The sequence below is a fragment of the Ranitomeya variabilis genome, chromosome 5, assembly GCF_051348905.1.
Source record: "Ranitomeya variabilis isolate aRanVar5 chromosome 5, aRanVar5.hap1, whole genome shotgun sequence".
Lineage (NCBI taxonomy): Eukaryota > Metazoa > Chordata > Amphibia > Anura > Dendrobatidae > Ranitomeya > Ranitomeya variabilis.
In genome coordinates, this window is record NC_135236.1 from 257,310,470 (window position 1) to 257,382,558 (window position 72,089).

A 72,089-nucleotide genomic window follows, 5' to 3' on the forward strand; every position below is an offset into this window, starting at 1 on the left:
GTAACAGGATTCCTCTTTTGTTCCCCCCATGGAAAACAGTATTTTAAAAAGTAAATAATAGTGCAGCAATCCAGCACCCTGGCCCTCCATCCAGCACACTGATCCTCCATCCAGCACCTTGACCATCCATGCAGCACCTTGACCATCCATCCAGCACCCTGACCATCCACCCAGCACCCTGACAATCCAGAACCCTAACAATCCAGCTGAGCCCCCTATCTCCCTGGTCCCATATCAAGCCGCATGCTGTCCATATCAAGCTTCTTACCTGTCTGAGGTCCCGGCGCCGATCGACTTCCTCTTCCTGCAGATCCAGCTAGGTCGTGTGCACCTGACTTCAGTATGCCCGTCACAGGCGGTGCACTGACATTAGCCGCCAGCCTCTCATAGGTCGGCGGCCATGTTAACTATTGTGGTGCAGAAAGTCATTTCAACTGAATGTGTGTCCTTGGATGCACATTCATTTGAAACCAGGGGCCCCCTCTACACCCTATTCTGGGTCCTGACGATGATCTAGGCCCACTGGAGAATTCACCGTTGTCTCAGTGGCCAGTCCGACCCTGCATCCAGCCCTTTTTTTAAGGTTGTATTGTACCTGCAATTACTACTTCTTGTGGTAGGGCAGTCTGACTGCTCTAACTGTTAAGAACCTTTTCCTATTCATCTGTCAGAATCTCCATTCCTCCACCCGTAATGAATGTCCCCTGATCCTTAGTACGGTCAAGCCTATAAATTTTATATATTTTCAATAGTACTTCTGTGAGATCAGACTAGATAGGGTAGTTGTTGCTCTCCACGTGCATCAATACCACCTTTTGTTCTCTCACAACCCTGTCTCCAGTTCATAATCTTTCCTTCCTTAGACAACTTTTGGTAGGTACTAACTGCTGCATAATGTGAACACCCAGGGTCGGACTGGGGTGTCTGGGGTTGAAAGGGAAAATTGACCCTAGAGGCTAACCCTACATCTATATGAAAATATCTGTAAGCCGTTATCCCTGTTATAATGGAGCATAATTCGACAGTAAAATGGAGGCGGCTCCTGCACATCTACTGAGTACACACACACACACACAATAACTGTGATGTATAATTATGGTAGTTTGCATTAAAGGAGATCTTTGGTTAAAACGAGTTATCACCTATCCTTGGCCTATACAGGATAAGTGATGGTTTAGGTCCAACCATTAGAAACTTCACTGATCAGAAGACTGGAAAAATGTTATCCCTGATCTAAGAAGTATCATTGTGAGAAGCTCCCTGTCCTCCCAAACAGCTGCAGGAACCCTTCCTTGCAACCAGAAAAAATGTAAAACCTGTCCATTTATAATGACCACGGACAAGATAAAGATCCCCAATTCACATCAAGACTACAAGATACCAGGTACTTTCAGCTGCATCACTTCTAATGTGGTGTACTTAATTATTTGAACTAAATGTCCAACTGGGGGTCTGTATGTAGGAGAGACAGGGCAGAAACTGAGAACAAGGATGAACTCTCATCGCCATACAATAAGAGAAAAAAAGAATGGATCTACCTGTGGCAATACATTTTTGTCTCCCTGATCATAGCATTATGGACATGAAATTACTTGTATTAAAAAATAACTTCAAATCTCAGAGAGACAGAAGAGTCTGGGAATATAAGCTGATGATGACCTTTGACACTCTCAGTGCAGGAATGAATGTGTCGCATGAATTGATGTCTTCTTACATAAATTAAGGAATTTGCTCCTCAGACCATGTGGAGGCATCATAACATAGACATATAGGACAATAAAATATTCACACTCCTTATCTATGAACTGTTCCAATATTTATGGACATAAGTGTTTATCACTCACATAATGGTAGTTCTGCATCAAGTCACCTATCTTATCTATGGCATTTTTCTGTGCTGTGTTGTGCGTAAATATGTGATTCTTCAGAATTTCTATTAGTCTATGCCTGATGAAGAGACCGGAGTAGTCTTGAAAGCTTGCAATTTGTTACCATCTTTTCAGTTAGCCATTAAAAGGTATCAACCACTGAGGACTCTCAATTCTAAATATTTTTCTATCCCTGACAGGACACTTATCCCCATTTTAAAATGCAGCGGCAGGTGAGATGTCTGACTGCGGCTCCATTCATTCTTTTTGGGGCTTCCAGAAAAAAACAAGCGCAGCACTCACAGCCACTGAGGGAATGAATGGATCAGTGGTCAAGTTGCACATGACACTTCAGTCTAATGTGATAAAAGTTCCACATTCTGCCAATTGAGTCCAAGCAGTCAGACCCCCCCAATCAATACGCTATCAGTAATCCTGTGGAGAGGATCCTTTTTTTCACAGGAGAACCCTTGTAAATGCATCTTGTTCCAAGTAGTTAATCTCTAATGGAAATAAAGAATCTTCTCCCAATTAAAATCAGACCTCCATACACAAAACGATCCATTATACAAAAAACAATACTACCACATACAGGGAAGAAATACCACCACACTATGACCAGACCACATAGTGACCGAATAATACCACATACAGGGAAGAAATACCACCACATAGTGACCGAATAATACCACATACAAGGAACAAATACCATCACACCATGAACACACCACATAGTGACTGAAAAATACCACATACAAGAATGAATACCACCACACCATGACCAAACCACATAGTGATCAAATAATACCACAAAAAAGGAACAAATACCGCCACACCATGATCAGACCACATAGTAATCGAATAGTACCATATACAAGGATCAAATACCAGCACACCATAACTAGTCCACATATTGACCGAGTAATACCATATACAAGGGACAACCACCACACCATGACCAAACCACATATTACCATCACTAGTGACATTATACGCATGAACTCTGCATATAGTGTACAGGTAACATAGTGATCCCCAATGACATATGCAGAGCTCTGTATATAGTGTATAGGTAATACAGTGTTCACAGTGACATTATTATTATTATACATTTTTATAGCGCCATTTATTCCATGGTTCTTTACATGTGAAAAGGGGGCAAATATAGACAAGTATAATAACATGAGCAAAAACAAGGCACTAACAGGTACAGAAGGAGTGAGGACCCTGTCCGCGAGGGCTCACAGTCTACAGGGGATGGGTGAGAATACACTAGGAGAGAGTAGAGCTGGTTGTGCGGCAGTTCAGTGGATTGATGATCGCTGCAGCTGTAGGCTTGTCGGAAGAGGTGGGTCTTCAGGTTCTTTTTGAAGGTTTCCATGGTAGGTGAGAGTCTGATTTGTTGGGGTAGAGAGTTCCAGAGTATGGGGGAAGCACGGGAGAAGTCTTGTATGAGTTTGTGGGAAGAAGGGATAAGAGGGGAGTAGAGAAGGAGATCTTGAGAGGATCGAAGGTTGCGTGTAGGTAAGTGTCATGGATCCCAATGGCTGGGGATCGCACTGGACAAGCAAAATAACATAAATAACGGACGAGCTCTAGGGTGATGGAACCTGGGCTGACCGCTGCCCTACTCCTGACAAACACAACTAGAAATAGCCAGGGAGCGTGCCTACGTTGATTCTAGACGCCACGCGCCAGCCTAAGAGCTAACTAGCACTGCAGAGGAAATAAAGACCTAGCTTGCCTCCAGAGGAATGAACCCCAAAAGGTATAGTTGCCCCCCACATGTATTGACGGTGAAATGAGAGGAAGGCACGCACATAGAGATGAAAAATAGATTTAGCAAAATGAGGCCCGCTATAACTAGAAAGCAGAATGATACAAAAGGGGTCTGAGCGGTCAGCAAAAAACCCTAATCAAAAACCATCCTGAGATTACAAGAACCCATGTGCCAACTCATGGCACATGGGGAGAACCTCAGCCCACTAGAGCTACCAGCTAGCATAGAGTCATAATTAGCAAGCTGGACAAAAAACCAAACAACTGAAAAACAAAACTTAGCTTATCCTGAGAGATCTGGGAGCAGGTAGTCAGGAACCAAACTGAGCACATCTGAGTACATTGATAGCCGGCAAGGGAATGACAGGAAAGCCAGGTTAAATAGGAAACACCCAGCCTCTGATGGACAGGTGGAAACCAGAGACCGCAACCCACCAAAGTCACCCAGTACCAGCCGTAACCACCAGAGGGAGCCCAAAAACAGAATCCACAACAGGTAAGTACCGGGAGACCGTGTCACAGATGTATGCAGGAGACAGGTTGTGGTTGGCTTTTTATGTCATAGTAAGGGATTTGAACTGGAGTCTCTGGATGATAGGAAGCCAGTGAAGTGCTTGGCATAGGGGAGAGGCTGGGGAATAGCGGGGAGACAGGTAGATTAGTCAGGCAGCAGCGTGTAGGATGGATTGGAGTGGAACCAGAGTGCTAGAGGGGAGGCCAGAGAGTAGGAGGTTGCAGTATTTGAGGCGGGAGATAATGAGGATGTGCACTAGTGTTTTTGTGGTGTCCTTGTCAAGGAATGCGCGGATTCGGGAATATTTATACAAACGAGCTCTATATATACTGTAGTGTCAGTGTACAGGTAATACAGTGATCACCAGTGACATTATACACAGGAGCTCTGTATATAGTGTATAGGTAATACAGTGATCACCAGAGACATTATATACAGGAGCTCTGTATATAGTGTATAGGTAATACAGTGATCACCAGAGACATTATGCACAGGATCTCTGTATATAGTGTCAGTGTACAGGTAATACAATGATCACCAATTACATTGTACATAGGAGCTCTGCATATAGAAAACAGTTTCCTAAAAGGTAAATTATATTACAGTAGTAATAATTTACTTAATTGGACCCTAAAGAAATTATGTTCCTCACTTGTCACCATAAACTAATAAAGTATTTCCCTCATTCTGGCCCCCAAACAGTAATTAAGTCCCTCATACTAGCCTCCTTTATTTAATAATTTAATCTACCCTGGCTGTCACGGGGATACAAGGAGGGCGAGAGCTAATAACTCGGGCCCCTGCAATTTCCCTCAGACTAGGGAAACCCTGTCTGACCCTCTACCTGAAGTTTACACTGAAGGTGTGCATGTTCAGGCCTCCACCCTCACCCTGATTCCTGATTCAGCCCTAGACTGAACACCACCGCCCACCACCCAGTGAATGCAATATACTAATACCCACAGTTATAACAAACAAGGATAAAGGAAAATATACACCACCAGCAACGATTCGCCAACAACGAGCTCTCCACTCCGGACCGAGATAACTACGGATAAGACAGAAGCTATAATCGGCGACGCCCAAAGATCAGGAGAACCATTTAAAGGAAATGGGCATGGCCCAGCTTCCAATCCGAGGATCAGATAAATTAACCACGGAGCAGCCAGACGAAAACTACCCGACGCCAATGAGCAAACAGTGGTCAAACGCGGAATTACCGCTGTCTGTCAGACGACCTGGTCTGGACAGTGTCCGACATGACAGTACCTCGCCTTCTACGAGGGACCCCAGGGCCCTCACGGCTTATAGGACCCGGCTTGTTCAGATGGCGACGATGAAAACACCTGACCAGCCGATCCGCATGAATGTCCGAGGCTGGTACCCAGGACCTCTCCTCAGGCCCATAACCACGCCAGTGTGCCAAATATTGTAAAGTGCGGTGCACAACACGAGAGTCAACCACCCTGGAGACTTCAAATTCTAGGTTGCCATCCACCAAGACTGGAGGTGGCATAGGCGCCGCGTCCACAGAACCCACCACCTTCTTAAGACGAGACCTGTGGAACACATTGTGTATTTTATACACCGTAGGGAGCTCCAGTCGGTCCGCTACTGGGTTAATGACGGCGGTGACCCTAAATGGACCAATAAACCGTGGACCCAATTTAAGGGATGGTATCTTGAGTCTTATGTTTTTTGTGGATAACCACACCCAGTCATCCACACTCAGGTCCGGACCTGGCACATGCCTACTGTCAGCCACACGTTTGTACCTAGCACCCACACTCAACAGGCGCTGTTTCACTCTCCTCCAGACTGATGACAATTGTGAACCTAACTGGTCTTCCTCCGGAACGCCGGAAGAGCCTCTCTGACTCAACGTACAAAACTGAGGATGTAGCCCGTAAACACAAAAAAACGGAGACTCCCCAGACGACTCCTGGCGGTGATTATTGATGGCAAACTCAGCCAAAGGAAGAAAGGTAGACCACTCCACCTGGTTATCAGAGACAAAGCAGCGCAAGTACTGCTCCAAATTTTGGTTCATACGCTCGGTCTGACCATTTGACTGGGGATGAAACGCAGACGAATGAGACAACTTGATCCCCAGCCGTGAGCAAAATGCTTTCCAAAATTTTGCTACAAACTGAGTACCCCTATCTGACACGATGTCAGATGGAACTCCATGAAGCCTGACCACCTCCTGCACAAACACCTGAGCAAGAGTCTTAGCGTTAGGTAAAGAAGGCAAAGACACAAAGTGCGACATTTTTGAAAACCGATCCACAATCACCAAAATGACCATGTTCCCAGCTGAGGGAGGCAAATCAGTTATGAAATCCATGGAGATTTCCGTCCATGGCTTAATAGGTACCTCCAGAGGAAGTAGTGTGCCAACAGGACGGGAGTGGGGCGTCTTCGCCCTAGCGCACGTGGTGCAAGCTGACACATATGAGACCACGTCCTGTCGGATTTTGGGCCACGAAAACCGACGTGACACCAACTCCAAAGTACCACTAACCCCTGGGTGGCCAGCCAGGACAGTATCATGATGCTCCGCCAACACCTTTAGGCGGAGATGAAGCGGTACAAAAGATTTGTTGATGGGAAGCTCAGATGGTACCTCCTCCTGAGCCTCGGCAATCTCAGCCTCAACCTTGGTAGTGAGAGACGAAACCACAACACCCTTTTGGAGGATGGGTACTGGATCTTCCCGCGGTTCTCCCCCTGGAAAACACCTGGACAGAGCATCCGCCTTAGTGTTTTTAGACCCTGGTCTGTAAGTGACAACAAAGTTGAACCGCGTGAAAAACAATGCCCAGCGAGCCTGCCTGGGAGACAGACGCTTGGCAGACTCCAAATACAGCAGATTCTTATGGTCGGTAATAACAGTGACCTGATGTACCGACCCCTCCAAGAAGTGTCGCCATTCCTCAAAGGCCAACTTAATAGCCAACAACTCCCTGTTGCCGATATCGTAGTTACGTTCAGCGGACGACAGTTTTTTGGAGAAATAGGCGCACGGACGCAAACCACTCAAGGATGAGCCTTGAGACAGCACCGCCCCCACACCAACCTCAGACGCATCGACTTCCACGACAAAGGGTTTAGATACGTCTGGCTGCGCAAGAATGGGGGCTGAAACAAAACTGTTCTTGAGAAACTCAAATGCGCGAACAGCAGCCTCAGGCCAAACGGAGAAATTGGTACCCTTTTTAGTCATGTCAGTAAGCGGTTTAGCAATGATAGAAAAATCCTTGATAAATTTCCTATAGTAGTTAGAAAACCCAAGGAACCGCTGAAGTGCTTTCAGGTTATCAGGACGTTCCCAATGCAGCACCGCTTGCACCTTAGCGGCGTCCATTTTAAAACCAGAAGCTGACACAATATAACCCAAGAACGGCAACTCTTGAGCAAAAAATACACATTTCTCAAGTTTAGCATACAGCTTATTCTCTCTGAGAAGCTGTAACACCTGCCTGACATGATCTAAATGAGCATCACGGTCGCAAGAATATATGAGGATGTCATCTAGGTACACGATAACGAATTTCCCCAAAACATGCGAGAACACATCATTGATCAAATGTTGGAACACTGCAGGTGCGTTAGTTAACCCAAAAGGCATCACCAAATTTTCAAAATGACCCTCAGGGGTATTAAAAGCTGTCTTCCACTTATCACCTTGACGGACTCTTATGAGGTTGTACGCCCCCCTGAGGTCAAGCTTGGTAAACCACTTAGCACCTGCCACCTGGTTGAACAAGTCAGGTATCAGTGGCATAGGGTACGGATCACGAATCGTAATCTGGTTCAACTCCCTGAAATCCAAACACGGGCGTAATCTGCCATCTTTCTTCTTCACGAAGAAGAACCCTGCTGCCACCGGCGAGGATGACGGCCTGATGTGCCCTTTGCTCAAACTTTCAGAAATGTAATCCTTGAGCGCTTGTCTCTCCGGACCGGAGATGTTGAACATCCTTGCTTTAGGCAACTTGGCCCCTGGTTTAAACCTGATTGAACAGTCATAGGAGCGGTGTGGCGGCAACTCTGAACAACCCTTCTCAGAGAACACATCCGCATAATCCTGAAGTGACTCAGGAACGCTTGAAGTCACAGCGGACACACATGTGGCCAGGCAATTATCCTGACAGAAATCACTCCACTGGATTATGTCCTGAGTTTTCCAGTCAATCACCGGGTTGTGTGTAGACAACCATGGAAAACCCAGAACCAATTGTGCCGGAAGACTCTTGAGCACCTTACATGTGACCTGCTCAAAATAAAGAACCCCAATGTGGAGTTTAACCTCAGCCACGAACTCAGTAATCTCCCCCTGTGGAAGAGGAGCAGAATTGATGGTGACCACACGGATAGGATGCTGCAGTTTTTCAATCTTAAAACCAGCAGTGCGCGCAAACTCCTCATCAATGAGATTTGTGGCGGAACCACTATCCACAAAAATAGTGATTGGTATCTCTCTGCCAGCGACAACAACTTTGGCAGGGAGCATGCACTGAGAAATCATCATGGAGGATATACGTAAGCTCAGATTGGACTCCTCCACACCCTCTGAGCTCAGACGTTTTCAGCCGTTGCATTTTTCTTTAACAGCAGAGGACAGATATTAATAAAATGACCAGTTTTACCGCAGAAAAAACAGGCTCCCTGCTTCCTGAGTACAGGGGTGCGATTCTTAACATGTGACACCCCTGCGATTTGCATAGATTCCGTGGGCTCACCTGCAGCAACCTCACGTGAACCTATACCTTCACCCACAGGCGGCGTCTCATGATTCCCCTGACGCAAACGGCGATCAATGCGGACAACAAGACTCATAGCGGAATCTAGTGAAGCAGGAGTCTCGTACATCAGGAGGGCTTTTTTAACCCTATTAGAAACTCCATGAATAAAGTGACTCCGCAATGCTGGCTCATTCCACTGAGTGTCAACCGCCCAGCGGCGAAATTCAGAACAGTAATCCTCTGCAACACGCTCCCCCTGGCAAATAGTGTGTAACTTAGATTCTGCTAGAGCCATTCTGTCTGGATCATCGTAAATGTGTCCTAGACCAGAAAAGAAAATCTCCACTGAGTTAAATGCAACAGAATCAGACGGCAACGAAAATGCCCAAGCTTGGGGATCCCCGCTCAATAATGACAACACCAGGCCCACACGTTGAGCCTCATTACCAGAGGAGATCGGGCGCAAACGGAAATACAGTTTGCAAGCTTCACGAAAAGAAACAAATTTACTGCGTTCCCCAGCAAATTTTTCAGGCAAAGGAAACTTGGGCTCATTAACTCCTCCTGTTGCTCCAGCCTGTATATTAGATACTGCTAGTCCCTGTTGCTGCACTGCTCCCTTCAACTCAGTGACCTGTAGGGACAGCGCCTCCAACTGGCGGGTTATGGAAATCATGGGATCCATGACAAAACACAGAGAAGAGAAAAAAAAAAAAGGAACCCCTTTTTTTTTGTTGTTAGGCCGATTATAATGTCACGGGGATAAAAGGAGGGCAAGAGCTAATAACCCGGGCCCCTGCAATTTCCCTCAGACTAGGGAAACCCTGTCTGACCCTCTACCTGAAGTTTACACTGAAGGTGTGCATGTTCAGGCCTCCACCCTCACCCTGACTCCTGATTCAGCCCTAGACTGAACACCACCGCCCACCACCCAGTGAATGCAATATACCAATACCCACAGTTATAACAAACAAGGATAAAGGAAAATATACACCAAGCCGCATTCAATCAGGAATACACTATAAAGGTGCAGGGCAAAATAAATACAAATATAGGAAGGAGTAAATAAGATAAAGGAAAATACACCACCAGCAACGATTCGCCAACAACCAGCTCTCCACTCCGGACCGAGATAACTACAGATAATAGATATGAAGATCACTGCACACGTACAAGTTGAAGGTATGCTTAGTGTGGAAATTTTATTTATAGTGGTTATTTTATCAGAAAAAGCGACTGGTAAGCGTTGACGTTTCGGCTAGTATATAGCCTTGGTCACAACGTCGCTGAAAAAAATACAAATATTTACAATTAGCTATATACAACGATTGGTGTATATACATATAACAAGAAATGTACACTTTTATACAATATATACAAATGTGGTACTCATGTGCAGAGAAATGTCTCTGCGTGACCCTGTGGAGAGACGTCATAGGGTAACATACGTCGATCAGGAAAACAATAAGACATATGTGTGACGAGAGATAAGTCCAAGGAAATGCATATAGTGATGTCTGTGCTAAAACATATGAATAAGGCAACAAGGTGGCCTACCTACAATATGGAGAGTCTATCTTGATTTTGGGATGGTAGTGTTGAATACGAAAATGTAATCCCCTGTCAGAAGAAAATATACAGAAAGGGGCATATATATGCGGATCTCCCAAAAGAGCAAGGGAAAGGGGTTCACCATGGTGCATGATACAATGTAGAGGGGTAATTGAGACCTACCCTGACAATTCGGTTGATTGTCATATGTCATGGGATATTCTTTGCCAGTGATTGGTAGATCTGTGACAGGGGCCTGTAAAAACGTATCTTGGTAAGATTATAATGAGACAATAGGCCATACAGTATGTCCCATGGTGTACGGTGGGAGCCTACCCTGGTGGTATATGTGGAGACTTGTATGTCCAACGATATGGCGTCTAAACCTCAGTGGGCGTAGTACTACAAGGCCCAGCGTTTGTCCGGCAGTCACTGAGAGGATAGGTAATGTTATGATCATGACCGTTAAGACATAATAATCTGTAAGCACTGTGGGTATACTTAGCTTTGTGCTTGTGACCTACATCCATAGGTGGCGCAGCGGTGTAAAGCTGACACTCCTGTGTCTAAGCTGGGACTGGCGCTGGGTGACTGTGCGCGCTCTCCTAAACATACAGCGCTGCGGGGTCATGTGACCGGAAATGATGGAGACGCCGGCGCTTGCGCTGTTAAGGCTGCAGGCCGGCACGGTTTATGTGTTGTCATGGGGATCGAGTGGGGGAACCGGCGCCTGCGCGGTTGTGTTCTGCTGCGGACTGAGTTAAAGGAAAAAAGGGGGGGGGGCGGAGGGAGGCGGAAACAGAGGTAGAAAATGATGGCAATAACATGGACCCATAGTAGTTGTGTATAGGGTGAATACATCCATGTATATTAAGTAGATACTAGTCATGTAGATTGCAGGATGAGCTTAAGAGTATACATTTGCATATAACAATATTGTATCGGTATACCAGAATAATTCGCAAACACATACGTTGAAATCATATACTTTGCTGATAATACTAGCAACTAAGTAGGAGTCCAAACCATAGGGGAAACAGGGGAAAAAAAAGGGGGGGGGGGGGAAAGGGGGATTAAGAGAGAAGAAGAAAACGGAAACTTAGATAGACTCTATATAATGGTAGGGGGTCTTACCAACTCCACCGGGGGGAATTGCCGAGTGGATGAGTGCGATTATTCAGTGGGTCTAGGGAAAGAAATGCATTATGTTAGCCAATCTATTTCTCGATTGAGGCCTCTTGGGCTGAGTGTGTCCAACGTGTAGATCCAGTAGGTCTCACGCTGTTTAAGTAGTTGGGTGTGATTCCCACCCCGTCTTGGTCTGGGAACTTTTTCAAGAACCTGGAACCGTAATTGGGATATATTATGCCTGGCTTCCTGGAAGTGTGCAGGTAGAGGTAGCCAGGTCTTGCCACATCTGATGGTAGATTTGTGGCTTGAGATGCGATCTCTAATGGCCTGGATGGTTTCGCCTACATACAGTAAGCCGCACGGACACTTGATGATATACACTACATAGTTGGATTCGCAGGTATGATAGTCCCTGATCGGGTAGGTTTTTCCTGTGCGTGGATGAATTACCTCACTACCTTTTATGATATTAGAGCAGCACATACAACTTAAGCATGGAAATGTGCCCCTTCTTTTTTGTCCACTCAGTGTGCGAGTTAGTGTTGGTTTACGTGATCCAATGTCGGCCCTAACCAAATTGTTCCTAATGTTCGGTGGTCTACGTAGGCACATTAGGGGAGGATTTCTAAAGATCTCTACTTTGGGATAAGCTTTGGTAAGCAAGGGCCATTGTTTATGGATCAAGTTGTGAATTCTTTGCATGGAGGGGTGATGGCCGTGGACAAAAGGTAATCTCGATGGTTTTTGAAGTGGAATAACTGCAGAATCAATGTCTGACAGTATTTTGGTCATTTCCGTGTTCAGAAGTGTACATGGATATTGTCTCTCTTCGAATTTTTTGGACATTTCACTCAGTCTGGTTTGTCTGACAGTGGGGCTGGATACGATTCTGGAGACTCTTTTGAATTGAGATCGGGGAAGGCTGTTTCTTGTGGATTTAGGGTGGCAACTATCGTACAAAAGGAGGTTGTTACGGTCGGTGGGTTTGCTGTAGATGTCGGTGGTAAGGACCCCTTGGGTATCTTTGCATATTTTGGTGTCCAGGAAAGTTATAGTTTCCATATGATGTGAAATTGAAAAATTGAGTTCCGGTCTGATCCTGTTAATGGTATTGTGGAATGTGGTTAGAGAGGTGTGATCACCCTGCCATATGCAGAAAATATCATCTATGTAACGGTACCATAGAAGAGCATGTTGTTGAAATAATGAGTTAGGGTAAATGAAGTCCTGTTCAAAGCGGTCCATGTATAGATTGGCGTACGCAGGGGCTACGTTTGAGCCCATTGCGGTCCCGCACGTTTGGACATAAAAGTCATCTTCAAAAAGGAAATAATTTTCCCTGAGTACCAGATTGAGTAGTTCCAGACAAAGATCATGGGTACGTGTGTCAATTTTGGCTTCCGTTAGTGTGAGAGAGACGGCCTCAACCCCCTTGTCATGTGAGATTGAGGTATATAAACTGCTAACATCTAAGGTGTATAGGATGCTGTTAGCTGGAACCGTATTGATGTTATGGATTTTTGTCAGAAAGTCGCTAGTGTCCAAAATGAAGGACTTAGTTTTGTGAGTGTATGGCGTGAGCAACTTTTCTAGGTAGATGGATATGGGATTGAGAATTGAATCAGTGGATGCTACAATTGGGCGGCCCGGTGGATTTTGCAGGTTTTTGTGGATTTTTGGGAGAATGTATAATACTGGGGTTACTGGATGTTCATTTGTCAGGTATGTTTTGGTTTTGGCATCAATCGTTTTTAATTGTGAATGTTTAGTAAGAATGGCATCAATCTTTTTACGGATGTTATAGACAGGATCAAATTGGATTTTTTTGTATGTGGTGGTATCCGATAGCTGTCTTTTGACCTCAGCTGTGTATTGATCTTTGTTCATCACTACGACCGCCCCTCCCTTATCTGCGGGTTTGATGATAATATTGCTGTTGTTTTTGAGTGAAAATAGTGCCTGTTTTTCTGGTGGTGTTAAATTGTGTCGGACTGGGAGAAGACCTATGCGTTGGTCGTGGATGGTCTCCTTAATGTCTTTGTCCAAGAGATCAATGAAGGTCTCTACGGCATGGTTTGTCTTAGGAGGCATAAAATTACTGGGATTTCTCAATCCCAGTTGGTCTAATGTGATTAGTGGCCCTCCGTCTCGATTAGGTAATGTACCCAGTGTGTTGCCAGTGGAGTATGGATTAACCTCAAAGTGTACTTTTAGTCTTATGTTGCGGTAGAAACTTTGTAGATCTTTTTCTAGCTGGAAGGAGTCCCATCTGGGGGTTGGGCAGAAAGACAGACCTTTGTTCAATACCTTAAGTTCTAAAGGGGAGAGAGAGTAATCAGAAATGTTCACAATTAGGTTTGGACCCCTACCTGTGATCGAAGCGTCATCTGGCGTTCTCGATCTTTTCCGTCTCGACCTCCTACATGGCGTCCGCTTGGGCCTAAAAAAGCCGTTCTTGTGGTTGATGCTCCGCCAGTGTCGCTTCCAGAACCCGGGGAGGATCCCCCAACCGGTGAGGAGTCCCCGGATGCTGTGTATCTTTCTGGGCGGCGTGACCTCGGGTATCGTCTTCTGTGGGCTGTTTCCTCCCATCGATAGACTCTATTGTTCAGGTAGTCTTCGGTGTCTCTTTGAAATTTGGTCCGTTTTCTTTCCTCGAGTGTCTTTTGATGTGTAGACAAAATGGAATCAACCTTACTTTTCAGGGTGTTAAATTCGGTGCTGGTAAGAGTAGAGGTGAGTTGTGTCTCAATGGTGACGATCTTTTCTTCTGTTTCTTTAATGGCTTCCTGTAAATATTCAATTGTTAGTAAGATAATATCAAATGAGCATTTGTTAAGTATTTTTTGAAAGGTCGTGCAATATTGTGCGTTGTCTGAAAATAAGGTTGGTCGTAGGTTACAACGTAGGCCCCGTGGTATCCTCCCTTGTCTGTGATATTCCCCAAGAGTGGCGCAATGTAGATCATAGGCTATAAGTCTCTTTTTCTCCTTTTCCCAATCTCTCGTTTTAATGTCTTTATTGGGTATACGTAAAAAGTCAGTTTTTGTTCTTATCTTAGATAGAATTGTAGATCCCGTGGCATCATCATACATGTAGGTCTCGGATGACATGAGTTCCGTCGGTGCGGATAACCAAATAATTCGTAGATCTATGAAGATATGATGGCTCGCACACGACCAATTTGGAAGTGACGGTGCTAGTGAAAGGAGCCCAAGGTTCCGAATATACTAGATATGAAGATCACTGCACACGTACAAGTTGAAGGTATGCTTAGTGTGGAAATTTTATTTATAGTGGTTATTTTATCAGAAAAAGCGACTGGTAAGCGTTGACGTTTCGGCTAGTATATAGCCTTGGTCACAACGTCGCTGAAAAAAATACAAATATTTACAATTAGCTATATACAACGATTGGTGTATATACATATAACAAGAAATGTACACTTTTATACAATATATACAAATGTGGTACTCATGTGCAGAGAAATGTCTCTGCGTGACCCTGTGGAGAGACGTCATAGGGTAACATACGTCGATCAGGAAAACAATAAGACATATGTGTGACGAGAGATAAGTCCAAGGAAATGCATATAGTGATGTCTGTGCTAAAACATATGAATAAGGCAACAAGGTGGCCTACCTACAATATGGAGAGTCTATCTTGATTTTGGGATGGTAGTGTTGAATACGAAAATGTAATCCCCTGTCAGAAGAAAATATACAGAAAGGGGCATATATATGCGGATCTCCCAAAAGAGCAAGGGAAAGGGGTTCACCATGGTGCATGATACAATGTAGAGGGGTAATTGAGACCTACCCTGACAATTCGGTTGATTGTCATATGTCATGGGATATTCTTTGCCAGTGATTGGTAGATCTGTGACAGGGGCCTGTAAAAAGGTATCTTGGTAAGATTATAATGAGACAATAGGCCATACAGTATGTCCCATGGTGTACGGTGGGAGCCTACCCTGGTGGTATATGTGGAGACTTGTATGTCCAACGATATGGCGTCTAAACCTCAGTGGGCGTAGTACTACAAGGCCCAGCGTTTGTCCGGCAGTCACTGAGAGGATAGGTAATGTTATGATCATGACCGTTAAGACATAATAATCTGTAAGCACTGTGGGTATACTTAGCTTTGTGCTTGTGACCTACATCCATAGGTGGCGCAGCGGTGTAAAGCTGACACTCCTGTGTCTAAGCTGGGACTGGCGCTGGGTGACTGTGCGCGCTCTCCTAAACATACAGCGCTGCGGGGTCATGTGACCGGAAATGATGGAGACGCCGGCGCTTGCGCTGTTAAGGCTGCAGGCCGGCACGGTTTATGTGTTGTCATGGGGATCGAGTGGGGGAACCGGCGCCTGCGCGGTTGTGTTCTGCTGTGGACTGAGTTAAAGGAAAAAAGGGGGGGGGGCGGAGGGAGGCGGAAACAGAGGTAGAAAATGATGGCAATAACATGGACCCATAGTAGTTGTGTATAGGGTGAATACATCCATGTATATTAAGTAGATACTAGTCATGTAGATTGCAAGAAACAGAAGAAAAGATCGTCACCATTGAGACACAACTCACCTCTACTCTTACCAGCACCGAATTTAACACCCTGAAAAGTAAGGTTGATTCCATTTTGTCTACACATCAAAAGACACTCGAGGAAAGAAAACGGACCAAATTTCAAAGAGACACCGAAGACTACCTGAACAATAGAGTCTATCGATGGGAGGAAACAGCCCACAGAAGACGATACCCGAGGTCACGCCGCCCAGAAAGATACACAGCATCCGGGGACTCCTCACCGGTTGGGGGATCCTCCCCGGGTTCTGGAAGCGACACTGGCGGAGCATCAACCACAAGAACGGCTTTTTTAGGCCCAAGCGGACGCCATGTAGGAGGTCGAGACGGAAAAGATCGAGAACGCCAGATGACGCTTCGATCACAGGTAGGGGTCCAAACCTAATTGTGAACATTTCTGATTACTCTCTCTCCCCTTTAGAACTTAAGGTATTGAACAAAGGTCTGTCTTTCTGCCCAACCCCCAGATGGGACTCCTTCCAGCTAGAAAAAGATCTACAAAGTTTCTACCGCAACATAAGACTAAAAGTACACTTTGAGGTTAATCCATACTCCACTGGCAACACACTGGGTACATTACCTAATCGAGACGGAGGGCCACTAATCACATTAGACCAACTGGGATTGAGAAATCCCAGTAATTTTATGCCTCCTAAGACAAACCATGCCGTAGAGACCTTCATTGATCTCTTGGACAAAGACATTAAGGAGACCATCCACGACCAACGCATAGGTCTTCTCCCAGTCCGACACAATTTAACACCACCAGAAAAACAGGCACTATTTTCACTCAAAAACAACAGCAATATTATCATCAAACCCGCAGATAAGGGAGGGGCGGTCGTAGTGATGAACAAAGATCAATACACAGCTGAGGTCAAAAGACAGCTATCGGATACCACCACATACAAAAAAATCCAATTTGATCCTGTCTATAACATCCGTAAAAAGATTGATGCCATTCTTACTAAACATTCACAATTAAAAACGATTGATGCCAAAACCAAAACATACCTGACAAATGAACATCCAGTAACCCCAGTATTATACATTCTCCCAAAAATCCACAAAAACCTGCAAAATCCACCGGGCCGCCCAATTGTAGCATCCACTGATTCAATTCTCAATCCCATATCCATCTACCTAGAAAAGTTGCTCACGCCATACACTCACAAAACTAAGTCCTTCATTTTGGACACTAGCGACTTTCTGACAAAAATCCATAACATCAATACGGTTCCAGCTAACAGCATCCTATACACCTTAGATGTTAGCAGTTTATATACCTCAATCTCACATGACAAGGGGGTTGAGGCCGTCTCTCTCACACTAACGGAAGCCAAAATTGACACACGTACCCATGATCTTTGTCTGGAACTACTCAATCTGGTACTCAGGGAAAATTATTTCCTTTTTGAAGATGACTTTTATGTCCAAACGTGCGGGACCGCAATGGGCTCAAACGTAGCCCCTGCGTACGCCAATCTATACATGGACCGCTTTGAACAGGACTTCATTTACCCTAACTCATTATTTCAACAACATGCTCTTCTATGGTACCGTTACATAGATGATATTTTCTGCATATGGCAGGGTGATCACACCTCTCTAACCACATTCCACAATACCATTAACAGGATCAGACCGGAACTCAATTTTTCAATTTCACATCATATGGAAACTATAACTTTCCTGGACACCAAAATATGCAAAGATACCCAAGGGGTCCTTACCACCGACATCTACAGCAAACCCACCGACCGTAACAACCTCCTTTTGTACGATAGTTGCCACCCTAAATCCACAAGAAACAGCCTTCCCCGATCTCAATTCAAAAGAGTCTCCAGAATCGTATCCAGCCCCACTGTCAGACAAACCAGACTGAGTGAAATGTCCAAAAAATTCGAAGAGAGACAATATCCATGTACACTTCTGAACACGGAAATGACCAAAATACTGTCAGACATTGATTCTGCAGTTATTCCACTTCAAAAACCATCGAGATTACCTTTTGTCCACGGCCATCACCCCTCCATGCAAAGAATTCACAACTTGATCCATAAACAATGGCCCTTGCTTACCAAAGCTTATCCCAAAGTAGAGATCTTTAGAAATCCTCCCCTAATGTGCCTACGTAGACCACCGAACATTAGGGACAATTTGGTTAGGGCCGACATTGGATCACGTAAACCAACACTAACTCGCACACTGAGTGGACAAAAAAGAAGGGGCACATTTCCATGCTTAAGTTGTATGTGCTGCTCTAATATCATAAAAGGTAGTGAGGTAATTCATCCACGCACAGGAAAAACCTACCCGATCAGGGACTATCATACCTGCGAATCCAACTATGTAGTGTATATCATCAAGTGTCCGTGCGGCTTACTGTATGTAGGCGAAACCATCCAGGCCATTAGAGATCGCATCTCAAGCCACAAATCTACCATCAGATGTGGCAAGACCTGGCTACCTCTACCTGCACACTTCCAGGAAGCCAGGCATAATATATCCCAATTACGGTTCCAGGTTCTTGAAAAAGTTCCCAGACCAAGACGGGGTGGGAATCACACCCAACTACTTAAACAGCGTGAGACCTACTGGATCTACACGTTGGACACACTCAGCCCAAGAGGCCTCAATCGAGAAATAGATTGGCTAACATAATGCATTTCTTTCCCTAGACCCACTGAATAATCGCACTCATCCACTCGGCAATTCCCCCCGGTGGAGTTGGTAAGACCCCCTACCATTATATAGAGTCTATCTAAGTTTCCGTTTTCTTCTTCTCTCTTAATCCCCCTTTCCCCCCCCCCCCCTTTTTTTTCCCCTGTTTCCCCTATGGTTTGGACTCCTACTTAGTTGCTAGTATTATCAGCAAAGTATATGATTTCAACGTATGTGTTTGCGAATTATTCTGGTATACCGATACAATATTGTTATATGCAAATGTATACTCTTAAGCTCATCCTGCAATCTACATGACTAGTATCTACTTAATATACATGGATGTATTCACCCTATACACAACTACTATGGGTCCATGTTATTGCCATCATTTTCTACCTCTGTTTCCGCCTCCCTCCGCCCCCCCCCCTTTTTTCCTTTAACTCAGTCCGCAGCAGAACACAACCGCGCAGGCGCCGGTTCCCCCACTCGATCCCCATGACAACACATAAACCGTGCCGGCCTGCAGCCTTAACAGCGCAAGCGCCGGCGTCTCCATCATTTCCGGTCACATGACCCCGCAGCGCTGTATGTTTAGGAGAGCGCGCACAGTCACCCAGCGCCAGTCCCAGCTTAGACACAGGAGTGTCAGCTTTACACCGCTGCGCCACCTATGGATGTAGGTCACAAGCACAAAGCTAAGTATACCCACAGTGCTTACAGATTATTATGTCTTAACGGTCATGATCATAACATTACCTATCCTCTCAGTGACTGCCGGACAAACGCTGGGCCTTGTAGTACTACGCCCACTGAGGTTTAGACGCCATATCGTTGGACATACAAGTCTCCACATATACCACCAGGGTAGGCTCCCACCGTACACCATGGGACATACTGTATGGCCTATTGTCTCATTATAATCTTACCAAGATACCTTTTTACAGGCCCCTGTCACAGATCTACCAATCACTGGCAAAGAATATCCCATGACATATGACAATCAACCGAATTGTCAGGGTAGGTCTCAATTACCCCTCTACATTGTATCATGCACCATGGTGAACCCCTTTCCCTTGCTCTTTTGGGAGATCCGCATATATATGCCCCTTTCTGTATATTTTCTTCTGACAGGGGATTACATTTTCGTATTCAACACTACCATCCCAAAATCAAGATAGACTCTCCATATTGTAGGTAGGCCACCTTGTTGCCTTATTCATATGTTTTAGCACAGACATCACTATATGCATTTCCTTGGACTTATCTCTCGTCACACATATGTCTTATTGTTTTCCTGATCGACGTATGTTACCCTATGACGTCTCTCCACAGGGTCACGCAGAGACATTTCTCTGCACATGAGTACCACATTTGTATATATTGTATAAAAGTGTACATTTCTTGTTATATGTATATACACCAATCGTTGTATATAGCTAATTGTAAATATTTGTATTTTTTTCAGCGACGTTGTGACCAAGGCTATATACTAGCCGAAACGTCAACGCTTACCAGTCGCTTTTTCTGATAAAATAACCACTATAAATAAAATTTCCACACTAAGCATACCTTCAACTTGTACGTGTGCAGTGATCTTCATATCTAGTATATTCGGAACCTTGGGCTCCTTTCACTAGCACCGTCACTTCCAAATTGGTCGTGTGCGAGCCATCATATCTTCATATAACTACAGATAAGACAGAAGCTATAATCGGCGACGCCCAAAGATCAGGAGAACCATTTAAAGGAAGGTTTTTGAAGGTTTCCATGGTAGGTGAGAGTCTGATTTTTTGGGGTAGAGAGTTCCAGAGTATGGGGGAAGCACGGGAGAAGTCTTGTATGAGTTTGTGGGAAGAAGGGATAAGAGGGGAGTAGAGAAGGAGATCTTGAGAGGATCGAAGGTTGCGTGTAGGTAAGTACCGGGAGACCGTGTCACAGATGTATGGAGGAGACAGGTTGTGGTTGGCTTTTTATGTCATAGTAAGGGTTTTGAACTGGAGTCTCTGGATGATAGGAAGCCAGTGAAGTGCTTGGCATAGGGGAGAGGCTGGGGAATAGCGGGGAGACAGGTAGATTAGTCAGGCAGCAGCGTGTAGGATGGATTGGAGTGGAACCAGAGTGCTAGAGGGGAGGCCAGAGAGTAGGAGGTTGCAGTATTTGAGGCGGGAGATGATGAGGATGTGCACTAGTGTTTTTGTGGTGTCCTTGTCAAGGAATGCGCGGATTCGGGAATATTTATACAAACGAGCTCTATATATACTGTAGTGTCAGTGTACAGGTAATACAGTGATCACCAGTGACATTATACACAGGAGCTCTGTATATAGTGTATAGGTAATACAGTGATCACCAGAGACATTATATACAGGAACTCTGTATATAGTGTACAGGTAATACAGGGATCACCAGTGACATTATGCACAGGATCTCTGTATATAGTGTCAGTGTACAGGTAATACAATGATCACCAATTACATTGTACATAGGAGCTCTGCATATAGAAAACAGTTTCCTAAAAGGTAAATTATATTACAGTAGTAATAATTTACTTAATTGGACCCTAAAGAAACTATGTTCCTCACTTGTCACCATAAACTAATAAAGTATTTCCCTCATTCTGGCCCCCAAACAGTAATTAAGTCCCTCATACTGGCCTCCTTTATTTAATAATTTAATCTACCCTGGCTGTCACGGGGATACAAGGAGGGCGAGAGCTAATAACTCGGGCCCCTGCAATTTCCCTCAGACTAGGGAAACCCTGTCTGACCCTCTACCTGAAGTTTACACTGAAGGTGTGCATGTTCAGGCCTCCATCCTCACCCTGACTCCTGATTCAGCCCTAGACTGAACACCACCGCCCACCACCCAGTGAATGCAATAGACCAATACCCACAGTTATAACAAACAAGGATAAAGGAAAATATACACCACGCTGCATTCAATCAGGAATACACTATAAAGGTGCAGGGCAAAATAAATACAAATATAGGAAGGAGTAAATAAGACAAAGGAAAATACACCACCAGCAACGATTCGCCAACAACCAGCTCTCCACTCCGGACCGAGATAACTACAGATAAGACAGAAGCTACGCCCAAAGATCAGGAGAACCATTTAAAGGAAATGGGCATGGCCCAGCTTCCAATCCAAGGATCAGATAAATTAACCCCGGAGCAGCCAGACGAAAACTAGCCGACGCCAATGAGCAAACAGTGGTCAAACGCGGAATTACCGCTGTCTGTCAGACGACCTGGTCTGGACAGTGTCCGACATGACACTGGCCCTTTTTATTTAATAATATGCCCCAGCCTGGCCACCTATGTCCTTTGTTCAGTCAGGCCCCCACACGTGCATCCTGGCCCCATATGTCCCTTGTCCTGGCCCCATATGTGTATCCTGGCCCTCATATATCCATCTTGGCCCTCATATGCCCCTTGTCCTGGCCCTCCCATATATCCATCCGGCCCCCCATATATCCATCCAAGTCCCTTGTCCTGGCCCTCCCCATATATCCACCCTGGCTCCCCCATATATCCATCCTAACCCCCCATACATCCATTGTGGCCTTCCCATATATCCATCTTGACCCCTCTATATATCCATTTTGGTCCCTTATCCTGGACCCCGACCATGCCGCATCCACAGAAGGGAAAAAAATAATTCCACTTACCTGTCTTTGATCCCAACGTTGTGCGGCGTCCTCCTCTACAGATCCGGTGCACTCATTCTCCGGAACACTGGCCCTGTGAACATCCCACAGTATTGCTTACCCAGTCACATTGCCATAACAATTTGGTCTTTGTCAAAGGGGCTTAAATCCTTCAAACTTCCAGCAGAGGGCGCATCACCGCGACTCAAGGTAACTACAGATCACCCTGCTTTCCATTCAGTACCCGGGGTTTTACAGGCACGAGCAAGTGCATTAGCACAGCTCCTGGCTGTAAAATGATTTAACCCCTTCAGATGGATTTACATCGTGGGACATAACGACGGAAGGTATGGAATATTGTTGTTTGTTTTTTTAACTTTGTTTCAGGACAATGGTCTTCAGGTGGATTAAGAGTCTAATAAAATATTACAACAACATGTGTCTTTATTTCATTAAAATACTTTGTAATCATGTGTGTGTGTTTTATTAACCATTTAGTACTATTGGATTAATAATGGATAGGTGTCATAATTGACGCCTCTCCATTATTAACCTGGCTTAATGTCACCTTACAATAGCAAGGTGACATTAACCCTTCATTACCCCATATCCCACCGCTACACAGGAGTGGGAAGAGAGTGGCCAAGTGCCAGAATAGGCTCATCTTCCAGATGTGCCTTTTCTGGGGTGGCTGGGGGCAGATGTTTGTAGTCGGGAGGGAAGCAATAACCATGGTCCCTCTCTAGGTTATTAATATCTGCCCTCAGTCACTGGCTTTACCACTCTGGCGGAGAAAATTGCGCGGGAGCCCACGCCAATTTTTTCCGCTATTTAACCCTTTATTTTACAAGCTACAGCGCCCAAATTTTGCACATACACACTACTAACATTAGTAGTGTGGAATATGCAAAAAAAAAAGGGATATGAGATGGTTTACTGTATGTAAACCATGTCTCATATCCTGTCGGGTTTGGGAAGGAGAAATGAAAAGCCGGCAATTGAATTACCAGCTTCTCTGATATCTCGCGCTGAATTAAATATAAATACAGTATATATATATATATATATATACATATATATATATATATATGTGTGTGTGAGTCTCAATTACATATATATTAATACATACTGCATATATGTTTTAACGAACATTTGAGCACATAAATCCATTAGATGTCGGTTTTGCAAGCCTGCGAGAAAATCTCGCAGTACGGATGCCATACGGATTACATACGGAGGATGCCATGCGCAAAATACGCTGACACACCCTGCCTACGGATGACATACGGATCACTATTTTGGGGACTTTTCTGCGTATTACGGCCGTAAAAAACGGACCGTATTTACATACGCTGAGTGTGACGCCAGCCTAAGACATACTCAATGGGTCCTTGTGTTTTTGAGAAAAAAAATCAAACAGCACATTAACAATTCACAACGATGTGTGAATGAAGCCCAAAGTATGAAGACAAACAGATGCAAGAATGGAAGTGCGCCTAGGCAAAAAACGATGACAGGTGATACATCTTCATTTTGGAAATTCCCCTTTAGATCTTACAAATTTTTTTAAACCTATAGTCATTAATATCAGGTTGGTCTCCCCCTTATAGAAGCTTCTACTCTTATATGCCTGGCTCTCAGGATTCGTTAGGTGATCAATGGGGTTGAGGTCAGATTTATCAGCGAGCCAATCAACTTCTTCCACATCACACTCACCCAACAAAACATTTATGGACTTTGCTTGATAGAGAGTCATGCGGGAACATAAAAGGCCCTTCCTTAAACTGTTCCCACAAAATTGGAAGCATAAAATTGTATTGTGGGAATGGCTTTGTGCTTGGCGATGTAAGGCTTGCAGCTGCATTTCCAAGGAAACAAATGCTGTGAAGCTCCTGCCGCACAGTTTTCGTGCTGATATCAATGCCAGAGCAGGTTTGGAGCTCAGCAGTTATTGAGCTGGCAGAGCATTGGTGACTTTTATACAGTGTCCTGCAAAAGTATTCGGCTTCCTGGAACTTTTCAACCTTTTCCCACATATCATACTTCAAAAATAAAGATACCAAATGTAAATTTTTGGTGAAGAATCAACAACAAGTGGAACACAATTGTGAAGTTGAATGAAATTTATTGGTTATTTTACGTTTTTGTGGAAATTCCAAAACTGAAAAGTGGGGCGTGCAATATTATTCTGCCCCTTTAACTTAATACTTTGTTGCGCCACCTTTTGCTGCGATTACAGCTGCAAGTCGCTTGGGATATGTCTCTATCAGTTTTGTACATCGAAAGACTGAAATTCTTGCCCATTCTTCCTCGGCAAACAGCTCGAGCTCAGTGAGGTTTGATGGAGATCGTTTATGAACAGCAGTTTTACACAGATTCTCGATTGGATTGAGGTCTGGACTTTGACTTGGCCATTCTAACCTCTGGATACGTTTATTTGTGAACCATTCCATTGTAGATTTTGCTTTATGTTTGGGATCATTGTCTTGTTGGAAGACAAATCTCCATCCCAGTCTCAGGTATTTTGCAGACTCAAACAGGTTTTCTTCAAGAATGGTCCTGTATTTAGCTCCATCCATCTTCCCATCAATTTTAACCATCTTTCCTGTCCCTGCTGAAGAAAAGCAGGCCCAAACCATGATGCTGCCACCACCATGTTTGACAGTGGGGATGGTGTGTTCAGGGTTATGAGCTGTGTTGCCTTTACGCCAAACATATCGTTTGGCATTGTTGCCAAAAAGTTCGATTTTGGTTTCATCTGACCAGAGCACCTTCTTTCACATGTTTGGTGTGTCTCCCAGGTCACTTGTTGCAAACTTTACATGACACTTTTTATGGATATCTTTGAGAAATGGCTTTCTTCTTGCCACTCTCCCTTTAAGGCCAGATTTGTGCAGTGTCCGACTAATTGTTGTCCTATGGACAGACTGTCTCACCTCAGCTGTAGATTTCTGCAGTTCATCCAGAGTGATCATGGGTCTCTTGGCTGCATTTCTGATCAGTCTTCTCCTTGTTTTTGATGAAAGTTTAGAGGGACGGCCGGGTCTTGGTAGATTTGCAGTGGTATGATACTCCTTCCATTTCAATATGATCACTTGCACAGTGCTCCTTGGGATGTTTAAAGTTTTGGAAATCATTTTGTATCCAAATCTGGCTTTAAACTTCTCCACAACAGTATCACGGACCTGCCTGTTGTGTTCCTTGGTCTTCATGATGCTCTCTGTGCTTCAAACAGAACCCTGAGACTATCACAGAACAGGTACATTTATACGGAGACTTGATTACACACAGGTGGATTATATTTATCATCATTAGGCATTTAGGACAACATTGGATCATTCAGAGATCCACAATGAACTTCTGGAGTGAGTTTGCTGCACTGAATGTAAAGGGGTCGAATAATATTGCACGTCCCACTTTTCAGTTTTTGAATTTCCACAAAAATGTAAAATAACCAATAAATTTCATTCAGCTTCACAATTGTGTTCCACTTGTTGATTCTTTAACAAAAATTTACATTTGGTATCTTTATGTTTGAAGCATGATATGTGGGAAACGGTTGAAAAGTTCCTGGGAGCCGAATACTTTCGCAAGGCACTGTATTCTTTGAGCCTGGTTCAATATTGCATTTCTACCTTTTTTGGCCAATTTTTATTGTTTTGCAGCATTTTTGTTTATGATGAGGCCATATCATCTGATGGCAGCTGGTGCCAAAAATCTCAACTTTTGACTCATCAGACCACAGTATAGATTTCCACTAATGTAATGTAATGTAATGTTCAGTCCTTGTGTTGATTTGTCAAAAAGTCTCTATTTCTTCTTAGTTAGATCTGAGCAAATATTTCAAACTTCGGTTACAATTACAATCGGCGGCAAATATTGTTTTGGCAATATTTGCCAAACACAGCCTAACATCAGTGGAGTCAATGGGAGAAGAGATGAACGAATATGTTAGTAATTGTCAAACATAAATTCGGCATGATTAAGGTACCAGTATGGCACAAATATGGCAAATTCAGATTTGGCGACCAATTCCAAACATATTCACTCAACTCTATTCTTAATTCTCAGCAAAGGGGTTTTTTTTTTGCAGGAATTCGACCATAAAAGCCCTACTTCTCATACTCTGAACAGTTGATGCTGAGATGTGTCTGCTACTTGATGTCTGTGCATCATATATAAGACCCATTAAATTGAAGTGCTGGTAATTTACATTTTTTGAGACTTGTAACTCTGATGAACTTATCCTTTGCAGCAGAGGTAATTTTTGGTCTTCTTTTCTTGGGATGGTCTTCAGAATAGCCAGATTCGTCATAGTAAATTGTTGGTTCGTGACTGTATTTGAGAATGCCTTCAAAGTTCTAGCAATTTTCTAGATTGACCTTCATGTCTTTGATGCAAAGATGAAATGTTCTTTTTCTTTACTTAGTTTTGAGTGGTTATTGACATATCCTGACTTAGCACTGAATAATAGGGCTTGTCAGTGTTTGAAACTGTGTACCAACACTGCCTGTGAAAAACATACTTGATGGTCGCAAACACTTTCTGAAGGCCAGTGATTCCACAGAAGAACTTTTGACAAGACATATATATTCATTAGAAGCCATTCCTGGTGCTATCTAATGAAACTGCTTAAGGCCAGTTTCACACGTCAGTGATTCCGGTACGTGAGGCGTCAGTTTTCTCACGTACCAGAGACACTGACACACGTAGACACATTCAAATCAATGTGTCTCTGCACATGTCAGCATGTTTTTGCGGACCGTGTGTCCGTTTGAAAAACACGGAGACATGTCAGTGTTCGTGGGAGCGCACGGATCACACGGACCCATTAAAGTCAATGGGTCCGTGTAAAACACGTACCGCACACGGATGTTGTCCATGTGCAGTCCGTGTGCCGTGCAGGAGACAGCGCTACAGTAAGCGCTGTCCCCCCAGCATGGTGCTGAAGCCGCCATTCATCCGTTCTCTCCAGCAGCGTTCGCTGGGGAGAAGGGATGAAAAATCTTTTTTTTGTTGTTTTTTTGGGTTTAAAATAAACTTTCGGGCATCCTCCCCCCTCCCACCCCCTGTGCGCCCGGCCGCCGGCATTAAAATACTCACCCGCCTCCCTCGACGCTTCCTCTCTGCTGCGGGTCTTCTCCTGTATGAGCGGTCACGTGGTGCCGCCCATTACAGTGATGAATATGCGGCTCCACCCCTATGGGAGGTGGAGCCGCATATTCATCAACTGTAATGAGCGGAGAGAACGGATGAATGGCGGCTTCAGCACCATGCTGGGGGGACAGCGCTTACTGTAGCGCTGTCTCTACTGCACGGTCCGTGTGGTACCCAGTCGGCACACGGGCGGCTGCCGCACATGTGCCACACTGATGGGCCACGTGCGCTCACGGACACACGGACACGGATAACTCCGGTACCGATTTTTCCGGTACCAGAATTATCTGGACGTGTGGGACAGGCCTAACAAAAAGGGCAAGGGCATGTAAAACTGACATCATAGTAAAAAAAGGGGGTAGTTTGAGGAATCTAAGGTTTAACACATATTCTGTTTTGTTTTAACTGTATTTCTTTACTCCTTCCTTACATATGCATGTAAGGAAGTGGAAGTATTGCTCACATTCCCCCTTGAATATATGTAAAATGATGTAATGCATTATACTGCTGTTTGAAATGTTTAATGATTCATATTGTTAGTGATAGAGTTGTGTTCTGCTCAGCACTAGGTAGTTGACAGGAATATTTGGAAATGGAACTAGCCCAGAGCGAAGGAGCTAAGTGAGGGCAAAACAGAGAATTTTTGGATAAATTGTCAGACAGGGACGAGCCTGAAGCAGTCACAGACCTTAGGTTCGACTGAGAAGTAGAGCGGCATGCAGTGGGTCTCCTGTGGCAAGAGAGAGACAACCGAGAGAATAGTAAAATCCTACAGAGAAGGGAGTCACAGTCCCCAGTCGGTTCAGAGTGAAAGAGAGGAAAGCAAGACGTATCAGTGCCTGGGGTAAAAAGCCTAGCGGGACGATAAGTAGTTGTCTGTCAATCAGGTAACAGGACAGAGAAGGAAAGATAAGAAAGAAGATGAGAGGAACTGTGCCGTGTGGTGACCTAGAGTCTTCAGTGAAGCAGAAAGCTAAGTATCTCCCATATTGGCATAGAAAACTCCCCTAAGGGGAGAAAGACACGGAACCACAGGTGGAATTATAGGACCTTTGCTTTATGGACATTAGTACCGTTATTGGGGAAGAGGAGGCTGCAGGGATAGTGTGCTGGGCTGTGTTGAGGCAGAAGAACTAAGTCAAGTGGAAAATGAGAGAGAATTCAGGAAAGGGATGAAAAAGTGTGTGAAAATGTTCTATATAATAGCAGAAACGTCTATGAAGATGAATGCGTACTATCTGCTGTACATAGTTCCTCAAAAGTAATTGTTCAGTAAAAATATGTTTATTTATTAACTATAGCCTCTCAAATTGAACTCTGCAACACCTGTTCCTGGCCCGCTTAAAACAATGGCACCATGCAGACTGCAAGGGTGTACTGCCATCACAGCTAAAGTCCACACACCCAGCCAGGACCCTTATTTTCATGTAGCATGCTGGGGCATGAAGCATAAGTGCATCGTCCACGGTTACCGCTATTATATGCACTCATTTGTGGTTTTGCTGCCTTTGAATCTACAATGTCATGTACACATTCCAATAATAACACGCAATGCTTTTGTATGCACGGGTATGTCCAAAGTTATTACCGGTACTGTACATGTGAGCAACATGTGGCAATCAAAAGGTTAACAGAACAAGGAGTGGTTTACAGGCTGGCAATAGGACCCCTCACATACAGCCTGCCCCTCCTCTCTACTGTTCAGAGCTTTGCCCTAGGGGCTGGAAACAGCTGGAATGAGGTAATGTGAGGAATGTAACCATGATAACTCTTTCAATGCCAGCTTGATACAGTCATGGCTACAGGCTAAAAAGCCTAGAGTCATTCTACAATTACATGTTTAACAGTGCTATATTTTTGCAGTTAATCATATAAATCCTGTTATGCAATGATGGTTATAAAAAAGGGCAATTCTTTAAATCCACGTTTGGGCCAACATAAACCAACAATAGTATTTCATGTTTATCCCAGCCAGCAAAATCACTCTTTAATTATCCTTGTTAAATTGTGCCTGGAAAGCACTTCGTTAAGAGAATAGTGCGTGCAGCTCTTACAACCACCGCAACTGTTAAACTAGGAGATGTCCATTACGCCGTTTCGGATTCCTTCCAGCTGTACAGGGGAATGATGGATGAAATAGAAAATGCACAAAATTCACATTACAGTGAACAGAGAGAAACATACATGTTATAGGTATATTAAGACACGTGTGGACATAAGAGCGGGTCGCCATCTTCAGGCATATCATGAAACTGCTGTAACATAATGAATCAATGTAATGTGACTAGTGTTGAGCGATACCTTCCGATATTCGAAAGTATCGGTATCGGATTGGATCGGCTGATACCGGCAAAATATCGGATCTCGCCGATACTGATACCCGATACCAATACAAGTCAATGGGACACAAGTATCGGAAGCTATCCTGGATGGTTCCCAGGGTCTGAAGGAGAGGAAACTCTCCTTCAGGCCCTGGGATCCATATTCATGTAAAAAATGAAGAATAAAAATAAAAAATATGGATATACTCACCCGTCCGGCGGACCCCGGACCTTAGCGATGTAACCGGCAGCCTCCGTTCCTAAGAATGCAGAGTGAAGGATCTTCGATGACGTCGCGGCTTGTGATTGGTCGCATGACCGCTCATGTGACCGCTCACGCGACCAATCACAAGCCGCGACGTCATCGCAGGTCCTACACTCACTGCATTCTTAGGAACGGAGGCTGACGGTTACATCGCTAAGGTGCAGGGTCCGTCGGACGGGTGAGTATATCCATATTTTTTATTTTTATTCTTTATTTTTTACATGAATATGGATCCCAGGGCCTGAAGGAGAGTTTCCTCTCCTCCAGACCCTGGGAACCATACACTGGGAACTTCCGATTCCAACTTCCGATATCACAAAAATATCGGAACTCGGTATCGGAATTCCGATACAACAAATATCGGCCGATACCCGATACTTGCGGTATCGGAATGCTCAACACTAAATGTGACACAATTAGAAAGTTGTCATATGAGAGATCACAACTGATGTGACTGTCGGATATATCACAGTATCATCATTGTAGTATGATTCATAACTGCATACTAGCCTCATTTCCCAAAATATCCAATATCCAAGTGCAGACCTCTTATATTCGCTGTTAAGAGTAAGAGAGTCACTCACTGCTCTCGCTGATTCATAGATTGGTAAAGGATGGGACGTAGCATACTGTACGTGTGACTACTTCAGCTAATAAGCTATCAAGTAATTTCTATGGAAAGTAAGGATAAAGTAAAAGATTGAAGGTAAGGTTTAGGTAGAGGCGTATCTGTGGGGAAAGACGAGGCATTTAATAATAATAATAATAATAATAATCTTTATTTATATAGCGACAACATATTCCGTAGAGCTTTACAGTTTAACAGCTTCAAACACAACAGTCATAAGTAACAATGTTAACAATACAATAATTAAATCAACACATTTGCTCTGGGAAAAGAAAAAAGTGGGGTGCTGTTGGGCCGCTTAACGCCGTGATCCCAGGTGGTGACATTTCACCCCACCAGGAGTGAGATTCATCTGTTTTCCAAGCTTTTTGTCAAGCCAACCAAGTGTCTTTTAGGTGCAAGTAAAATTGAAGCTCTTACACTGCTGGCACTTCTGGGTCAGGGCAACGTCAGCATCAAGATCAGATGCTGATCACGCTGTTACTGTCAATCCTGAAATTAGATCAAAACAATTCTATTAGAATGAATTCTACTGATCAAAGTATAAATATATCAGCGAGGTAGAAATCTTAAAAAATAACCTTTAATGTAAAATGTTAAAAAGCCTCCTGGCTAAATGACAATATACCAGAAACAAACAACAAACATATACAGGAAAATTAAGTATTTGATACACTGCAGATTTTGCAACTTTTCCCACCTACAAAGAATGGAGAGATCTGTAATTTTTTAAGGTAGGTACACTTCAACTATGAGAGAAAGCACCTAAAAATAACAGCCAGAAAATCACAACGAAAGATTTTGAAATAATTAAATTGCATTTTTGTGTAAATCATGTTTATTGAAGCGAATAAACAATACAAAACATAGTAAAATATATTATAGTGATCTATCTTCAAAAAACTAGTCATAACTCCAAAAGCTAGATTACAATATTAACCCCTTCATGACCTTGGGATTTTCCGTTTTTCCGTGTTAGTTTTTCACTCCCCTCCTTCCCAGAGCCATAACTTTTCTATTTTACCGTCAATTTGGCCATGTGAGGGCTTATTTTTTGCAGGACGAGTTGTACTTTTGAACGACTTCATTGGTTTTAGCATGTCGTGTACTAAAAAAAGGGAAAAAAATTCCAAGTGCAGTGAAATTGCAAAAAAAGTGCAGTCCCACACTTGTTTTTTGTTTGGCTTTTTTGCTAGGTTCACTAAATGCTAAAACTGACCTGCCGTTATGATTCTCCAGGTCAGTACGAGTTCATAGACACCTAACATGACTAGGTTATTTTTTATCTAAGTGGTGAAAAAAAATTCCAAACTGCTAATAAAAAAATAAATAAATTGCGCCAATTTCCGATACTCGTAGCGTCTCCATTTTTCATGATCTGGGGTCGATTGAGGGCTTATTTTTTGCAGGCCGAGCTGGCGTTTTTAATGATACCATTTCGGTGCAGATATGTTCTTTTGATCGCCCGTTATTGCATTTTAATGCAATGTCGCGGCGACCAAAAAAACTTAATTCTGGCTGTTCAAATTTTTTTCTCGCTACGCTGTTTAGCGATCAGGTTAATCCTTTTTTTTGTTGATAGATCGGGCGATTCTGAACGCGGCGATACCAAATATGTGTAGGTTTGATTTTTTTTAATTGATTTATTTTGATTGGGGCGAAAGGGGGGTGATTTAAACTTTTATATTTTTTTTATTTTTTTCACATTTTTTTTTACTTTTTTTTAACTTTTGCCATGCTTCAATAGCCTCCATGGGAGGCTAGAAGCAGGCACAGCACGATCGGCTCTGCTACATAGCAGCGATCTGATGTTCGCTGCTATGTCGCAGAATTGCAGGTGTGCTGTGAGCGCCGACCACAGGGTGGCGCTCACAGCTGCCGGGGATCAGTAACCATAGAGGTCTCAAGGACGGGGGTCGGCGATGCGATCATTTCCAGCCGCCCGGCCGGAAGCGGTAGTTAAATGCCGCTGTCTGTGTTTGACAGCAGCATTTAACTAGTTAATAGGCGCGGGCAGATCACAATTCTGCCCACGCCTATTACGGGCACATGTCAGCTGTTCAAAACAGCTGACATGTCCCGGCTTTGATGCGGGCTCACCGCCGGAGCCCGCATCAAAGAGGGGCTTCTGACCTCGGACGTACTATCCCGTCCGAAGTCAGAAAGGGGTTAATAATAAACAAGGTATGTAAAGTAAAGAAATTATAGAGAGAGTAAAAAGGAGAAAAGAGAGAAGGGAAAGAGAGAAGGAGAGAGATAAATATAGAAAGACTAGATGGTGGCCCGATTCTAACGGATCGGGTAGTCTAGAATATGTATGCGTAGTGTATAGCACATCCCACGCAGTACATTGTGCAGCCCACGTAGTACATTGCGCAGCCAACGCAGTACATTGCGCAGCCAACGCAGTACATTGCACAGCCCACGCAGTACATTGCGCAGCCCACGCAGTACATTGTGCAGCCCACGTAGTATATTGCGAAGCCCACGTAGTATATTGCGCAGCCCACGTTGTATATTGCGCAGCCCACGTTGTATATTGCGCAGCCCACGCAGTACATTGCGCAGCCCACGCAGTACATTGCGCAGCCCACGCAGTACATTGCGCAGCCCATGTAGTATATTGGGCAGCCCACGTAGTATATTGGGCAGCCCACATTGTATATTGCGCAGCCCACGTAGTATATTGCGCAGCCCACGTTGTATATTGCGCAGCCCACGTACTATATTGCGCAGCCCACGTAGTATATTGCGCAGCCCACGCAGTACATTGCGCAGCCCACGCAGTACATTGCGCAGCCCACGTAGTACATTGCGCAGCCCACGTAGTATATTGTGAAGCCCACGTAGTATATTGCGCAGCCCACGTTGTATATTGCGCAGCCTACGTAGTATATTGCGCAGCCCACGCAGTACATTGCGCAGCCCACGCAGTACATTGCGCAGCCCACGTAGTACATTGCGCAGCCCACGTAGTATATTGGGCAGCCCACGTAGTATATTGGGCAGCCCACGTAGTATATTGGGCAGCCCACATTGTATATTGCGCAGCCCACGTTGTATATTGCGCAGCCCACGTACTATATTGCGCAGCCCACGTAGTATATTGCGCAGCCCACGTTGTATATTGCGTAGCCAACGTATATAGCAATGTGGGCATGATATCCCTGTTAAAAAAAAAGAATTAAAATAAAAAATAGTTATATACTCACCTTCTGTTGGCACCTGGATCCAGGAAGCGGTTACCGACGCTTGGGATCCACCGAAGCTCCTCCGAGCCGCTCGCGCGCCCGCCATCTCCCGTTCCCAGGATGCATTGGGAAATTACCCAGATGACTTAGCGGTCTCACGAGACCGCTAAGTCTTCTGGGTAATTTCGCAATGCATCGCCGGGAACGGAAGATGGCGGCCGGTGCGAGCGGCTCGGCGGACTACGGACGGTGAGTATAGCAGGTTTTTTGTTTTTTTATTATTTTTAACATTACATTTTTTTACTATTGATGCCGCATAGGCAGCATCAATAGTAAAAAATTGGGGACACACAGGGTTAATAGCAGCGGTTACGGAGTGCGTTACCCGTGGCATAACGCGGTCCGTTACCGCCGGCATTAACCCTGTGTGAGCGTTGACCGGAGGGGAGTATGCGGGCGCCGGGCACGGAGTGCGGGCAGTAAGGAGCGGCCATTTTCTTCCGGACTGTGCGTGTCGCTGATTGGTCGTGGCAATGGTCGTGGGCGTTTTGCCACAACCAATCAGCGACTTGGATTCCATGACAGACAGAGGCCGCGACCAATGAATATCCGTGACAGAAAGAAAGACAGACAGACAGACAGAAGGACAGACAGATGGAAGTGACCCTTAGACAATTATATAGTAGATACATTATATGGAATTGGATATGAGGGGACTGGGTTCTCCCCCCTGAGTGGGTCCGCATCCCCCGCTGATAATGGGGAGGGTAAAAGATTATTAGGATCAATTCTAAGTCATGGAGGTATGTTGAGTCAAGAGAATAGTGTTCAAAATGTATAGGCATCTAAAGCCGTTTCAAGTATGTCAGGGTCTAGATAGCCAGAGGTCTAGTTCTGGTGTTTCCCTAAATGCAATGCAGGGAGCCCAAGTATTGTAAAATTTCTCAGAGTCCCCGGTATTCTGATTTATCAATTGTTCCATTCTATAAATATCATAGCAACAAATTCAGAACATGAGGGAGATCAGATTCCTAGTAGCCATGAGGAAATGTCTGACTAGACTCTTCTTAAACTTCGACAAATCACACAAGGACAAAAGAGCCAGTTCTGCTGTAGGTCGGACCCTGCGAATAGATAGTTTATTGTAAAGATCAAAGATTGAGATCCATAGTTTTTTTTATGGGCGGGCAATCCCACCAAATGTGGACATATGTTCCTTTTTCCTTTAAGCATCTCCAGCATGTATCTGGGATCACTGGGAACATGGCATGTACTGAGGAAGGGCATCTATACCAGATTGATCAAATCTTATAACTCCTCTCCTGCGACACAGAGGACAATGAAGTCCTGAATGTAAATAGAAGGATCTTGTCTCTCTCCTCTTGAGACAAGGATATCCCCAAATCATTCTCCCATTTTGAAAAAAATATTGGGAAATTGTATGTTGGAGTTTGACCCCTTTGGAAAAGATTATATAGCAGAGAGACCGTGTAGACCGGAGACTCCTTAGTGGTGCAAAGCTTTTCAAAAGGAGTTAATGTTCTAATAATATTATTTTGTTTAGATGTCGTGTTTATGAAGCTTTTTAGTTGTTCATAAAAAAAAACAGGTGCCGGTAGGAGGCTCCTCCTCTTGAAATAATTATATTGCATTTTATTTCATGAAATACGTACTTGATCACCTACCAACCAGCAAGGATTCTTACTCTCACAGACTTGTTAGTTTTAATTTTAAGAAGCCCTCCTACTCTCCACTCATTACTTGTATTAATTGCACCTGTATGAACTTATTACATGTATAAAAGACATCTGTCCACGCACTCAATCACACTCCAACCTCTCCACAATGACCAAGACCAAAGAGCTGTCTAAGGACACGAGAGACAAAATTGTAGTCCTGCACAAGGCTGGGATGGGCTACAGGAAAATAGGCAAGCAGCTTGGTGAGAAGGCAACTGCTGGTGCAGTTGTTAGAAAATGGAAATAACACAAGATGATTATTAATCTTCCTTAGTCAAGGGATCAATGTAAGATTTTGCCTCGTGGGGTAAGGATGTGGAGCGCCCCCATGGGGCCATGGGATACTCGGTACCGGCTCCTTCGGTTCACAGGGGGAGATGTTATGGTGGCTGACCCGGTCCGTGGCCCTTGGACGTCCGTGTAAAAGGGAAGGGTCTTTAAAGGGGAAATGTTCATGACGCCACCTGTGGTATTCGGTCAAGGTGACCGACGTTGCTTTAAGGGGTCTGCTGGGGTGATGTTATGGCAGCTAGATGGTATAACTTCCCACAGGTGAAGTGTATCCCCAGGGCTTCCCGGTGTGTAGATGCTGGATGGTGAGAGTTGCAGAGAAGAACGAGGACACAAGGTTGCAGTCTTTACCTTTACTAAAGACTTCAGCATCCACAGTCCAGGGCACCAGATCACAGGGCAGGCAAAGTCCGGCCGGTTTGGAGGCAAGTCCAGAGTCCCCTTTGTCCAGGTGGAAATCATTAGCTTCCCTTGCGCTGCAGTGGTGTAGCCCCTTACTGCCTATGGCTTCACATAAGGTCTTCACAGATGTAATGTCTCTCTCTCTGTCCCCCATGTAGGATAGGACAAACCTGTAAGACTGGTGGCTTGAGGCTGTTTATAGGGACTCTAGCATGCCCCGCCTCCATAGGTTGCCGCCATGCATCCTGGGTGTTGGTGCGGACAGGTAACTTGCAATTAGCTGTCCTGCCGGTCTCTGGAGCAAAGCGTAAAGGTCGTTTCTCCCTCAGTGTTCCAGCTACCAGGATTCTGCGCCTCAGAAGGAGGCAGCCTGTGCAGGGCTGGTCCCCTTCTGGTATCCTCTCCTTTGCTACGACTTCCTTCACGCTCGCTGCAATACAGTTCTGCCTTCGATGTCTCTTCCCAGGAGCTGTAGCTCTGAGGGCATGCACAGCTCCGTGTCCTTTCTCCTTCATTTTCTGACCCCTGTCAGGGACCAACTAACTGAGCTGAGCTCAGCCAGCAACTAACTGACCTTCCCTACAGGCGACCAGTTTTACCTATGTGGGGAGTGACCTAATAAATAGGAGCAGAAGCTCCCCCTGGTGGCCTGGAGTGTGAAAAGTGTTGCATGTTTGTGATACCTGGATGCAGTTATCCTTCTTTGCCTCCAAACTTAGCATCACTCTCCCCGAGAGGAAAGCAATACCACTGCGATGACCAGGACTCTGGGGCGCCGCAGATGATTCTGAGAAAGGTCAGGAATCCGCTAAGAACTACATGGGAAGGCGTCGTCAATAACCTGAAGAGAACTGTAAGCACAGTCACAAACATTACCGTTAGTAACACACTACACCATCATAGATTAAAATCCTGCAGGGCATGTAAGATCCCCCTGCTCACACCACCACATGTCCAGGATCGTTCACCAATGACCGTCTGGAAGATCCAGAGAACCCATGGGAGAAGGTCATGTGGTCAGATTGGACCAAAATAGAGCTTTTTGGAATCAACTCCACTCACCATGTTTCTAGGAGGAAGGATGAGTACAACCCCAAGAACACCGTCCCAACTATGATGCATGGTGTGGGAGACATCATACATTGGGGGTGCTTTTCTTCAAAGAGGACAGGACAACTGCACCATATTGAAGGGAGGATGGATGGGGTCATGTATTGCGAGATTTTGGCCAACAACCTCCTTCCCTCAGTAAGAGCATTGAAGATGGGTCGTGGCTGAGTCTTCCAGCACGACAATGACCCGAAGAACACAGCCAGGTCAACTAAGGCCTCTTTCACACTTCAGTTTTTTGGCATCAGTCTAAAACCGCCAGTTTCCTCAAATAACGGATCCGTAATTTTTTTTTGGCGGATCCGTTATTTTACCATAGACTTGCATTGGCGACGGATTGTGACGGATGAAATTTGGCGGACGTTGTCTAGACATAGACGGACATTGAAACGTTTTTTGTCAACGCCGAAATGACGGTTCGCGGCAGATCCGTCGCGTCCGTCATTCCATAGAATGGCCGCCTATGGGCGACGGATCCGTCGCGACCGTCATTTCGGCGGATCCGTCGCCCCAATCCGTTTTTTCAATTGCGCATGCTCCAAAAAGTAGATACTTTTCCCAGACAACCCCCAAGTAACGGATCCGTCAAAAAAACGGATCCGTTGGAACCATTTTCTCAACAATTGTGATGGATCCGTCGATCCGTCACTATGTCGGAAGTGACTGACGCCAAACAACTGAAGTGTGAAAGAAGCCTAAGCAGTGGCTCTGTGAGAAGCATTTCAGCGTACAAACCTGAATCCAATAAAAAATCTTTGGAGGAAGCTTAAACTCAATGTTGCCCAGCAACAACCCTAAAAACCTGAAAGATCTGGAGAAGATCTATATCAAGGAGGGGGGTAAAATCTCTGCTGCAGTGTGCACAAACTTGGTCAAGAACTACAGGAAACGTCTGACCTCTGTAATTGCAAGCAAAGGTTTCTGTACAAAATATTAAGTTCTGTTTTTCTATTGTATCAAATACTTATTTCATGCAATAAAATGTTAATTAATTATGTAAAAATCATACAATGTGATTTTCTGGATTTTTTTTTTAAAGATTTTACCTCGTTGAAGTGTACCTATGATAAAAATTACAGACCTTTCCATTTTTTGCAGGTGGGAAAACTTGCACAATCGGCAGTGTTAGAATACTTACTGTATTTTCCCTACTGTAGATCCTCATACATTTGGGTAACTCAAAATAAGTGAACTGTAAATATTGATCCCAAAAGCAAATAAACCAATTAAAAAATTGAACGATCTCACCGTAAATCAGGTGGTGTTCTTGTGAGTGATATTCCTGGTTATTGGTCCTCCACAGTGGACAGAACAGGAGGCGGGGGTACAATTTCAGAAAGCCATACATTACCCCACATAAATATCCAAGGGATCAAAGACACATTTCATATTAAAAATCATCAGAAGAGGTAAAAACTGGAGGAGAGGGGGACAGCCAAGGTGGCTGGTGTATATTATTACCTGGTGCTAGAATAGCGCCGCCACATCTTTATATAGTTTTGTCATGCATGTCTATGATGGTGCCAGATAGGATTGTAACGCACAGTGTGGGTGTCACGCTCACGCCCTGACTGGTAGGCGTGAGCTCGGAGGGTTTGTGGCCCCACTGTGCCACAAACCAGACTACCCTGGAAGGGGCGTGACTATGACAGCTGCTTGGGTTTTCACTGGAGCCTCTGATGGTGAGGTCAGGCTTGTGCAGCAGGCAGCTGCCAGGTGCTACTCCAGGGTGGTGTCTGGCTGTGGCTGCTGATCCCACTTGAGAGACAGGGACACCAGGATTGGTGTGGGCATTAGGCAGGACTGGCTAAAGAGCACGGCTGAGACACAGTAGGCTGGCACGGCTGAGACACAGGGCTGGCAGAGACACGGCAGGGAACACCGGGCTGGCAGAGACACGGCAGAGAACACAGGGCTGGCAGGAAAACAGGACTGGCAGGGATGGCAGGAAACACAGGACTGGCAGGGACGGCAGGAAACACAGGACTGGAAGGTATGGCAGGACTGGCAGGAACACTGGATTGGAAGGCACGGCAGAGAACACTGGACAGGTTGATGTGGTGTATGAAGGAACAGGTAGGGACCTGTTCACACTGGAGGTGCAGGAACGGATATGTAGTATGGAGAAACAGGTTGGGGCCTGTTCACACTGGAAGAGAACCGCAAGGCTGCGGATAGGAGCAGTAGAGCAGCAAGAGATAGCGCAGCAATAAAAGCAAAGCAGAGCAGAACCACAAGGAATGTGGAGAAGAGCTGCAGCAAGAGATTCTTACAGCAACGGGAGCGGAGCAGAGATGAACGGAGCAGAACCGCAAGGAATGCGGAGAGGAGCTGCAGAAAGAGATTTTTACAGCAACGGGAGCGGAGCAGAGATGAACGGAGCAGAACCGCAAGGAATGCGGATCAGAGGTAAAAGCCACAAAGGTACAGAGCAGGCAGAGCTGCAAGAGTGCAGAGCATAAGCAGACTGAGAACACAAGGAAAGACACAGCAGGGAAGGAAGCCACAGACAAGGAGACGGAGATAAGACTAAGTACAGACAAGGTAATGGAACAAGACACAAGGACAAAGACTCAGGGACCAGGATATTCTGCCTCCTGGAGGGCGGACAACAAGAACAAGGCAAGAATACAGAGTAGAGCCTCCAGCGAGGGAGTAACATAGAGCAAGGCCTGGCAAACTCAGCAGCTAGACACTAACTGAGCAAACACATTGCACAGGCCCAGAACACTGGGTGGAGTTGCACTATATACTAGGGGCCTCTTGGTAATTGGTCAGGAATAGATTAGACAAATGCACCTGATTCCTATAAGAACCAGAGAGTTCAGGCGCCGGCCCCCCATACACACACAGCCATGAAGCATGCAGAGAGCAGAGACATAGAACATGGTGCTGGCAAGAAACAGAAACCACAACATGACCTGGAACAGTGGGTAAGATAGTGTGAGAGATGAGAGGCCATGCCGTGATGCCAGCAGAGTTGTTACAGTACCCCCCCTTTACGGCCCCTCTTCTTCAAGCTTGCCAGGATGATTTGCAGAAGAAGAATAGGACCACACACAGTCCAGGCCAACATGACATCTTCAGGGTAGAAGGCGGCAGGAGGGTCACCAGGTATCACAGAAAACAAAGTCTCTTGGTGCTCAACAGGGTTAGCTTCCACAATGTGCAGGACCACCTCCTTCAGGTACATAGGTAACAGGGACCTGAATGCTGCTGTCTTAACATCTTCACCAGCCAGACACTTGGAAACTGGAAACCCTCCCACAGGGTTCAACTTTAGCCCAACAGGTAGCAGAGAAGTTCCTGGATATTCTGTTTTGAAATCTTCTCCACCCGGCCACAAGGATGCTGAAGGTATAAACATAGGAACCATCTTCTGCCCGTGATCCAGAAGAAATCGTCCAAACGGCGGGGATGTTCCTAGGAACGGATTACAGGTAGAGTCGTAGGAGATGTGTGGAGAGATCGTCACCGCTCTCCCATCTTCAGTGACGTTAGCACACCTTGACTCGACAACTAACTGTTTACTGGTATAGTCGCTGGAGATGTGTGGAGACATTGTCACCATTTCCCCATCTTCGGTGACGTCAGCACACCTTGACTCGTCGACTAGCAGACCAGCTGAAGAAGATGACACTGCTGAGAGTCTTTGACGCATGGGAACCAGACACTTCTCAAAACTGGGTAAGTTCAAACGAAGCACTTTACTGGAACTCTTGACCAGAGCGTGTGGTAGAGTCCTTGGCTCAGAATGACCCATGGGCATAACAGACAGCATGTGGAAGACAAACTTCTTCGTGTATAAGGCTCCAACTTGGAGCTGTAGTTGTCCTTGCAGGACTAGACTGCTCTTTAGCAGGGTTCGGCCATTATCAGGCAACGCCCACACCGGGTTCTGGAGCTGTAGAACGGAGACCATACACCGACTCGGTATGATAGGCGGCTTAAACACACCAAAGCTCCCAGAAGGCAGAGAAACAGTCATTAACTTAGTTGGAGAGGGAATACTCTCGCCAGGGGCAGCCTCTCCTACTGGCCCAGGGTTTTGGAGTACTGGCTGCACAGGACAAAGACCATCTGAATGTTCTTTACAACCACTGGGATACCGTATTTCAATCTCAGCACAAGATTCAGACTGCAGATTTGCCAGCCCCCTTTCATTAGACCTCTCGGATCTTGCTCGGGTGGCTGCTTCGGCAGGTTGTGGAACAGGTGAGTCTTGGATGGTCAAGGATGGAAGCGACGGTTTACCTACAGGTTTCTTTCGTCTGGACCATCTCTCTGAGCTTGGAGGGGAAGACTTTTCAGGAGACGCAGAAGTAGGCACATCGAAGACTTTACCGAAGGCCGCCAGGAAGGCCTCCAAGTCCGTGATGATGGGATCACCTGCTTCAAAGAAGGGGTTGATTCATAGCAAAGCATCTCCTCTTAGGTAGGACATTATGTATCCAACCTTGAACAAATCAGAGGGGAAAGCAGAAGCATACCATTCGAAGTTCAGCATACACTGCTCCAGGAACACATGGCACTGCTTCAGATCCCCATAGTACCTTGGCGGATCCGCAGGAGCTTGCTTTTCATAGGCCAAAAGTTTATTAAAGACAGCATCAGAGACAATGATTAGAGCATCTTTCTCCGAGAGCGAAGGCACATGGGACTCAGCGGAGGCCATGGCCTGTGCAAACTGTCACGCTCACGCCCTGACTGGTATGCGTGAGCTCGGAGGGTTTGTGGCCCCACTGTGCCACAAACCAGACTACCCTGGAAGGGGCGTGACTATGACAGCTGCTTGGGTTTTCACTGGAGCCTCTGATGGTGAGGTCAGGCTTGTGCAGCAGGCAGCTGCCAGGTGCTACTCCAAGGTGGTGTCTGGCTGTGGCTGCTGATCCCACTTGAGAGACAGGGACACCAGGATTGGTGTGGGCATCAGGCAGGACTGGCAGAAGAGCACGGCTGAGACACAGTAGGCTGGCACGGCTGAGACACAGGGCTGGCAGAGACACGGCAGAGAACACCGGGCTGGCAGAGACACGGCAGAGAACACGGGGCTGGCAGGAACACAGGACTGGCAGGGATGGCAGGAAACACAGGACTGGCAGGGACGGCAGGAAATACAGGACTGGAAGGTACGGCAGGACTGGCAGGAACACTGGATTGGAAGGCACGGCAGAGAACACTGGACAGGTTGATGTGGTGTATGAAGGAACAGGTAGGGACCTGTTCACACTGGAGGTGCAGGAACGGATATGTAGTATGGAGAAACAGGTTGGGGCCTGTTCACACTGGAAGAGAACCGCAAGGCTGCGGATAGGAGCAGTAGAGCAGCAAGAGATAGCGCAGCAATAAAAGCAAAGCAGAGCAGAACCACAAGGAATGTGGAGAAGAGCTGCAGCAAGAGATTCTTACAGCAACGGGAGCGGAGCAGAGATGAACGGAGCAGAACCGCAAGGAATGCGGAGAGGAGCTGCAGAAAGAGATTTTTTACAGCAACGGGAGCGGAGCAGAGATGAACGGAGCAGAACCGCAAGGAATGCGGATCAGAGGTAAAAGCCACAAAGGTACAGAGCAGGCAGAGCTGCAAGAGTGCAGAGCATAAGCAGACTGAGAACACAAGGAAAGACACAGCAGGGAAGGAAGCCACAGACAAGGAGACGGAGATAAGACTAAGTACAGACAAGGTAATGGAACAAGACACAAGGACAAAGACTCAGGGACCAGGATATTCTGCCTCCTGGAGGGCGGTGAGTGTTCTGTCCAGCCATATAATAGCTGTCTACAAAGTCTAGTCATTTTTTTTAATGTCTCCGTTATTACAGACATTGTATTTTTGTGTGTATTAATCCTTCATATATTTCATATTGTAAGGTAACAGCACCACCTGCTGGCCGTTTAATGCATAGATTCTAGTTTAATTTGCAATGTCTTGTGGGAAGTTCCTAGGGCATTTTGGGATTGTTCCTGTTGCATTATGGTCTTTATTATGACACTGTGAAGGGAACATCAGCCATTATTATTTGAAAAGTGCACAGGGAGTATTTGCCACCAGGTGATTTATTTAATTTAGTGTTTATTTATCGGGTTAAGCAGGTGACATTTAATAGAGTATTTATGGTATCCCTGATCATATAATTATCTGCCATGGGATTTTCTTGTATAAATACTTTAAAGAAGGAGGTGTTTAGTAGATTGGCCTATCCCTTATCCTCCTTTACCATTCACCCAGATTTTTTAGTGGGCCAACACTTATTTTTGAGTCTCTTCCTGTTCAACTACACAAAGATTTTTTATTATTATTTTTACTTTTTTCAATAAATAGTCTCTCTTTCTCAACCTTTACTTTTATTTATTTATTGTATTTACACTTTTTTTTTTCCATAATTATTAAATACCTTCTTGTGTTGGGTCCTGAAAACACTTTCTTTTTGCCATGTATTGATCCCCTTACAGCTTTCTTTAGCCATAGAGGCTATTTCTAACTTGTTTATTTCTATAGGGTATTTGGGAAATTAGTTTTTCTAAAGCTTACAGTTTTTGTAACTCCTCTACTAAATATCCTATTAAAGTAAAAGTAAAAACATATTATTTTGTGATCACTATTACCAAAATGCCCCCAACCCGTAGATTTGATACTCTGTCTGGCCTATAAGTTAAAATTATGCCTAGAAGTGCCCACCTTGTTGTGATCTGCACCAGGTGTAAAAGGCAAATGTCCTTAAATATTTTAAAAACATGTTTCCTTTGCAACAACTGCAGAAATTCCATTTATATCAGGGTAGTTGTGCTGCAGAATATATTGGCGCCATATAAATAAAATTATTATTTATTATTATTATTGATGTCCCTTTATGAATCACCTTGCCCTGATTTGCTGTCTCATCTATTTGCTTTATGAGGCTATTCTGTGCTGCACAGTAATATATACAGTAAATAGAACTTTCGCTATCAGAGATAATATATTTACATGTTAGAATTGTTCTGCTGGAGAAATGTGAAAACAGAATTTTTCAGCAGCAGACACCAGATCTGAGCGTGAGCCACCCAGTGGGCGCTCAATGGTACTGCAGCCTATTTACGCTACATCAATCGTAACACAGCAGTGTTTTCAGAAGCCGGTTATATAAAACTTTTAGACAGGGTGAAGGATCACACTGTTTTTCTTTCTTTTTAAAAGGTACTTTTTTTAAAAAAAATTTTTTAAAAAAGCAGTAACAGTAAGTTACACTATTCATTATTTACATAAAAATGTAAGAAATCATGTATAAGTGCAGAAATAATAATAATAATCTTTTTATTTATATAGCACCAACATATTCCACAGCGCTTTACAGTTTGCACACATTATCATCGCTGTCCCCAATGGGGCTCACAATCTAAATTCCCTATCAGTTTGTCTTTTGAATGTGGGAGTAAACCCACGCAAACACGGGGTTAAATACAAACTCCTTGCAGATGTTATCCTTGGTGGGATTCAAACCCAGGACTCCAGCGCTGCAAGGTTGCAGTGCTAACCACTGAGCCACCTAGCTAACAATACATGCCAACACATTTCAAGCTGCACAAATGATGTCTTACATAATAAGAATGCTTTTTGATTATTTTTTTTCTATTTCCACATAACCAAATAGGACATGGTTATATTTTAGTTTCACCTGATATGTATTATTTGATATATTAATTTTGTTTATTTTCCAGAAAACTCCTTTAACGTTTCTGTGGATTCAGAAAAAAATATTTTTTTTCCTGAATCCACAGTAACGTTAAAGGGGTTCTTTGGAAAATAATTAAAATTAATATATCAAATAATACATTTATAAATAAATAAGGGGAATGTGTGTATATCTGTAAGGGGCTCTAAGGACTGTTGCTCGCCTCACCCCTTTAAGGACGGACCCGGTTCTAATTGAAACATGTGGATGTTATAAAATTACTGATATGTTCATGTGTGCTGCTATATTGATGCCACTTTGTGTGCTGTTGTACAATGTGGATTACTTTGTTATAGGGAAAGAGTAGTACCGCAGTTTAGGGTAAGTGCAGTACCCCAGGGTGAACACTAGATGGGGCACCTAAGTGTATAGCTCAGTCAGAGGAGGGGCCAGCCATGGGTAAGACAAGAGCATTTCCTGATCAGAGTTCGGTGAAGACTGGGAGCTGAGACAGCTCAGAGGCCAGGGAGCACCAGGCGTCCCGGTAGGGCTTAAGAGCCTGGGACAGCACTGCAGCTATGCAGCGTTTTATGAAGGGGGCCCAGCCATCCAGTGCCACTGGGTCAGAAAGTTACAGTTAAAGAATTGCAGCAGGATAAAGACACAGGTCGCTCCGAAAATGTGGCAGCTATCTACATGGGCTGAAGCCCTTCTGTCTGGGTCAAAACAGACGAGGGAACTCCTAAGAGTAGTCATGCTGGACAGGGAGGACGTTGCAGTACCGAATGGTTTGGTACATCCCGGGGGAAACCCTGGGAAGAATAAGTGAAGACACAGGGAAAGTAAAGGATCTGAACGATGCCATACTCTGTGTTGATGCTGTAACTGTTGTGGATGTGCTGCGATTGGAATCCAGTAAAGGTCTTCATTTAAAGGTTGATTTGGACTCTGTGTCTTTGTGCTCAACAACACCAGCAGCCAAACTTCAGCTACCCCGATGGGACCCTGACGGTGCAGAGGGTGAAGCAGAAGGTATGCAAGAAAACAGACATTGTTTTTATATGGTGGGAGGCCAGGGCGCGCTTAATCAGATATACTCAGCCACGACTACGGCCCTGGCACTGCCTCTCACATATCACAGCTAAAGTAATATCTCTGCTGAAGCATAGCCAGCTAGGTTGGAAGTTAAGAGAAGTGAGGATGAGCAATGGGATGAGATGGGAGATATCTTCTAAGATATTTCTAAGTGCATACAGGAGCAGCCCTTACTTATAATAATAATAATAATTTTTATTTATATAGCGCCAACATATTCCGCAGCACTTTACATTATAGAGGGGACTTGTACAGATAATAGACATTACAGCATAACAATAAACACAGATAAAAACAGATACCAAGAGGAATGAGGACCCTGCTTGCAAGCTTACAATCTATGAGGAAAAAGGGAGACACGAGAGATGGATGGTAACAATTGCTTTCGTTTTTCGGACCAGCCATAGTGTAAGAATTGGGTGTTCATGTAAAGCTGCATGAACCAGTTAACAGCCTAAATATGTAACAGTACAGACATAGAGGGCTATTAAATGCATAAAGCGCATGAGCACATGATGCGAGGAGCCTGATTATGGTTTAAGTTTTCTTGAATGGGCAACACAGGGATAGTTAGGTTAATGCGTTGAGGCGGTAGGCCTGTCTGAACAAATGTGTTTTTAGGGCACGCTTAAAATTGTGGGGATTGGAGATTAATCGTATTAACCTGCGTAGTGCATCAAAGAATTGGCGCAGCACATGAAAAATCTTGGAGACGGGAGTGGGAGGTTCTGATTATTGAGGATGTTAACCTCAGGTCACTTAGCAGAACGGAGGGAATGGGTAGGGTTGTAGGCTGAGACCAGGGAGGAGATGTAGGGTGGTGCTGAGCCATGGAGAGCTTTGTGGATGAGGGTAATAAGTTTGTACTGGATTCTGGAGTGGATGGGTAACCAGTGTAATGACTGGCACAAGGTAGACGCATCGGAATAGCGGTTTGTGAGGAATATGGTCCTGGCTGCAGCATTCAGGACAGATTGGAGAGGGGAGAGTTTGGTAAGAGGGAAGCCGATTAGCAGAGAGTTACAATAGTCCAGACGAGAATGAATAAGAGGAACAGTAAAAGTTTTTGCAGAGTCGAAAGTAAGAAAAGGTCGAATTCTAGAAATGTTTTTGAGGTGCAGATAACAAGAGCGAGCCAGTGATCAAATGTGGGGGTGAATGAAAGCTTGGAATCAAGTATGACCCCAAGGCAGCGGGCATGTTGCTTGGGAGTGATGGTGGAACCACACACGGAGATGGCAATGTCAGGCAAAGGTAGGTTAGTAGTTGGAGAAAACACGAGGAGTTCAGTTTTTGACAGGTTCAGTTTCAGAAAGAGGGAGGACATGATGTTAGAGACAGCAGTAAGACAATCACTGCTGTTTTCTAAAAAGACAGGCGTGATATCAGGAGCAGACGTTTATAATTGGGTGTCATCAGCATAGAGATGGTACTGGAACCCAAATCTACTGATTGTTTGTCCAATGGGGCAGTGTACAAACAGAAGAGGAGGGGGCCTAGGACTGATCCTTGAGGAACCCCAAGAGTAAGGGGTAGTTGAGAGGAGGAGGAACCAGCAAAAGATACAGTGAAAGAGCAGTCAGAGATAGGAGGAGAACCAGGAGAGAATGGTGTCCTTAAGGCCGATGGAGTGGAGCATAGTGAGGAGGAGCTGATGATCCACAGTGTCGAATGCTGCGGAGAGATCCAAGAGAATTAGCATGGAGCAGTGACCATTAGATTTAGCTGTTAGTAGATCATTAGGAACTTTAGTGAGGGCAGTTTCAGTAGAGTGTAAAGAGCGGAAACCAGATTGAAGAGGATCAAGAAGAGAGTTATCTGAAAGATAGCGGATAAGACGGGAGTGGACCAGGCGTTCGAGTTTAGAGATGAAGGGAAGATTAGAGACAGGTCTATAGTTAGCGGCACAGTTTTGGTTGAGGGATTTTTTTTAAGTAATGAATGTATGATGGCATGCTTAAATGAGGAGGGAAAGAGACCAGAAGAGAGAGAGAGGTTGAATATTTTTGTTAGGTGAGAGGTGACAGCAGGGGAAAGAGACTGGAGGAGATGTGACGGAATGGGGTCACTGGTGCAAGTGGTCAGGCAAGAAGATGGAAGGAGCCTGATTACTTCCTCTGTGACTGGTTCAAAGTCAGAGAGTGAGCTAGATGCAGTGGGGGAGTGAGGACAGTGCATGATATGAGGGGATTGGAAGATAATTTCCTGCCGGATATGGTCAATTTTTTCTTTGAAATAATTGGCCAGATCGTCAGCATGGAGATCCGTGGTTGGGGCCTGCACTCTTGGGTTGAGTAGGGAATGAAAAGTGTCAAAGAGACGTTTAGGGTTTTTGGACAGTGAGGTGATGAGGGTGTTGAAATAGGTTTGTTTGGAGAGGTGAGGGGCAAAGTTGTATGATTTAAGCATAAACTTATAATGGATGAAATCTTCGGGTAGATTAGATTTTCTCCACAGGCGTTTGGTGCACCTGGAGCACCGCTGCAGGAAATGTGTTTGCAGCATGTGCCACGGTTGTCTGTTGTGAAATTGGATTTTGGGCTCCCCCGGTGGCCACTGGTGGAATTGAACTGGTGTGCATCATCCTCTCTGTTCACCTGTTTCCATCAGGATGTGGGAGTCGCTATTTAGCCTTGCTCCTCTGTCACTTCCATGCCGGTCAACATTGTAATCAGAAGCCTTTCTGTGCATGTTCCTGCTGCTAGACAACTCCCAGCTAAGTTGGACTTAGTCCTTGTTTGTTTTTGCATTTTGTTCCAGTTCACAGCTGTAGTTTCGTTTCTGTGTCTGGAAAGCTCTTGTGATCTGAAATTGCCACTCTGATGTTATGAGTTAATACTAGAGTCTTAAAGTAATTTCAGGATGGTATTTTGATAGGGTTTTCAGCTGACCATGAAAGTGCCCTTTCTGTCTTCCTGCTATCTAGTAAGCGGACCTCAATTTTGCTAAACCTATTTTCATACTACGTTTGTCATTTCATCTAAAATCACCGCCAATATTTGTGGGGGCCTCTGTCTGCCTTTCGGGGAAATTTCTCTAGAGGTGAGCCAGGACTATATTTTCCTCTGCCAGGATTAGTTAGTCCTCCGGCCGGCGCTGGGCGTCTAGGGATAAAACGCAGGCTACGCTACCCGGCTACTGTTAGTTGTGCGGCAGGTTTAGTTCATGGTCAGTTTAGTTTCCATCCTTCCAAGAGCTAGTTCGTATGTTTGCTGGGCTATGTTCTCTTGCCATTGAGAACCATAACAGTTTGACCGGCCATAAAGGGTTAAATTAATTGACAGAGAAAGGAGAGAAAAGAGAAGTCTGCTGAAGATTTTTTTTTTTTTTTTTCTCAGTTCTGAGTGTGCTTGTAATTGAATCTCTTGCAAGTCTGCCTATATTGCAGCCTTTCTCTCTCTCTCTCCTTCTAATCCTGGAATGGCTCTGTGTTCACCTGTTTAAAATGGATATTCAGAGTTTAGCTGCAGGTTTGAATAATCTCACCACGAAAGTTCAAAACTTACAAGATTTTGTTGTTCATGTTCCTATATCTGAACCTAGAATTCCTTTGCCTGAATTTTTCTCGGGGAATAGATCTTGCTTTCAAAATTTCAAAAATAATTGCAAGTTGTTTTTGTCCCTGAAATCTCGCTCTGCTGGAGATCCTGCTCAGCAGGTCAGGATTGTGATTTCTTTGCTCCGGGGCGACCCTCAGGATTGGGCTTTTGCATTGGCTCCAGGGGATCCTGCGTTGCTCAATGTGGATGCGTTTTTTCTGGCCTTGGGGTTGCTTTATGAGGAACCTCAGTTAGAACTTCAGGCGGAAAAGGCCTTGATGTCCCTATCTCAGGGGCAAGACGAAGCTGAAATATACTGCCAGAAATTCCGTAAATGGGCTGTGCTTACTCAGTGGAATGAGTGCGCCCTGGCGGCGAATTTCAGAGAGGGTCTCTCTGATGCCATTAAGGATGTTATGGTGGGGTTCCCTGTGCCTGCGGGTCTGAATGAGTCCATGACAATGGCTATCCAGATCGATAGGCGTCTGCGGGAGCGCAAACCTGTGCACCATTTGGCGGTGTCTACTGAGAAGACGCCAGAGAATATGCAATGTGATAGAATTCTGTCCAGAAGTGAACGGCAGAATTTTAAACGAAAAAATGGGTTGTGCTTCTATTGCGGTGATTCAACTCATGTTATATCAGCATGCTCTAAGCGTACTAAGAAGCTTGATAAGTCTGTTTCAATTGGCACTTTACAGTCTAAGTTTATTCTATCTGTGACCCTGATTTGTTCTTTATCATCTATTACCGCGGATGCCTATGTCGACTCTGGCGCCGCTTTGAGTCTTATGGATTGGTCCTTTGCCAAACGCTGTGGGTATGATTTGGAGCCTCTTGAAACTCCTATACCCCTGAAGGGGATTGACTCCACCCCATTGGCTAGCAATAAACCACAATACTGGACACAAGTAACTATGCGGATTAATCCGGATCACCAGGAGATTATTCGCTTTCTTGTGCTGTATAACCTACATGATGTGTTGGTGCTTGGATTGCCATGGCTGCAATCTCATAACCCAGTCCTTGACTGGAAAGCTATGTCTGTGTTAAGCTGGGGATGTAAGGGGACGCATGGGGACGTACCTGTGGTTTCCATTTCATCATCTATTCCCTCTGAGATTCCTGAATTCTTGACTGAATATCGTGACGTTTTTGAAGAACCTAAGCTTGGTTCATTACCTCCGCACCGGGAGTGCGATTGTGCCATAGATTTGATTCCGGGTAGTAAATACCCTAAGGGTCGTTTATTTAATCTGTCTGTGCCTGAACATGCTGCTATGCGAGAATATATAAAGGAGTCCTTGGAAAAGGGACATATTCGTCCTTCGTCATCTCCCTTAGGAGCCGGTTTTTTCTTTGTGGCTAAGAAAGATGGCTCTTTGAGGCCGTGCATTGATTATCGGCTTTTGAATAAAATCACGGTTAAATATCGATGTCCGTTGCCACTGCTGACTGATTTGTTTGCTCGCATGGAGGGGGCCAAGTGGTTCTCTAAGATAGATCTTCGTGGGGCGTATAATTTGGTGCGAATTAAGCAGGGGGATGAGTGGAAAACCGCATTTAATACGCCCGAGGGCCACTTTGAGTATTTGGTGATGCCTTTTGGTCTTTCAAATGCCCCTTCAGTCTTTCAGTCCTTTATGCATGACATTTTCCGTGATTATTTGGATAAATTTATGATTGTGTATCTGGATGATATTTTGATTTTTTCGGATGACTGGGACTCTCATGTCCAGCAGGTCAGGAGGGTTTTTCAGGTTTTGCGGTCTAATTCCTTGTGTGTGAAGGGTTCTAAGTGCGTTTTTGGGGTTCAAAGGATTTCCTTTTTGGGATATATTTTTTCCCCCTCTTCCATCGAGATGGATCCTGTCAAGGTTCAGGCTATTTGTGATTGGACGCAACCCTCTTCTCTTAAGAGTCTTCAGAAATTTTTGGGCTTTGCTAACTTTTATCGTCGATTTATTGCTGGTTTTTCTGATGTTGTTAAACCATTGACTGATTTGACTAAGAAGGGTGCTGATGTTGCTGATTGGTCCCCTGCTGCTGTGGAGGCCTTTCGGGAGCTTAAGCGCCGCTTTTCTTCCGCCCCTGTGTTGCGTCAGCCTGATGTTGCTCTTCCTTTTCAGGTTGAGGTCGACGCTTCTGAAATCGGAAGCTGGGGCGGTTTTGTCGCAGAGAAGTTCCGATTGCTCCGTGATGAGACCTTGTGCTTTTTTCTCGCGTAAATTTTCGCCCGCCGAGCGGAATTATGATGTTGGGAATCGGGAGCTTTTGGCCATGAAGTGGGCTTTTGAGGAGTGGCGTCATTGGCTTGAGGGGGCTAGACATCAGGTGGTGGTATTGACTGACCACAAAAATCTAATTTATCTTGAGTCCGCCAGACGCCTGAATCCTAGACAGGCGCGCTGGTCGTTGTTTTTCTCTCGGTTTAATTTTGTGGTGTCCTACCTGCCGGGTTCTAAGAATGTTAAGGCGGATGCCCTTTCTAGGAGTTTTGAGCCTGACTCCCCTGGTAATTCTGAACCTACAGGTATCCTTAAGGATGGAGTGATATTGTCTGCCGTTTCTCCAGACCTGCGGCGGGCCTTGCAGGAGTTTCAGGCGGATAGACCTGATCGTTGCCCACCTGGTAGACTGTTTGTTCCTGATGATTGGACCAGTAAAGTCATTTCTGAGGTTCATTCTTCTGCGTTGGCAGGTCATCCTGGAATCTTTGGTACCAGGGATTTGGTGGCAAGGTCCTTCTGGTGGCCTTCCCTGTCTCGAGATGTGCGAGGCTTCGTGCAGTCTTGTGACGTTTGTGCTCGGGCCAAGCCTTGTTGTTCTCGGGCTAGTGGATTGTTGTTGCCCTTGCCTATCCCGAAGAGGCCCTGGACGCACATCTCGATGGATTTTATTTCGGATCTTCCTGTTTCTCAGAAGATGTCTGTCATCTGGGTGGTGTGTGATCGTTTCTCTAAGATGGTCCATTTGGTTCCCCTGCCTAAGTTGCCTTCTTCTTCCGAGTTGGTTCCTCTGTTTTTTCAAAATGTGGTCCGTTTGCATGGTATTCCGGAGAATATCGTTTCTGACAGAGGTACCCAATTCGTGTCTAGATTTTGGCGAGCATTCTGTGCTAGGATGGGCATAGATTTGTCTTTCTCGTCTGCTTTCCATCCTCAGACTAATGGCCAGACCGAGCGGACGAATCAGACCTTGGAGACATATTTGAGGTGTTTTGTGTCTGCAGATCAGGATGATTGGGTTGCTTTTTTGCCTTTAGCGGAGTTTGCCCTCAATAATCGGGCCAGTTCTGCCACCTTGGTGTCTCCCTTTTTCTGTAATTCGGGGTTTCATCCTCGATTTTCTTCTGGTCAGGTGGAATCTTCGGATTGTCCTGGAGTGGATGCTGTGGTGGAGAGGTTGCATCAGATTTGGGGGCAGGTAGTGGACAATTTGAAGTTGTCCCAGGAGAAGACTCAGCTTTTTGCCAACCGCCGGCGTCGGGTTGGTCCTCGGCTTTGTGTTGGGGACTTGGTGTGGTTGTCTTCTCGTTTTGTCCCTATGAGGGTTTCTTCTCCCAAGTTTAAGCCTCGGTTCATCGGCCCGTACAAGATATTGGAAATTCTTAACCCTGTGTCCTTCCGTTTGGACCTCCCTGCATCTTTTTCTATTCATAATGTTTTTCATCGGTCATTATTGCGCAGGTATGAGGTACCGGTTGTGCCTTCCGTTGAGCCTCCTGCTCCGGTGTTGGTTGAGGGCGAGTTGGAGTACGTTGTGGAAAAAATCTTGGACTCCCGTGTTTCCAGACGGAAACTCCAGTATCTGGTCAAATGGAAGGGATACGGTCAGGAGGATAATTCTTGGGTGACTGCCTCTGATGTTCATGCCTCCGATTTGGTCCGTGCTTTTCATAGGGCTCATCCTGATCACCCTGGTGGTTCTGGTGAGGGTTCGGTGCCCCCTCCTTGAGGGGGGGGTACTGTTGTGAAATTGGATTTTGGGCTCCCCCGGTGGCCACTGGTGGAATTGAACTGGTGTGCATCATCCTCTCTGTTCACCTGTTTCCATCAGGATGTGGGAGTCGCTATTTAGCCTTGCTCCTCTGTCACTTCCATGCCGGTCAACATTGTAATCAGAAGCCTTTCTGTGCATGTTCCTGCTGCTAGACAACTCCCAGCTAAGTTGGACTTAGTCCTTGTTTGTTTTTGCATTTTGTTCCAGTTCACAGCTGTAGTTTCGTTTCTGTGTCTGGAAAGCTCTTGTGATCTGAAATTGCCACTCTGATGTTATGAGTTAATACTAGAGTCTTAAAGTAATTTCAGGATGGTATTTTGATAGGGTTTTCAGCTGACCATGAAAGTGCCCTTTCTGTCTTCCTGCTATCTAGTAAGTGGACCTCAATTTTGCTAAACCTATTTTCATACTACGTTTGTCATTTCATCTAAAATCACCGCCAATATTTGTGGGGGCCTCTGTCTGCCTTTCGGGGAAATTTCTCTAGAGGTGAGCCAGGACTATATTTTCCTCTGCCAGGATTAGTTAGTCCTCCGGCCGGCGCTGGGCGTCTAGGGATAAAACGCAGGCTACGCTACCCGGCTACTGTTAGTTGTGCGGCAGGTTTAGTTCATGGTCAGTTTAGTTTCCATCCTTCCAAGAGCTAGTTCGTATGTTTGCTGGGCTATGTTCTCTTGCCATTGAGAACCATAACAGTTGTCGCCATCTGTGCCGAGTTGTTCTATGTATAGGAGGTGCAATTTTATCCAGGGCACTTTGCAGGGTTTCATTGTAATGCTTCAGTGCAGAGTCAGGACATGAGAGGGAGGAGATAGGGACCAATGGGGACTGCAAGTTCTTCATAAGTTTCTGGGTGTTAATGGCCTGTATGTTTCTATAAGTGTGGAAAGTGGGGGTGGCCTGAGCGGGATGGTAGTTCTTGATTACTTTCTCTTGCCAAGTGAAATCTCCCACAGCCTGCTTCTAATGTTGTCCCAGCTGATTTTCCCACGCTCAAGAGTTCAGTGTGGGTCAGGCTGCGAGGGAGCGCATCATCAGTGACATCACCTCTATTCACTGAAGCTGTTCTCGCAGCCAGCATTTTCCCATGCTCAAAAGTTCAACTGAGTTCAGGCTGTGAGGGAGCGCAGCTTCAGTGATGGCACCACTAGTCACTGAGTCTGCGCTGGCAGCATTTCAGTCATTCACCAGCAGTTTGCAGCCAGGACGGCCACATTAGCACCAGCGCAAGAATCCACTGGTTTGAATGAAAGATTTGATATGTCCATTTTCCTGTAATAAGCCGGTTTTATTGTGTTTTTGTATTGTTTTCATTTGTTTTCTAAATGCATTTTAATTGTTATGTATAGCTGCTGCACATGTGTTCAAGCACCGGGGGTGGGGTTTAGCTGCCTCCCTCTGTTAAGAGGTGATGTCAGTCTCACTCACCTGTGTGACCAGTAGAAGCGCCACTGCAGCGCAAGACGGCTGTCGTCCATTCCACTCCTGCTCCCATCCTCCCGATGCCGATATTTTAAAGTATTGGAATAAAGAAGTTTTTTTAACCGGTGAGTGCCATCAGTTCCTTTCAATTTTTGTATCCATATTCCAATATGTGTAAGACCGTTGCCTGAATAGGTCTGTAGAGTGTATTAACCCAGTCTCTTAGACTTGTACAGAACCTGGCCAATACCCTGCTACCATTTTTTTAACCCAAATTTAGAAGATTTAACCCCTTCCCGACATGCGCCGTACTAGTACTGCGCTGCCGGCACTGCATTAGTGCCAGCCGCAGTACTAGTACGGCGCCCCGATCACCGCGGTCTCACGCTGAGCGCCGCGGTGATCGGGTGCGGGTGTCAGCTGTATATGACATGTGTAAAAAAAAAATAAAAAATTCCTAAATAAAGAAAAAAAAAATATTCCCATAAATACATTTCTTTATCTAAATAAAAAAAAAATCACACAATAAAAGTACACATATTTAGTATCGCCGCGTCTGTAACGACCCCACCTATAAAACTATATTACTAGTTAACCCCTTCAGTGAACACCGTTAAAAAAAAAAAAAAAAACGAGACAAAAAACCACGCTTTATTGTCATACCGCCAAACAAAAAGTGGAATAATACGCGATCAAAAAGACGGATATAAATAACCATGGTACCGCTGAAAACGTCATCTTGTCCCGCAAAAAAAAAGCCACCATACAGCATCATCAGCAGAAAAAGAAAAAAGTTATAGTCCTCAGAATAAAGCGATGCAAAAACAATTATTTTTTTATATAAAATAGTTTTTATTGTGTAAAAGCGCCAAAACATAAAAAAATTACATAAATGAGGCATTGCTGTAATCGTACTGACCCGAAGAATAAAACTGCTTTATCATTTTTACCAAACGCGGAACGGTATAAACGCCCCCCCTAAAAGAATTTCAGGAATTGCTGGTTTTTGTTCATTCCGCCTCCCAAAAATTGGAATAAAAAGCGATCAAAAAATGTCATGTACCCGAAAATGGTACCAATAAAAACGTCAACTCGTCCCGCAAAAAACAAGATCTCACATGACTCTGTGGACCAAAATATGGAAAAATTATAGCTCTCAAAATGTGGTGATGCAAAAACTATTTTTTGCAATAAAAAGCGTCTTTTAGTGTGTGATGGCTGCCAATCATAAAAATCTGCCCAAAAAACGCTATAAAAGTAAATCAAATCCCCCTTCATCACCCCCTTAGTTAGGGAAAAATAATAAAATTTAAAAAAATATATTTATTTCCATTTTCCCGTTAGGCTACTTTCACACTAGCGTCGGTACGGGGCCGTCGCGCTGCGTCGGCCCGACATACCGACGCATACTGTGCAAGCGCCGCACAACGGGGGCAGCGGATGCTGTTTTTCCACGCATCCGCTGCCCCATTGTGAGGTGCGGGGAGGTGGGGGCGGAGTTCCAGCCGCGCATGCGCGGTCGGAAATGGTGGACCGTCGGCACAAAAAAAGTTACATGTAACGTTTTTTGCTGACGGCGGTCCGCCACAACACGACGCAACTGTCGTACGACGCTTGCGACGTGTGTCAATACGTCGCTAATGTTAGTCTATGGGGAAAAAACGCATCCTGCAGATGACTTTTCAGGATGCGTTTTTTCGCCAAAACGACGCATTGCGACGTATGCAAAAAAACGCTAGTGTGAAAGTAGCGCTAGGGTTAGGACTAGGGTTAGGGCTAGGGTTAGGGTTGGGGTTAGGGCTGGGGTTAGGGTTGGGGTTAGGGTTTCAGTTAGAATTGGGGAGTTTTCACTGTTTAGGCACATCAGGGGCTCTCCAAACGCGACATGGCGTCCGATCTCAACGCGTTTGTTTGCGTTAAAAACGCATGCGTTTTTATAGAAAAAAAACAGAACACACACTGAAAAGTCACCCACCACCATCAAGGTGATAAAGGGATCCAAACCCTAACCCTAACCCTACCCCTAAACTCACCCCTAACCATTTAATGAACATTTTCTGACAGTCATAGTGCCACGTATTTCAGTGCCACGTATTTCAGTGCCACGATATTTCAGTGCCACGATATTTCAGTGCCACGTATTTCAGTGCCACGATATTTCAGTGCCACGTCTTTCAGTGCCACGTCTTTCAGTGCCACGTATTTAAGTGCCACGATATTTTTTTTTACGGCTCTACATTATAAACTTCTGTGAAGCACTTGGAGGTTCAAAGTGCTCACCACACATCTAGATTAGTTCCTTAGAGGGTCTACTTTCCAAAATGGTGTCACTTGTGGGGGTTTCCACTGTTTAGGCACGTCAGGGGCTCTCCAAACATGACATGGGTTCCGATCTCAATTCCAGCCACTTTTGCATTGAAAAGTCAAATGGCGCTCCTTCCCTTCCGAGCTCTGCCATGCGCCCAAACAGTGGTTTATCCCCATATAGGAAGTATCAGCGTACTCAGGACAAATTGCACAACAACTTTTGGGGTCCAATTTATCCTGCTACCCTTGGGAAAATAAAAAATTTGGGGCAAAAAGATCATTTTTTGTGAAAATTAATATTAATTTTTTTTTACGGCTCTACATTATAAACTTCTGTGAAGCACTTGGAGGTTCAAAGTGCTCACCACACATCTAGATTAGTTCCTTAGAGGGTCTACTTTCCAAAATGGTGTCACTTGTGGGGGTTTCCACTGTTTAGGCACGTCAGGGGCTCTCCAAACACGACATGGGTTCCGATCTCAATTCCAGCCAATTTTGCATTGAAAAGTCAAATGGCGCTCCTTCCCTTCCGAGCTCTGCCATGTGCCCAATCAATGGTTTACCCCAACATGTGGGGTATCGGCGTACTCAGGACAAATTGTACAACGACTTTTTTGGTCCAATTTCTCCTGTTACCCTTGGTAAAATAAAACAAATTGGATCTGAAGTAAAAATTTTGTGAAAAAAAAGTTAAATGTTCAATTTTTTTTAAACATTCCAAAAATTCCTGTGAAGCACCTGAAGGGTTAATAAACTTTTTGAATGTGGTTTTGAGTACCTTGAGGGGTGCAGTTTTTAGAATGGTGTCACTTTTGGGCATTTTCTGTCATATAGACCCCTCAAAGTCACTTCAAGTGTGAGGTGGTCCGTAAAAAAAATGGTTTTGCAAATTTTGTTGCAAAAATGAGAAATCGCTGGTCAACTTTTAACCCTTATAACTCCCTAACAAAAAAAATTATGTTTCCAAAATTGTGCTGATGTAAAGCAGACATGTGGGAAATGTTGTTTATTAACTATATTATGTGATATAACTCTCTAATTTAGGGGCATTATAACGAAAAATTTGAAAATTGCTAAATTTTCATAATTTTCGACAAATTTCTGTTTTTTTCACAAATAAATGCAAGTCATATCGAAGAAGTTTTACCACTATCATAAAGTACAATATGTCACGAGAAAACAATCTCAGAATCACCAGGATCCGTTGAAGCGTTTCAGAGTTATGACCTCATAAAGTGACAGTGGTCAGAATTGTAAAAATTGGCCGTGTCACTTAGGTGAAAACAGGCTTTGGGGTGAAGGGGTTAAGGGAAGTGACAGTTTAATAAAAATACACAAGCCTTATTTAGGAGCCTGGAAAAAGACAGCAATGGCTAATGAGTATGTATGCCCTATCTAACTAACAATTTGGGAAGAGACATATATGCTGACAAGGGAGAGCTGAATGCTGCGCTGGGACAACGAACCGGACATAATTACTGACTGTTGTGTCCGTGCAACTGCAGGTTGTGGGCAAGAGGCATCAGTGCCTCCTTCCTGAACATCAGATTGGGAAGGATGTAGCACAGCGTAAGGGCAATTGGTTTCACCCTCAGACACAGATTTTGAACCCAGGCATTCCGCCCACCATACTGTGTATGTCTGCAGTATATGGCGTATGCTAACAGAGGTATTGTGTCGAATTTCCCTTAATAAAGGAATGTGTGGGTAAGATTTTTGAGCTAGCAGCATATATATAGAGCATGTTTCATTACTCATATTATTATTCTGTGTAAGGCCGAAACCTGAATAAGTGTGTGGAGCATATTAAAGCATTGATGTTTCACAATGTCCAAGTGCAGACCCAAAAATCAACATCAGGCTCCCAGATACATGCTTAAAAAGATCGTGAGAAGTGCAACACAATAAAAAAATTTTAATTATATTTTATGTATCATAAGAGATATACCGTATATACTCGAGTATAAGCCGAGATTTTCGGCCCCCAAAAAAGGGCTGAAAGTGCCCCTCTCAGCTTATACCCGAGTCATGGAAGGCGGGGGGGGTCAGCGGGTGAGGGGGAGCGATGCCTGTCAAATACTCACCTGCTCCCGGCGCTCCTGACGCGGTCCCCGCATGTCCCACGTTCTTCGGGCGCTGCAGCTTCTTCCCCTGTTCAGCGGTCACTGGTACCGCTCATTAAAGTAATGAATATGGACTCCACTCCCATAGGGGTGGAGCCGCATATTAATTACTGTAATGAGTGGTACCATGTGACCGCTCACTACAGGAAGAAGCTGCCACTCCCGAAGACCGTGGGACATGCAGGGACCGCGTCAGGAGCGCCAGGAGCAGGTGAGTATTTCATATTTACCTTCCCTCGTTCCACCGCCGCCCCGTCTTCCGCGTCCTCTGCAATGACTGTTCAGGTCAGAGGGCGCGATGACGTATTAGTGTGCGCGCCGCCCTCTGCCTGAACAGTCAGTGCGGAGAGACGGGACGCTGAGGAGTCATAATGAGCTGTATGGAGCATTATATGGGGCATCTATGGGGCCATGACTGCATGGAGCATTATATGGGGCATCTTATGGGACCATAATATAATGAACTGTATGGAGCATTATATGGGGCCTATTTTGTATGGAGCATCTTATGGGGCCATAATGAACTGTATGGAGCATTATATGGGGCTCCTGATTCAATATGGATATTTAAAAACACTTAACCTACTGATGTCTCAATTAATTTTACTTTTATTGGTATCTATTTTTATTTTTGACATTTACCGGTAGCTGCTGCATTTTCCACCCTAGGCTTATACTCGAGTCAATAAGTTTTCCCAGTTTTTTGTTGCAAAATTAAGGGGTCGGCTTATACTCGGGTCGGCTTATACTCGAGTATATACGTTAATTATATATAAGAGATTGAGAGTACAAGTTTCACCGTTGCACAATGTGCAAAGTTTTCCAAAAATTACCCGAAGGGGTCTGTATCATACACATCACATTACATGTTGCAGTTATTAGAATAGGTTGAGATAGGGAGTACAAGTTTCACCATTGTACAAATGTACAAAGGTTTCCAAAAAAGTAAAAACATTACCCACGTGGGGTATACAGTGCATATATGACCACTAAGTACTTGTTGCAGAAGCAGGAGGAGTAGGACATGATTTCCTGAACAAAATGGGTTTGGATGGTAAGGCATGAATGTTAAGACAACTTCCAAAAAGAACATTTGGGCTACATTTACTTTAGGTTCCTGTCATCCGTAGGGCTTACAAAGTCGGAGGAAATCCAGTTCTTGTTCAATTTTAGAAGAGTCAGCCTGTCTGCAATTCCGTTGATAGGCATGTGCGCCTATCCATTATGATTGCACTGGCTGAACTAAAAATCCGCTCAGACAACACACTTGGGGCAGGTCATGACAGCACCTCCAAGGCGTACAAGGAGAGGTTGGGCCAAGTGTGCAGCTTGGAAAACCAATGGTTAACCCCTTCATGACCCAGCCTATTTTCACCTTAATGACCTGGTCATTTTTTGCAATTCTGACAAGTGTCCCTTTATGAAGCAATAACTCAAGAACGCTTCAACGGATCCTAACGATTCTGTCGATCCTAACGATTTTTTCGTGACATATTGAGCTTCATGTTAGTGGTAAATTAAGGTCGATAATTTTTGCATTTATTTGTGAAAAAATGGAAATTTGGCGAAAATTTAGCAATTTCCAAATTTTGAATTTTTATTCTGTTAAACCAGAGAATTATGTGACACAAAATAGTTAATAAATAACATTTCCCACATTGTTGTGAACTCTGTTTTCAGGCTCCCTCTTGTGGTCACTGGTGGCATGGTGTGACTTTTGCTTTGGGCTCCCCCTGGTGGCTTTGTTTGTTATCCTGCTGGTCTCTGGCTATCAGCTGGTTCGTTATCCTCTGGGAGGTTCCTATATAGCTCTGTTTTACTTCCACTTGTTGCCGGCTGTCGATGTAATCAGTGCTACTCAGATTCCTTCTGACTACCTTGCTCCCAGTCCATCCAGGACAAGCTAAGTTTTGTTTGCTCATTTTTTGATCAGCAGTGTTTATCATGTTTTCTTGTCCAGCTTGCTAAAATGTGATTCCCTCGCTTGCTGGATGCTCTAGTGGACTGAGTTTCTCCCCACACACCATTAGTTGGTGCGTGGGTTCTTGAAATCTCAGGATGGATATTTTGTAAGGGTTTTTTATTGATCGCATAGACCCCTGCTCTATTTTCTGCTTTCTAGTACTAGTGGGCCTCTTTTGCTGAATCTGATTTCATCCCTACGTATGTGCCTTCTTCTTACTTCACCGTTAATATTTGTTGGGGGCTTCTATATCTTTGGGGATTATTTCTCTGGAGGCAAGCGAGGTCTTTTTTTCTCTTTAGGGGTAGCTAGTTCCTCACGCTGGCTCGAGACGTCTAGGAATTTTTTAGGCACGTTCACCGGCTACCTCTAGTTGTGTTGGATAGGTTCAGATTTGCGATCAGTCCAGTTACCATCTCCCTAGAGCTTGTCCTTAGTTTATTCACTTGCTGGTCTATTCGTGATCCTCAGCCACTAAGGATCATAACAGTACAGCCGGCCCATAAAGTGTTAATTGCATGGCAGAAGCAGGAGAAAAGAAGCCTTGAGAAATTTTTTTTTTTTTTTTTTGCCGTGTGTCTAGCTGCTGTGGCTAGCTTCTCTCCTCCTCTTAATCTTGGTGTGGCTCTGAGTTCAGCTGCTGACATGGATGTCCAGAGCTTGGCTTCCAGTCTGGATCATCTTGCTGCTAGGGTTCAAAGTATTCAGGATTTTGTTGTTCACAGTCCTATGTCAGAGCCTAGAATACCTATTCCGGAGTTGTTTTCTGGAGATAGATCTAGGTTCCTGAATTTTAGGAACAATTGTAAGTTGTTTCTTTCTTTGAAACCTCGTTCCTCTGGTGATGCCGTTCAGCAAGTTAAGATTATATCATTTCCTTTTTGCGTGGTGACCCTCAAGATTGGGCCTTCGCATTGGCGCCAGGGGATCCTGCATTGCTTAGTGTAGATGCGTTTTTTCTAGCCCTTGGATTGCTCTATGAGGAACCTAATCTTGAGAACCAGGCTGAAAAAACGTTATTGGCCCTCTCGCAGGGGCAAGATGAAGCAGAAGCAGAGGTGTACTGCCAGAAATTTCGGAAATGGTCGGTGCTTACTCAGTGGAATGAGTGTGCCCTGGCTGCAAATTTCAGAGAAGGTCTTTCTGAAGCCATTAAGAATGTCATGGTGGGGTTCCCTACGCCTGCAGGTCTGAATGAGTCAATGACTCTGGCCATTCAGATTGATCGGCGTTTGCGGGAGCGCAAACCTGTGCACCATTTGGCGGTGTCTTCTGAACAGACACCTGAATCTATGCAATGTGACAGAATTCTGACCAGAAGTGAACTGCAAAATTATAGACGGCAAAATGGGTTGTGCTTTTACTGTGGTGACTCAGCTCATGTTATCTCAGCATGCTCTAAGCGCAAAAAAAAGGTTGATAAATCTGTCACCATTGGTACTTTACAGCCTAAGTTAATTTTGTCTGTTACCCTGATTTGTTCCCTGTCATCTTACCCGGTTAATGCTTTTGTAGATTCAGGTGCCGCCCTGAGTCTGATGGATTGGTCATTTGCCAGGCGCTGTGGTTTTGATTTGGAGCCTTTAAAATTCCCTATTCCACTAAGGGGAATTGATTCTACACCATTGGCTACGAATAGACCTCAGTACTGGACACAAGTGACCATGTGCATGACTCCTGTTCATCAGGAGGTGATTCGCTTTCTTGTACTGCATAATTTGCATGATGTCGTCGTGTTGGGTCTACCATGGTTGCAGACTCATAATCCAGTCCTGGATTGGAAAGCTATGTCGGTGTCAAGTTGGGGTTGTCAGGGAATTCATGGTGACGCTCCTGTGGTGTCAATTGCTTCGTCCACTCCTTCTGAAGTCCCTACGTTTTTGTCAGACTACCAGGATGTATTTGAGGAGCCCAAACTCAATTCTCTACCTCCTCATAGGGACTGTGATTGTGCTATAAATTTGATTCCTGGTAGTAAGTTTCCTAAGGGACGACTTTTCAATTTATCTGTGCCGGAGCATGCTGCCATGCGGAGTTATATAAAGGAGTCTTTAGAGAAGGGACATATTCGCCCGTCCTCATCCCCTCTTGGTGCAGGATTCTTTTTTGTGGCTAAAAAGGATGGTTCCCTGAGACCCTGTATTGATTATCGCCTTTTGAATAAAATCACGGTCAAATTTCAGTATCCTTTGCCATTGTTAACTGATTTGTTTGCTCGCATTAGGGGGTCTAGTTTGTTCACCAAGATAGATCTTCGTGGTGCGTATAACCTTGTGCGTATAAAACAGGGTGATGAATGGAAAACTGCATTTAATACGCCTGAAGGTCATTTTGAGTACTTGGTGATGCCTTTTGGACTTTCTAATGCTCCTTCAGTCTTTCAGTCCTTTATGCATGACATCTTCCATGAATATCTGGATAAGTTTATGATTGTGTATCTGGATGATATTCTGTTTTTTTCGAATGATTGGGAGTCTCATGTTAAGCAGGTCAGGATGGTCTTTCAGGTCCTGCGTGACAATGCTTTATTTGTGAAGGGCTCAAAATGTCTTTTTGGAGTCCAGAAGATTTCTTTTTTGGGTTTCATTTTTTCTCCTTCTACTATTGAGATGGACCCAGTCAAGGTTCAGGCTATTCATGACTGGACGCAGCCTACATCTGTTAAGAGTCTTCAGAAGTTCTTGGGTTTTGCTAATTTTTACCGTCGCTTCATAGCTAATTTTTCTGGCGTTGTTAAGCCTTTGACGGATTTGACCAAGAAGGGTTCTGATGTGACTAATTGGTCTTCTGCGGCTGTGGAGGCCTTTCGGGAGCTGAAGCGTCGGTTTTCTTCGGCTCCGGTCTTATGTCAGCCAGATGTCTCACTTCCCTTCCAGGTGGAGGTTGATGCTTCCGAGATTGGAGCGGGGGCTGTTTTGTCGCAGAGAAGCCCCGATGGCTCTGTGATAAAGCCATGTGCTTTCTTTTCAAGAAAGTTTTCGCCTGCCGAGCGGAATTATGATGTCGGTAATCGGGAGCTGTTGGCTATGAAGTGGGCATTTAAGGAGTGGCGACATTGGCTCGAGGGAGCTAAACATCGTGTGGTGGTCTTGACTGATCACAAGAATTTGATTTATCTTGAGTCGGCCAAGCGGCTGAATCCCAGACAGGCTCGTTGGTCGTTGTTTTTCTCTCGTTTTGATTTCATGGTCTCGTACCTGCCGGGTTTGAAGAATGTGAAGGCTGATGCTCTTTCTAGGAGTTTTGTGCCTGACTCTCCTGGAGATTCAGAGCCGGCTGGTATCCTTAGAGAAGGAGTGATTTTGTCTGCCATCTCCCCAGATTTGCGACGTGTGCTGCAAAAGTTTCAGGCGGATAGACCTGACCGCTGTCCACCGGAGAGACTGTTTGTCCCGGATAGATGGACCAACAGAGTCATCTCCGAGGTTCATTCTTCGGTGTTGGCGGGCCATCCTGGAATATTTGGTACCAGAGACTTGGTGGCCAGGTCTTTTTGGTGGCCTTCCTTGTCGCGGGATGTGCGTTCCTTTGTGCAGTCTTGTGGAATTTGTGCTCGGGCGAAGCCTTGCTGTTCTCGTGCCAGTGGTTTGCTGTTACCTTTGCCTGTCCCGAAGAGGCCTTGGATGCACATTTCCATGGATTTTATTTCAGATCTCCCTGTCTCTCAGAGAATGTCTGTCATCTGGGTGGTGTGTGATCGTTTTTCTAAGATGGTCCATTTGGTGCCCTTGCCTAAGTTGCCTTCCTCCTCCGAGTTGGTTCCACTGTTTTTTCAAAATGTGGTTCGTTTGCACGGGATTCCTGAGAACATTGTTTCTGACAGAGGATCCCAGTTTGTGTCTAGATTTTGGCGGACCTTTTGTGCTAAGTTGGGCATTGAATTGTCTTTTTCGTCGGCCTTCCATCCTCAGACGAATGGCCAAACCGAGCGAACTAATCAGACCTTGGAGACTTATTTAAGATGTTTTGTTTCTGCTGACCAGGACGACTGGGTTACTTTTTTGCCGTTGGCCGAGTTTGCCCTTAATAATCGGGCTAGTTCTGCTACTTTGGTTTCTCCTTTTTTTTGTAATTCGGGGTTTCATCCTCATTTTTCCTCGGGTCAGGTGGAGCCTTCTGACTGTCCTGGAGTGGATGTTGTGGTGGATAGGTTGCATCAGATTTGGAATCATGTGGTGGACAATTTGAAGTTGTCACAAGAGAAGGCTCAGCTCTTTGCCAACCGCCATCGCTGTGTGGGTCCCCGACTTCGCGTTGGGGACTTGGTGTGGTTGTCTTCTCGCTTCGTTCCTATGTAGGTCTCCTCTCCTAAGTTCAAGCCTCGGTTTATCGGTCCTTATAAGATTCTGGAAGTCCTTGGCCCTGTGTCATTCCGTCTGGACCTCCCGGCATCATTTGCTATTCATAATGTGTTCCATCGCTCGTTGTTGCGGAGGTATGTGGTACCTGTGGTTCCTCCGGTTGAGCCTCCTGCCCCGGTGCTGGTTGAGGGAGAATTGGAATACGTGGTGGAGAAGATCTTGGATTCTCGTGTTTCTAGACGGAGGCTCCAGTATTTGGTCAAGTGGAAGGGCTATGGTCAGGAGGATAATTCTTGGGTTGTCGCTTCTGATGTTCATGCGGCCGATTTGGTTCGTGCCTTCCATGTGGCTCATCCTGATCGCCCTGAGGGTTTTCATGAGGGTTCGGTGACCCCTCCTTATGGGGGGGTACTGTTGTGAACTCTGTTTTCAGGCTCCCTCTTGTGGTCACTGGTGGTATGGTGTGACTTTTGCTTTGGGCTCCCCCTGGTGGCTTTGTTTGTTATCCTGCTGGTCTCTGGCTATCAGCTGGTTCGTTATCCTCTGGGAGGTTCCTATATAGCTCTGTTTTACTTCCACTTGTTGCCGGCTGTCGATGTAATCAGTGCTACTCAGATTCCTTCTGACTACCTTGCTCCCAGTCCATCCAGGACAAGCTAAGTTTTGTTTGCTCATTTTTTGATCAGCAGTGTTTATCATGTTTTCTTGTCCAGCTTGCTAAAATGTGATTCCCTCGCTTGCTGGATGCTCTAGTGGACTGAGTTTCTCCCCACACACCATTAGTTGGTGCGTGGGTTCTTGAAATCTCAGGATGGATATTTTGTAAGGGTTTTTTATTGATCGCATAGACCCCTGCTCTATTTTCTGCTTTCTAGTACTAGTGGGCCTCTTTTGCTGAATCTGATTTCATCCCTACGTATGTGCCTTCTTCTTACTTCACCGTTAATATTTGTTGGGGGCTTCTATATCTTTGGGGATTATTTCTCTGGAGGCAAGCAAGGTCTTTTTTTCTCTTTAGGGGTAGCTAGTTCCTCAGGCTGGCTCGAGACATCTAGGAATTTTTTAGGCACGTTCACCGGCTACCTCTAGTTGTGTTGGATAGGTTCAGATTTGCGATCAGTCCAGTTACCATCTCCCTAGAGCTTGTCCTTAGTTTATTAACTTGCTGGTCTATTCGTGATCCTCAGCCACTAAGGATCATAACACCACATGTCTACTTTACATCAGCACAATTTTGGAAACAAAATTTTTTTTTTTGCTAGCAAGTGATAAGGGTTAAAATTTGACCAGCGATTTCCCATTTTTACAACAACATTTACAAAACCATTTTTTTAGGGACCACCTCACATTTGAAGTCAGTTTGAGGGGTCTATATGGCCGAAAATACCCAAAAGTGACACCTTTCTAAAAACTACACCCCTCAAGGTGCTCAAAACCACATTCAATAAGTTTATTAACCCTTCAGGTGTTTCACAGCAGCAGAAGCAACATGGAAGGAAAAAATGAACATTTACTTTTTAGTCACAAAAATGAACTTTTAGCAACAATTTTTTTATTTTTCCAAGGGTAAAAGGAGAAACTGGACCCCGAAAGTTGTTGCACAATTTGTCCTGAGTACGCCGATACCCCATATGTGGGGGGATTCACTGTTTGGGCATACGACAGGGCTCAGAATGGAAGGAACACCATTTGACTTTTTGAATGAAAAATTGGCTCCAATCTTTAGAGGACTTCATGTCGCGTTTGGAGAGCCCCTGTGTGCCTAAAGATTGGAGCTCCCCCACAAGTGATCCCATTTTGGAAAATAGACCCCCCAAGGAACTTATCTAGATGCATAGTGACCACTTTGAACCCACAGGTGCTTCACAAATTGATCTGTAAAAATGAAAAAGTACTTTTTTTTCACAAAAACTTCTTTTAGACTCAATTTTTTCATTTTCACATGGGTAAAATGATAAAATGGATCCTAAAGTTTGTTGGGCAATTTCTCCTGAGTACACCGATATCTCACATGTGAGGGTAAACCACTGTTTGGGCACACGGCAAGGCTCAGAAGGGAAGGAGCGCCATTTGACTTTTTGAATGAAAAATTAGCTCCAATCGTTAGCGGACACCATGTCGCGTTTGGAGAGCCCCTGTGTACCTAAACATTGGAGCTCCCCCACAAGTGACCCCATTTTGGAAACTAGACCCCCAAAGGAACTTATCTAGATGCATAGTGAGCACTTTGAACCCCAAGTGCTTCACAAATTGATCCGTAAAAAAAAAAAAATAACTTTTTTTCACACAAAAAATCTTTTAACTTTAATTTTTTCATTTTCACATGGGCTACAGGATAAAATGGATCTTAAAATTTGTTGGGCAATTTCTCCTGAGTTCACCGATACCTCACATGTGGGGTAAACCACTATTCCAATCATCAGTGGACACCATGTCGTGTTTGGAGAGCCCCTGTGTGCCTAAACATTGGAGCTCCCTCACAAGTGACACCATTTTGGAAACTAGACCCCCCAAGGAACTTATCTAGATGTGTGGTGAGCACTTTGAACCCCCAAGTGCCTCACAGAAGTTTATAACACATAGCCATGAAAATAAAAAATCATTTTTCTTTCCTTAAAAATTATTTTTTAGCCCGCAATTTTTGATTTTCACAAGAGTAACAGGAGAAATTGGACCCCGACAGTTGTTGTACAGATTGTCCTGAGTATGCTGATACCCCATATGTAGGGGTAAACCACTGTTTGGGTGCATGGCAGAGCTCGGAAGGAAGTAGTAATGTTTTGGAAAGCAGACTTTGATGGAACGGTCCGCGGGCATCATGTTACTTTTGCAGAGCCCCTGATGTGCCTAAACAGTAGAAACCCCCCACAATTGACCTGATTTTTGGAAACTAGACCCCCCAAGGAAGTTATCTAGATGTGTGGTGAGTACTTTGAACCCCCAAGTGCTTCACAGAAATTTATAACGCAGAGCCGTGAAAATAAAAAATCATTTTTCTTTCCTCAAAAATTATTTTTTAGCCCACAATTTTTTATTTTCACAAGGGTAACAGGAGAAACTGAACCCCAATAGTTGTTGTCCAGTTTATCCTGAGTACGCTGATACCTTATATGTGGGGGTAAACCACTTTTTGGGCATACTTCAGGGCTCGGAAGGGAAGTAGTGACGATTTGAAATGCAGACTTTGATGGAATGGTCTGCGGGGCGTCACGTTGCGTTTGCAGAGCCCCTGATGTACCTAAACAGTAGAAACCCACCACAAGTGACCCCATTTTGGAAACTAGACTCCCCCAGTGACTTATCTAGATGTGTGGTGAGCACTTTGAACCCCCAAGTGCTTCACAGAATTTTATAACGCAGAGCCGTGAAAATAAAAAATCATTTTTTTCCCACAAAAATAATTTTTTAGTCCCCATTTTTTTATTTTTCCAAGGGTAACAGGAGAAATTAGACCCCTGAAGTTGTTGTGCAATTTTTCCTGAGTACGCTTATGCCCCATATGTTTGGGTAAACCACTGTTTAAGCAAACATCGGGGCTCGGAAGGGAGGGAGCACCATTTGACTTTTTGAATGCAAGATTGGCTGGAATCAATGGTGGCGCCATGTCACGTTTTGAGACCCCCTGATGTGCCTAAACAGTGGAAATCCCTCAATTCTAACTACAACACTAACCCCAACACACCCCTAACCCTAATCCCAACTCTACCCATAACCGTAATCACAACCCTAACCCCAACACACCCCTAACCCTAATCCCAACCCTAACCACAACCCTAACCCCAACACACCCTCAACCCTAATCCCAACCATAACCCTAACCACAAGCCTGACCCTAACCCCAACACACCCCTAAGCCAAATCTTAACCCCAATTCCAACGTTAAACTTAATTCCAACCCTAACTCTAGTTCCAACCCTAACTCTAAGGCTATGTGCCCACGTTGCGGATTCGTGTGTGGATTTTTCAGCACCGTTTTTGCAAAATCCACAGGTAAAACGCACTGCATTTTACTTGAGGATTTACAGCAGATTTCCAGTGTTTTTTGTGCGGATTTCACCTGCGGATTCCTATTGAGGAACAGGTGTAAAGCGCTGCAGAATAAGCACAAAGAATTGACATGCTGCAGAAAATACAACGCAGCATTTCCGCACGGTATTTTCCGCAGCATGGGCACAGAGGAGTTGGTTTTCCATAGGTTTACATGGTACTGTAAACGTGATGGAAAACTGCCACGAATCCGCAGCGGCGAATCCGCACCATGTGCACATAGCCTAATTCTAACCCTAATTCTAACCCTAGCCCTAATTCTAACCCTAACCCTAATTCTAACCCTAACCCTAATTGCAACCCTAACCCTAATTCTAACCCTAACCCTAGTGGAAAAATAAAAATAAATATATTTTCTTTATTTCATTATTTTCCCTACCCATGGGGGTGATAAAGGGGGGCTTTATTTACTATTTTGCTTATTTTGATCACTGTGATAGGTTCTATCACAATGATCAAAATGTGCCTGGAATGAATCTGCTGACCGGCAGATTCGGTGGGCACACTGCTCATGTACCTGCCATTTTGGAAGATGGCGGCGCCCATCGCTGAAGATGGACGGACACCAGGAGGGACACCAGGACTCGGTAAGTATGGGGGGTGGGATCGGACAGTGGGGGAGGAGGGCAGCGGAGGACAGGATGGAGGGGAGGAAAGACTGATGGCAGCAGCAGATTGCTGCTGTCAGTCGGTGGCGGGGGCAGATCGCGGTCTCCAGCCATGGCCGATGATATTGCAGCATCGGCCATGGCTGGATTGTAATATTTCACCAAGTTTCATAGGTGAAATATTATAAATTGCTCTGATTGGCTGTTTCACATTCACCAGCCAATCAAAGCGATCGTAGCCATGTGGGGGCAAATCCACCCCCCCTGGGCTAAAGTACCACTCCCCCTGTCCCTGCAGGTCGGGTGAAATTTTAGCTAACCCTTTCACTCGATCTGCAGGAACGCGATCCTGCCATGACGCCACATAGGCATCACAGGTCGGATTGGCACCGACTTTCATGATGCCTACGTGGCGTCACAGGTCGGGAAGGGGTTAAAGGGCACTGAAGAATCAGGAAGGACACTGGTATGGCCACTTAAGTACTCCTTCGCCATTTTTGTCAACTTCTCCCCCCTCATCATAGTTACACCCACAAATAGCCCTTGCTGATGTGACAGTTTCATGAAAATGGCCCAGTGGGTGGACATTTCCCTCCCCCTGAGTTGCACCTGGTGTGCGTGTCCCTACCCTGTAATCCTTGTGGGTGAAAAGAGACAGTACCTCTGCCAGCAGCAAATCTTTTCAGCATGTTTTCAACAACAGCCCTCTGGCATGCATGCACTGAAAATGGCATGTCTGCATCATGAGAAAAGGAAATTTCTCCTTGAACCGTGGGTCAAGAAAGGTGCACAGCTAGTATTTATTAATGGATAAAATGTCTTTCATGTGAGGGTCTTGGGAAAGGCATCTGGACATGAACTGTGCCATGTGTGGCAGAATACAAACAGTCAAACGCTCAATTTTTTTATATCACCTTTCTGACACACAGCAACAGCAGAGTAAGGAAAATTATTGACACTGGTAAATTCTGATGTTTGCATATCTCTGCAGGCTTTGCATCAGTTACACAAGTGCTAGATAAAGATATGCTATTTATTTAACCAATAGAAAATTAGTATCTTTTTCTTATATCGCCTTTATGACACATGCCAACAGCAGAGTAAGGAAAATTATTGACCTGGAAAATTGTGACGTTTGCATATCTCTGCAGGTTTTGCGCCAATCGCACAACTACTAGATAAAGGTGCGCTATTTATTTAACCAATATAATTATTTTTTATTTTTTGTATCGCCTTTATGACACACACCAACAGCAGACTACTTAGGAAATAGAGACATTTGCATAGCTCGGCAGGTTTTGCGCCAGTTGCACAACTACTAGATAAATATTAGCTATTTCAGCAATAGGTGAGGAATATTATATAGCAATTCACTTTTAAAAAGCATGTTTACTATATTCTGGCACTGAGGAATATTATTTAACTGTAAAAAAAAAGTTTTTTTA

General features: G+C 44.7%; 3 long non-coding RNA genes across 3 annotated transcripts; 1 reads left to right on the top strand and 2 right to left on the bottom strand.

The window, feature by feature from the left end:
* Positions 1-10,108: 10,108 nt before the first annotated feature.
* LOC143773584 (uncharacterized) lies at positions 10,109-11,188 on the bottom strand. Its single transcript, XR_013215243.1, has 5 exons — positions 10,985-11,188; positions 10,797-10,892; positions 10,644-10,716; positions 10,467-10,529; positions 10,109-10,195 (listed from the first exon to the last, which is right to left on the bottom strand). It is a non-coding gene; the product is annotated as an uncharacterized LOC143773584 (long non-coding RNA).
* A 3,687-nt stretch (positions 11,189-14,875) lies between these two features.
* LOC143773585 (uncharacterized) lies at positions 14,876-15,899 on the bottom strand. Its single transcript, XR_013215244.1, has 5 exons — positions 15,752-15,899; positions 15,564-15,659; positions 15,411-15,483; positions 15,234-15,296; positions 14,876-14,962 (listed from the first exon to the last, which is right to left on the bottom strand). It is a non-coding gene; the product is annotated as an uncharacterized LOC143773585 (long non-coding RNA).
* Positions 15,900-19,313: 3,414 nt separating this feature from the next.
* LOC143773586 (uncharacterized) lies at positions 19,314-20,387 on the top strand. Its single transcript, XR_013215245.1, has 5 exons — positions 19,314-19,511; positions 19,604-19,699; positions 19,780-19,852; positions 19,967-20,029; positions 20,301-20,387. It is a non-coding gene; the product is annotated as an uncharacterized LOC143773586 (long non-coding RNA).
* Positions 20,388-72,089: the final 51,702 nt, after the last annotated feature.